At 31.8% G+C, this 72,089-nt stretch overlaps 5 protein-coding genes, 1 long non-coding RNA gene and 1 other non-coding gene across 11 annotated transcripts; 6 read left to right on the forward strand and 1 right to left on the reverse strand.

Annotated features, from left to right (window-relative positions):
- The first annotated feature begins 11,837 nt into the window (after positions 1–11,837).
- Positions 11,838–13,236, forward strand: BNAC03G27640D. 2 transcript variants are annotated; one of them, XM_013825467.3, is made up of 3 exons: positions 11,838–12,374; positions 12,767–12,888; positions 12,993–13,236. In XM_013825467.3, the coding sequence occupies exons 1-3, from the start codon at positions 12,113–12,115 to the stop codon at positions 13,080–13,082; spliced, it is 474 nt and encodes a 157-aa protein (XP_013680921.1). In that variant the 5' UTR covers positions 11,838–12,112; the 3' UTR covers positions 13,083–13,236. The 2 variants fall into 2 exon arrangements, with proteins under 2 accessions (XP_013680921.1, XP_022554961.1); XM_022699240.2 differs by having other exon boundaries at positions 11,863–12,374; positions 12,977–13,236.
- A 3,964-nt stretch (positions 13,237–17,200) lies between these two features.
- Positions 17,201–19,266, forward strand: LOC106385554 (ribosomal RNA small subunit methyltransferase G). Of its 2 annotated transcripts, none has more exons than XM_013825466.3 (7): positions 17,201–17,589; positions 17,722–17,905; positions 17,979–18,088; positions 18,236–18,314; positions 18,402–18,469; positions 18,551–18,617; positions 19,067–19,266. In XM_013825466.3, the coding sequence occupies exons 1-7, from the start codon at positions 17,347–17,349 to the stop codon at positions 19,177–19,179; spliced, it is 864 nt and encodes a 287-aa protein (XP_013680920.2). In that variant the 5' UTR covers positions 17,201–17,346; the 3' UTR covers positions 19,180–19,266. The 2 variants fall into 2 exon arrangements, with proteins under 2 accessions (XP_013680920.2, XP_022554962.2); XM_022699241.2 differs by having other exon boundaries at positions 17,572–17,651.
- Positions 19,267–21,205: 1,939 nt separating this feature from the next.
- LOC106386153 (protein JINGUBANG) lies at positions 21,206–22,942 on the reverse strand. Its single transcript, XM_013826041.3, has one exon. The coding sequence runs from the start codon at positions 22,567–22,569 to the stop codon at positions 21,307–21,309; it is 1,263 nt and encodes a 420-aa protein (XP_013681495.2). The 5' UTR covers positions 22,570–22,942; the 3' UTR covers positions 21,206–21,306.
- Positions 22,943–31,487: 8,545 nt separating this feature from the next.
- On the forward strand, positions 31,488–33,752 carry LOC106400020. 3 transcript variants are annotated; one of them, XR_007321354.1, is made up of 6 exons: positions 31,488–31,748; positions 31,856–32,112; positions 32,221–32,561; positions 32,639–32,772; positions 32,852–32,945; positions 33,018–33,752. It is a non-coding gene; the product is annotated as an uncharacterized LOC106400020 (long non-coding RNA). The 3 variants fall into 3 exon arrangements; XR_007321353.1 differs by having other exon boundaries at positions 31,491–31,748; positions 31,993–32,112; XR_007321352.1 differs by lacking the exon at positions 32,639–32,772 and having other exon boundaries at positions 31,495–31,748; positions 31,993–32,112.
- Positions 33,753–37,680: 3,928 nt separating this feature from the next.
- On the forward strand, positions 37,681–39,104 carry LOC106386458. Its single transcript, XM_013826307.3, has one exon. The coding sequence runs from the start codon at positions 38,595–38,597 to the stop codon at positions 38,934–38,936; it is 342 nt and encodes a 113-aa protein (XP_013681761.2). The 5' UTR covers positions 37,681–38,594; the 3' UTR covers positions 38,937–39,104.
- Positions 39,105–48,793: 9,689 nt separating this feature from the next.
- Positions 48,794–48,900, forward strand: LOC125584812. The gene has a single exon (XR_007321720.1). It is a non-coding gene; the product is annotated as a small nucleolar RNA R71 (small nucleolar RNA).
- A 14,549-nt stretch (positions 48,901–63,449) lies between these two features.
- Positions 63,450–66,182, forward strand: LOC106388484 (serine/threonine-protein kinase STY13). Its single transcript, XM_013828561.3, has 7 exons — positions 63,450–63,699; positions 63,870–64,256; positions 64,515–64,647; positions 64,742–64,937; positions 65,191–65,315; positions 65,396–65,554; positions 65,638–66,182. The coding sequence occupies exons 2-7, from the start codon at positions 64,135–64,137 to the stop codon at positions 65,956–65,958; spliced, it is 1,056 nt and encodes a 351-aa protein (XP_013684015.1). The 5' UTR covers positions 63,450–63,699; positions 63,870–64,134; the 3' UTR covers positions 65,959–66,182.
- Positions 66,183–72,089: the final 5,907 nt, after the last annotated feature.

Consider the following 72,089-nt stretch of genomic DNA (forward strand, 5'->3'; position numbering starts at 1 on the left):
TTTTTATGTTTTTTCTTTAAAAAATAAAACAATTAAAAATATCATCTTACAGCCACAACATATATATGTACGTTTTTCAACAACAATGCTTTTTATTAAATATTGGCCTAATAACTATCTAAATAATTCAGTTAAAAAAATATCTAAATAACTTCTATATTTTTGAAGACGAGAAAAAAAAAACGCTCTCTAGATAGAACTTTCAAACCTAGCCAAGTTCTCCTCCGCCGCCGTGCGTTCCTTGCCGGTAGGCGGAGTTTCTCTTCTTTATTATCTCGTTTTCAGTTTGCTTCTCTGCTTTCTCCGATTCTGTGGCCCGATATGTCTTAATTCTGGTGCTTCTATGCTTCTCTGGTTCTGTGAGCCGGTGGTGGTTCTTGAATTCGGTGGAGGCATCGTGATCTGGAAGGAGGGCGAGGTTTAAAGGTTGGTTGTTTGCAGAGGAGTCGCGTTTAGGAGCTTGCATGTCTGTAGATCCATGGCAAATCTGAAGTTTTCTCTTCATGCATGTGCTTTTTCAATGGTTTAACAAAGGATCATGGTGGCCTTGGGTCTAATCATCGCTTCTAGATCTGGGTACCTCTACTTCTCCATGTCTTCGCGAATCTTGCTTCTTCGCTTTTGGTCTGGTCTCGGTTTGGGGTTTCGTCTCTCGGATGTGAGTTTGCTGTGGAGCCATCTACAATCTTCTTCTCTGTTTGGGGAGATTGGTTAAGGACGATGTAGTGGTCTCGATCTTCGGTTTCTTCTCTTGCGAGGACGTGACCAGCTTTGTGCTTGTAGATGGGCTAAGCTGGGTACACGAGTGTCCGTGTGTAAGAACCTTTGATCATCTTAGACGTTTTGCCCTATTGGAGTTTTAAGGTTTACCTTGTGCCAATGTTATGTTGCGGGTGGTGATTCTTGATGTAAGCGTGGTATAAGTAGTTCGGTGTTGTTGCTCATTTCTATTACATGATCCTCTTTGCCGGTCTTGTTACTTGTTGGGATCGTGCTTTGACTTCCTCTAGATAGGATACTCCGCAGATCCTTAGTTCTTAGGTTCAACTCCAGCTACAAATTGCTTCTATGGAAGGGTTCATGTGTGTTTCGTGCTTTCAGCTTCGGTTTTGTATCCTTAGATCTTTTTGCCTATAATGCTTTAGATCCTTTGTTTGTTGTTTTTTTTTTGTAAGATCGTTCTGTTTATGTCTCCCTTGTTTGGACTTCTTATCTTCGGGATGTTCGTACTTCGAACTCGCCGGCTTCACTTCTGGAAGGATATTAATCATGTCCGGCTTCACTTCTGGAAGGATGTTAATCTTTGCCAGCTTTGGTTTGTAACTTTTGTTTCAATCTTCTAATAAATTTTCAATGTTTAAAAAAAAACTTCTATATTTTTGTTTTCATAATAACAGTGCTGCAAAATCATAAAATATTTATTAATAAAAAATTAAATCCAAAAGACCATAAACTTGAAACTAAATAAACTCCAAAGTTTGCCGGTTTTATTAAAAAACAAATTATTCGAACACTTAAAATAAAAATCAAATTCAAAAAGCTTCATAACTCGGGTTGAACAAACTATTTTGTGGTTCGACTAAACCTTCGTAGTCTTCTTCAACTTAATGTTTTGTTCACAATTTATTTGGCGAAGATGTGATGTTTGATAGATCAAAATTTTCTTCTTTGCGTTTGGAATTTTTTTCAATATAAAATTATAATTAACTAATTAAATTATACAGTTTGTGAATGAAATTATTTTTTATCTTTAATATTACTTCAATTATAAGGCCTTATTGTTTATGTTTTTAATTTTGTAATTTTTGAATTTGTTTGGCATATAAAGAAAATAGAAAGTCATATCTCTTCTATTAAAAAAAAGATATTATTGCCATAAAATATATTTTTTAAAAATAGATGTATTAATATACACAAGCATAGTAACTTATTAGACTAAAAACAAATACAATATATAAATTTTCCATGTAGTAAATATAATAATCAAATGAAAATCACATATGTAGCATATCACTTTGATAAAATTAATATATAACTACAATACAATATGAAAAATAAATAAATATATATATATATATATATATATATATATATATATTACTATAAATAAAGAAAACATCCGCGGATGCATGAGTTAAGAGCTAGTATCTATTAAAGCCAGTGAATGGTAAGTAGCGATGTCAATGCTTTTGGAATTGTGGACACAAGACTTGGACCTATGATCCTCTGTTTGTAGTGAGTCTGATCAGAGAAAAAGAAGAGAAACAAGAGGACTTGATCGAATCCAATACGCAAACGACGAACCGGACAGAGAATCTCTCGTGCTTGACCTGTTCACGATTCCACCGATATGAAGTGTAAAATCCGGATAACCGGACTGAAATAAACGATATAATAAAAGCGATATGTTAAGGAAATAAACGATTGTGAAGAGCTAATACAAGAACGATAAGAAATCGTATTCGTTAATGAACATGGAGTCGAGATATAATCTATTTCCTTAACTCTAAATATTCGCTCCGTTATTGAGACAGAACTGTACGAATACCGAGTCCCAGGATACAACCATGGCAGACAAATCACGCTTCACTCGTGATCGCCCTATCGAACTATAAACTCTACGAAACACTCTCGTATTTAAGACTTACGCTAAGGGAATTTTTGCTGTTGGTTTCGATGTGAAAAGTTGAGAAATGAATGAAGAGGAGGCGAGTATTTAAAGAAGAGAACCGGATTTGATTTTCGAAACTGTTGCACACGTTTAGCGAAAATATCTCTGAAATCTCGGGAGTGGAGAGTTGAGAAACTTTCTCCGCAAGATCTCTCTTCTGTTGACTCGTTCTGATCCATTTCGAACAGACAAACTTCGTGTCGTTTTTAGACAAACTACGTGTCGTTTATTCACGAACGTCATTCTGTTTTTTAGAAATGAAATGGCAAAAATGTAGTGCTTAACTTGGTCCAAAAAGAATATTCATATTGGACCGGAGGCCCTCCACCAAGACCCATGACCCAAGACCCAAGCACAAGACCACGCCCACGCCCACGCCGAGCCGATAGGACGGCAGCGGCGGCGCGCGCGTGGAGAGACTTCCTCTCTCGTCGAGCCGTTTAACAACTCATAACACATGAACATATATATATTGCTCATCTCCTCTCTACTTCCCCGATGTGGGATGTTCTTAAGTTTCATTCATTTAACCCAACCAGGCTTTTTCCATGTGACTCGTAGGCCCATTTGTATTCACCTGCACATGAATAGAAATGACTCTAAATATATGCAGACTAAATGCAGACTCGATAGACTCTAAAAAAAAAATTAAACTTATTCTAATCCTGACTAGACTAGACAGACTTATCGATAGTGTTTGCGAAAAATTCACTGTGTTCAAGTTGGTGGCATTTTTAAGCCTTGAACCACTCATAGTTAATATCTGTCGGGTTTACTTTACCAAAAGGTGAACATGATGTCTTGAACCAACCAGTGTTTTATGTAAACCGAGACAACATGCATAACGCAGCTTCATTTTCTCGTAGAACTTAGTTCTCTATTGTGTTCATTGTGGCCCTGAACTATTCCTGGTTTTCATGAGTGAACTTAGAGAATATAGCCTTGCATTCATTCTCCTAGAAACGGCCCTATTTCACACTCATTAGGTGATTGACCATGAAAAGTATTGAGTAATACTCCGCTTTGGAAGCTATAGAATCGTTAAAAGCTTATGCTTATCCTTCTCACATTTGTTAGCACTTTTATCATCTTAGGAGCTGGGAAGAGACTACTTTGTCTCAAGTGCTTTAGTTAGATTCAGTTTGATTTTGTTTTCCCTTTGAACCTACGTCTTGGGATCTCCAGTCATGATAGGTAGGGTTGCAGTCAAGCATCCTCATTTGTTATAGGCTTTAAACCCATTACTTTTGATGATTTAGCAACAACATCTCGTGACAAACCTTTTGTAAATGGATCCGCTAGGTTGTCAGCCGATTTGATGTAGTCTATTGTGATTACACCAGTTGAGATAAGTTGTCTAATGGTTTTATTTCGTCTTCTGATGTGATGAGATTTACCATTGTAGAGATTACTCTGAGCCCGAGCTATAGCTGATTGACTATCACAATGTATGCGTATAGCTGGCACAGGTTTCTCCCACATAGGAATATCTTCCAAAAAATTTATAAGCCATTCAGCTTCTTCTGTTGCTTTGTCTAAGGCTATGAATTCAGATTCCATGGTTGATCTGGCTAACACTGTTTGTTTGGTAGATTTCCATGATATTGCTGCTCCTCCTAGTGTAAGTACATATTCACTTGTGGATTTTGCGTTTTTAGAATCTGATATCCAGTTAGCATCACTGTATCCTTCTAAAACTGCTGATTCTTTACCATAGTGAAGCCCAAAATCTTTTGTGTAGCGCAAGTAATTAAGTACTCTTGTTAAAGCTTTCCAGTGTGTATGACCTGTATTACTTGTATATCGACTAAGTATGTTTACTGCATGCGATAGATCTGGTCTCGTACAATTAGTCAAGTACATGAGACTTCCGATCACACGTGCATACTCGTTTTGTGACACCGCTTCACCTGAATTCTTTGTCAAGTGCATTTGGGGATCTAAAGGAGTTTTTGCCGTACTTTTAGAGTAATTTTTAAATCTCTCTAATATAGTTTGAGCATAATGAGATTGGGTTACGGTAATTCCGTTTGAGTTTCTTATAACTTTAACCCCGAGAATTACATCTACCAATCTCAAGTCTTTCATCTCAAATGTCCCTTTGAGCATGTTCTTTGTTTGATTGATAATGTCTTTATTTCTTCCAATAATGAGCATATCATCTACATATAGACATAGCAAAACATACGCATTTTTGGTAGTTTTGTAGTATATGCATTTGTCACATTCATTTATCTTGAAACCATTTGACATCATTGTATTGTCAAATTTTTCGTGCCATAGTTTAGGAGCTTGCTTAAGCCCATAAAGTGACTTTACAAGTCGACATACTTTGTCTTCCTGTCCGGGAACGACAAAACCTTCAGGTTCTTTCATGTAAATTTCCTCTTCTGAATCACCATTTAGAAAAGCTGTTTTTACATCCATTTGATTGATTTCTAGGTCTCTTAAGGTTGCGATTGCTATCATCAGTCTTATTGATGTTATTCTCGTTACTGGAGAATATGTATCAAAATAGTCCAAACCTTCCTTTCGTCGGAATCCTTGAACTGCAAGCCTAGATTTGTATTTTCCACCAGGTTTTCGTGTCATTATCCATTTATTTCCTAATGCTTTGCAGCCAGGTGGTAAATCTGTTATGTACCATGTATAATTTTGCATAACAGAATCAAATTCACTTCTGACAGCTTCGTTCCAAAATGGAGCTTCAGGTGAAGCCATGGCTTCTGCCAAAGTTTTTGGAACATTTTCTACTAAAAATGCCATTAGGAAATCTTCACCAAAAGATTTTTCCTTTCGAGCTCTTTTGCTTCTTCGAGGTTCATATTTTTCTTCATTTTCTGAAATATCATTTGTAGAAATCTCGACGTTTGTCTCAGTTTCTGAGCTTTTGACATTGTCTCTTTCTTCTCGAGTTCGTTTTGAACCTTGTTTTTCCTTATATGGAAAAATATTTTCGAAGAAAGATGCATTTCTTGATTCCATGACTGTATTTTCATGAATGTCTGATATTGCATATTTATTTACCAGAAATCGATAAGCATTACTGTTATGTGCAATCCACTGTTTTAGGTCCAATAGTGACCTTTTTGGTGGCGGTACCGCAACTTTTGCCAAGCACCCCCACACTTTGAGGTATTTATACGAAGGTAAATTACTTTTCCGTAATTCATATGGAGTTTTGCCAGTTACTTTGTGTGGAATTTTGTTGAGGATATAATTAGTGGTAAGCAACGCTTCCCTCCACATGTTCTGGGATAACCCAGATTCCTACAACATTGCATTCATCATCTCTTTTAGAGTTCGATTTTTGCGTTCAGTAACTCCATTAGATTCTGGTGAGTAAGGAGTTGTAGTTTGATGGATTATTCCATGTTCTTTACAGAATGCATTGAATGGACCATCATACTTTCCTCCTCTGTCGTTTCTAACTACTTTAATAGTTGTGTTAAGCTGATTTTCGAGCTCGAGTTTAAATTCTTTAAATTTTTCTAAGGTTTCGCCTTTGCTATGTAATAAATATACATAACAATATTTTGTGCAGTCATCTATGAAGGTCACACGGTACTTTTTCCCACCTCTAGTTTGTATGTATTTTAAATCACATAAATCAGTGTGAATTAAATCTAGAGGTTTATTAGTTCTTTCAACACGAGGTGATGACGTTTTTGTGAGCTTAGCCTGTACGCATACTTCACATTTTTATTTACTTGTTTTGCATTTGGGAATTAGATTTAAATTCATTAATCTTTGTATAGATTTGTAGTTTACATGGCCTAATCTTTCATGTTATATATTAAAAGACTCAACCAAATAAGCAATTGACTCTTTCTTATTCATTGAAACTTTTGGAGCTACAACTTTCGGAAGGACTGTCATTACTTTCAACTTGACAAGTCCACCCTTAACATACCCCTTTCCCAAATACATCCCATTCTTCCTAATCACGAGCTTGTCCGCCTCAAAACTTATGGCGAATCCATTCTTGCTGAGCAAGGTTCCCGAGACCAGATTCTTCCTCATGTCAGGCACATGCTACACATTCGTCAGAGTGACCTCACGTCCAGATGTCATCTTCAAAATCACATTGCTGCGTCCTTCAATCTTGGAGACTGCAGTGTTTCTCATCCTAAGCTTCTCTTGAGTCTCGCTTTTCTGATAGGTGCTGAACATCGCCCTATCGGTGCAAATGTGGGTGGTTGCACCAGTGTCATACCACCATTCCTTGGGGTTTTTGCTTTCAACCATGTTGGCTTCAGTCACCACAACAACGAGATCCTCCTCAGTGAGATTTTCCTGAGCCTTCTCCTCTTTGATCTTTTTGCGACACTCAACAGTCTTGTGTCCCACTTTGTGGCAGTAGTGACATTTCTCCTTGAACTTCTCCACATTCGCATTGATCTCAATGCCTTTGTTCTTGAAGTTTTTTTCAGAAGCCTTCAGGGCTGCAGCAATTTTGGAAGGCTTGGCAGGAGAATTGGCGTGTGCCTTTCCTTTGCCTTTGTGCTCAGCCATGTTGACATTGTGCTCCTTAACAGTGACCTTGTCAGCAGTTCGGTTTCTGGATTCCATCTGAAGCCTCATGATGAGCTCCTCGAGCCCCATCTTCTTCTTCTTGTGCTTCAAGTAGTTCTTGAAATCCGCATAGCTTGGAGGAAGCTTTTCAATGAAGCTGAGAGTAGTGAATGTCTCACAGATGGACATTCCTTCAGCAGCGATTTCATGGCAAATGAGCTGAAACGCTTCCACCTGATCCATGATGGGTTTTGAATCCACCATTTTGAAGTCATGGAACTTTGCAACCACATACTTCTGGCAGCCAGCGTCCTCACCCTTGTACTTCTTGTCCAGTGATCTCCATAGCTCTTTCTCCGTGGGGATCTCACAGTAGACATGGTACAATGGGTCAATGAGACGACCTAAAATGTAACATTTGCAGATGAAGTCGGAATGCACCCATATGTCAACAGTTGCGAGACTGTGAACATCATCAATCCCGTAAGAAATAAGGGGCTTGTCCTCCTGGATGAACTTGTCTAGCTTCATCGTTGTTAGGAAGAACATCATCTTCTTCTGCACGTTTGAAGCCTTTGCCATCAAACTTGTCTGGCATCAGTCCTTAAGTGAACACACTAGGGATAGCCAGAGGAGTTTGAACTGCCACCGGACCACTTGCATTTGCTGAAACTGAACCCGTCTGATAAATACGAACACCGAATAGACTCCGGCGAGTGGTTTCATCAACAGCATTTCCCGCAGGGAGGATAGTGCTTGTTGTTGCTGCAGCGGTTGACGATGTGATGTTTCCAACGGTTGCCACAGTTGCATCAGTGGCTGCAACGTTGAGTGGAGTTGTTGTTACATCAGTGGTGTCAATGGGGGTGTTGTTACCGTTCATCTTTTTTCTGTAGAGAAAACATGAAGATGGATTAGTACTCCAATCAACAAATAACATATTATTTTTAAGCAAAAAATAATAGTCTAAAATCGATTTTTATTTTTGGTGTTTGAACCAAATCATATCGATATAAGTAACGTTTACAGAAGATCTAGGAAACGTTTCGCGGATAAGCATATAGCAAATCGCAAACATCGTTTATGAGATAAGTAAGAAGCGTATATCAATAAACGTTTTCGCGGTAGTGCTACAGAGCAAAACGTAAACCGTTATGAGATAAGTAAGAAACGTTTCGCGGAAGTGCTACAGAGCAAATCGCAAACATCGTTCCAAAACCCGTTAACAAATCCTTGTTAAACCGTTTCATAAGACCGTTTTTCAATCCGATCAACCGCTTTAGATAGAAAGCGATTTAGAGTTAAGAATGTAAAAGCCGGATAACCGGACTGAAATAAACGATATAATAAAAGCGATATGTTAAGGAAATAAACGATTGTGAAGAGCTAATACAAGAACGATAAAAAATTGTATTCGCTAATGAACATGGAGTCGAGATATAATCTATTTCCTTAACTCTAAATATTCGCTCCGTTAATGAGACAGAACTGTACGAATACCGAGTCCCAGGATACAACCGTGGCAGACAAATCACGCTTCACTCGTGATCGCCCTATCGAACTATAAACTCTACGAAACACTCTCGTATTTAAGACTTACGCTAAGGAAATTTTTGTTGTTGGTTTCGATGTGAAAAGTTGAGAAATGAATGAAGAGGAGGCGAGTATTTAAAGAAGAGAACCGGATTTGATTTTCGAAACTGGTGCACATGTTTAGCGAAAATATCTCTGAAATCTCAGGAGTGGAGAGTTGAGAAACTTTCTCCGCAAGATCTCTCTGACTCGTTCTGATCCATTTCGAACAGACAAACTTCGTGTCGTTTTTAGACAAACTATGTGTCGTTTATTCACGAACGTCATTCTGTTTTTTAGAAATGAAATGGCAAAAATTTAGTGCTTAACTTGGTCCAAAAAGAATATTTTTCCACCAAGACCCAAGACCAAACCCGCACCGAGCCTAGCCTAGCCTGACGGCGGCGGCGGCACGCGTGGACAGACTTCCTCCCTCCTTGAGCCGTTTAACAACTTATAACACATGAGCGCATATATATTGCTCATCTCCTCTCTACTTCCCCGATGTGGGATGTTCTTAAGTTTCATTCATTTAATCCAACAAAGCTTTTTTCATGTGACCCGTAGACCTATTTGTATTCACCTTATGCCTTTTATTAATTCAGCCATTAGGCTATAATATTAGGCCCTGAAGCACCACCAGATACCAATACTCGAGCTCGGTTCAGGATGCAATGTAAGAACGGCTAGCTTAGGTTATTGGTTTTGTGATCTTCTGGTTTAAGAGATCCTGTCCGCAACAAATAATGTGTAGAATTCATTAAATCTGATGATGAATAATAATATTTTAAAGATTTTTTTTCTTTTGAACACAATAATATTTTAAAGATACCTTAGGCAATCACTAGTTATGTCTTATGTGTCCCCGGCTGTGCCAGTAGAGGAGAACGGTGGTCCTACATCTGCTTGCCGTGCCATCTTTCCCTTCGTTTTTGTCAGATTAAAACTGTATCCAATGACATTGCGTGAAGTCGTGTAAAATTTTGAAAAGGATATGTAAAATTCCTCTAAAATACATAATGTCCGATAAATATTAATGAATATGATACATTATAAAATTAGTGGGAGTAGCTTACAAAATTTAATACTCTTTTCGTTTCATAATAGATGTTTTAAAAGATTTTGTTGTTTCATAATAAATGATGTTTCGATATTTTTATGTTTTTTTAACTTTATTGGAAACTGTGTAGCCAAGTAGATATTATAATAATTTATGTAATTGGTTGAATGATTTTCAAATTATATTTTTACAATAATTTTTTTTAAAAAAATATTTTTTTAATCTTTGTGAACTGAGGTAAAACATCAATTATTGTAAAACAGAGAAAGTATATAATACATTCCAAGCTAACAATAAAAATTTTGACAAAAAAAATCAATAAAAATAATTAACTATTTGATTAGTACAATTAACTCTTTGATGTTTGAAACCTTGTGGTTGACAATTAGGAACTGAATTAGAACGCAACCTGTTGTACCAAACTGAATTATATTGTTTCCGAATATATGTTCGAATGGTGTAGAGGTTCATCATTCAACCATTTCGGGTTTTACATCATAGAAAAAAATCTGCATGCAAATCTTACCCACTACACATTTGGTGTTGGTTGTCCGACATCTGCAACTATTTAATTTAAAATATATTTATCTGTTTTTTTTAAATACAACATTTTCATTTTTTTTACTTATAACTTTAAAAATATAAAAACTATCATTAACTATATATTTCTCTTTCTATTTTCTTCATATTATTTTAAATTTATTTAAATTATTGTGTTTTTATAATGTGTGTTTAATTATGATGTGTATTATGAAAATATTATAATATAATTTAAATATGTATAGTAGTGGAAGATATATATATATTTCATTAAATTTTAATTTTTTCATATTTTGATTTTAAAATTTCAGTACCATGATTTTAGTGCAAGATTTATTGTTGTTTATGTATTATATTTCTATATTATGTTGTTTTGATATATTTTACTGTAATTTTTATTATTTAGACATATAATTTTCTTTTGAACTATTCTTATCATTCAAAATTATAATAATTGTTTGATCTACTTGATATGCATGCAAAATCCGTTTGATATGCATATCTCCTGTATGATATGTTTGATCTGCACTTCTTCCACATGATCTGTTTGATCTGCACCGTTTGAACTGCATTTACCATTCGGAACCTATATGTTTTTATTTCTTACCCATTTATGTTCTCGGAAATGAGTCTATATATTAGTTACTTTCCCTTTTAAGAATTAGTCTAGATTCTTCTATAAACTTGATATATCTGCATTTAATAAAACTCCTTGTATAACATAAAAACTAAAATTAAATCTATAATTGCATTCTTATAAATAATTATGTATTTTATCTTGTCTGATTTATGGAATAATGTATAATCAAATAAATAGCATAATATATTTTTAAAATGCGAAAAGTTCATATTTATTTGAAAATGATACAAGAAAGATTTAGAATAATATTTACAAACATACATTGTACTACTAATTAGTGTAATAAAGATTAGCCTATACTTTTCTGTTTCAAAATAATTATTTTTAAAGATTTTTACATCTCATTTATTGAATATTTAATTTATTTAATATTTAATAAACTAACTTTAGTTAATATATGTTGTTTTGCATAAAAATAACAATAAATGTAGTTATAGATGGTCAAATATATTAAAAACATTTGATTTTCATACAGAAATTTAAAAAGGTGACGGGATGTGGTAGCTCGTTTGGTATGGACTTTGGGGGCCAATTGTCATGTTCCCGGGTTCGACGCTAGGCGGAGGGGAACTGTCCATCCTGTCACCAAATGCGGTACTGGGTGTTGGGCTTTGTCTCCAGCCCAGGTAAAGTCCTCCCAGGTGAAGTGGACCGCTGCCTAACCGGACCCAGGAGAATGACCCACGTAAGTGGGGAACCCCTGGATTATAAAAAAAAAAAAAAAAAAATTTAAAAAGGTTATTTAGAATAAAATAAAATAAAATCTGAAATCATAACTTAATAAAACAATTCCCCCTCCCCCCCCCCCCCCCCCCCCCCCCCCCCCAAAAAAAAAGGTGAAACAAAGGAAACAGTTATTTATTTTTGTTGGGCGTGATGGTCGTCGTAAACCGGAATACTCATTTGGCCTGCGGTGACAGTAATTATTTGGACTCCACCGCCAAAGACCGCACTCATTCTCTCTCGTGACAGATTCTAACTGTTATAAAGACTGTTCTTTTTCGCAATCTTCTCGTGTCTTTGCTTTAGTTATCTCTTCATTTTCCATTTCTCAAACTCAATTAGCTCTTACTTTAAATTAAAAGCTTTTTTCCTTCTCTATAGTTTAAAGAAAATGGGAAACTGTCAAGCGGTGGACACTACCAGAATCGTGATACAACACCCAAATGGTAAAGAAGAAATGCTAAGCTGTCCAGTTTCTGCTAGCTATGTGATGAAGATGAATCTTGGCCATTGTGTTGCTCTTCTCATCTCCACCACCGCTCTCTCTGCCTCTCCCGGTCATGGAGGACCTCTTCGGCTCACCAGGATTAAACTCCTCCGTCCCACAGAGACGCTTGTTCTTGGCCACGTCTACAGACTCATCACCACCAAAGGTACACTCCAAACTATATATTGTTGTATTCGATTTCATATTCAACTCTATCTCATAGTTGTAGTAGAACTTTGCTCAAGTCTTAACTCAAAAATAAAAAGACTAGGGGTTTTGTATATATATGTTACTCTCTTTTAGTCTCATGTAACCTCTGAAACTATTTATTGGTCCTTTCCAGACTTTAGATCAAACTTTATTCCTGTTAAGTCTGCTGTAATTTTTAAGCAAAAAAAAAGTATGTTGTAATTAGATTGTATCAGAACAATTGTAATGTATACGATTACTGAGTCAAGAGTCTTGTGTGAATGCATTGGTAGCCTGTCCAACATATGTTGGATGCTTTTCTGGATGGGGCCTAATCTACAATTTTGAAACTTGTTGGGTAAATTTCAGAGGTTATGAAAGGCTTAATGGCGAAGAAATGTTCCAAGTCGAAGAAAGAAGGTAAGATGTCGGAAGATAAGGTAGAGATGGTGAAAGCATTTAGCTCGAACAAGCTTGACAATGAAGATCAGGTAATATATGACTTTTTAATATTGATATTTTTAATTATAGTTTGGTGGATGACTTCTTGGTGAGAATTGGCTTTAACTTGAATGAAAGCTGTCTATGGCTGCAGATGAAAAAGCAAGAGAAAGAAAGACCACTAAGAATCTCAAGATCATGGCAGCCTTCTCTTAAAAGCAGAGCGGAAGGAGGTTCAAGCTGAAGAAAGTCTAAAACTTTGGGGAACATTCAAAAGAAGCTTTGAAACATGAGGATCCAGTTTGGAAATAGGAATGCTAGTGTCAAAAGCTGGTCCCTTGTAATGTGTGAAATTAAAGTGATAAATTTGGAAGCAATCATTCATTTATTTGACCGAAGACCCTAGTTGCAGGATAAAATAACAAATTTCGTCTGAGAAAGCGTTACAATCAAAGAACGAAAGCATCAAGCGTGCTTTGAGCTGATCATTTATCACTCCTTCTGTTTCAGAAATATATAAGTTATGAAACAATTTTTTTAGGCAGCTTTTATCATTTAATAGTAATAAAGTGTACATTTCAATTAAAAATATATTAAATTTTATAATTTTAAAATGATATATATATATATATATATATAATAGTCCAATTTTAATGTTTTATTAATATGTGTAACTCTTTAAAACATACGATTTTTTTTTTCACTGATGTTTTATTAAAGAACAAAGTCCAACCAGACTTAGTTCAACATAAAAAACAAAAGCCCAACAAAACAGGTAAACACTATATAAAACCATTTGGACCATAAGCCCAAAAGAAACCGTTGAGGAAAGATGTGACAGCTGCCCACCGCGTGTACGAACGCCTTACATCCTGAAACACGTGTCAAGGCGAGAAGTCAACCATCTTCCACCGGCGAAACAGAGGAGTCTCCGCCGTCAGCGGAGCCGAAGCCGTTGAAGAAAGATGCTCAAACAAAGCCATCTTCACGGTTACTCAAGTCCCTCACCGGACCAACGTTTCCACCAAAATCAATCGTCTTCAATCGTCCCTCAACCATCGATCTTCCTACATGCAAATCAGACATCTTTTAAAATCTGAGTAAGCCCGAAGATGAAGAAGCTCTTGACGAGGACGAAAGAGACAGACGAGGCCGAGGAAGGAGAGTCGATTGCGAAAGTTAAGAACAGAAACGTCAATCAACGAACCCGTGATAACCCCGGTGAAGAGCCGCCGTCGACACCGAAGGAGCGCGACGCGGAATCGTAAGCCAGCGAAGCGGAGCTGAGAAAGCCACCGCAACTCAGAAACAAAAGCCAGCCGTCCATCGCCGGAGGAGAAGGCGAGAACGCCAGAGTCTGAAGTCGGTCGGATGAAACCGAAGCCGGAGAACAAAAACGACGGTCTCTCCAACTCTCAAAACAAACCCTACCCTCTCTAAAAGATTTTTGATTGGTAAGAGAGGAAGAGAGTTCAAGAGAGAACTCTCTCTCTAAGAGAGGAGAGAGACCGGTGTAACTGAAATATAACATACGAATTTTTAAACTGAAGAAAAATATTTATAATTCTAAAACGTTTACAAATTGAATAGATCTATAACATGGTTTATGAGTTGAATATTTTGATCATCGCATATTTTCTTTTTTCTCTTTTTGGTCTTAACATTTTTTCTATTTTCGTTTCTATGTTGCTTGTGGGATAACTCCAGCATTACATGTTGACCATTAAATTCAGTTTCATGCTATAGACGTTACAAAAGAAAAGAGAAATCTAAACCGGTTGTAGAAAAATTTCTTGTTGTATTTGAAGAGACTTCTTTGTATTCAAAGATACACTATACATTTTTTAACTATTATGTTAAATTACTCAAAAACACTTTGTACAACAAGTGTTACTAGTGCTTAAAATCCAAAATAATAGAATGTTATAATATAAAACATAGGATTAAAGCCTTATGAAAAAACCACTCGTAGGATTATGTACTTTTGATCACCTATTTTCAATATGGATGAGCATCTGTTCCGTAACAGACCATTGAACCTATCAAATTTGGTGATTCTCCATGGTGTTGCTGATATGAAATAAGTTCAATCTTACATATCGATGTAATACCTAAAGTGTCAATCCAATTCTTAAAGATTTCGAACAATGGAAATACAGATATAAGCAATCAAATTGCAATGAATTGGATTCAAGTAACAAGCAATGATTCAAACTCAAGAACACTAAGTAACTAATCAAGCTTTTAACCAGTAAAACGAGGAGAACTCATCAATATATACATTTTCTATTCGGTGATTAAGATCCAAGTTAAGATAGGACAACAATAAAAATGATTAAAGGCTTCATCGTTATAGGCTTCACTGACTAATGTTAAGATGGCAAGCGAACAATAAACTAATGAGAAAAAGACAAAAATAGCACTAAATCAAGTTTTTATTCCCAAACTAGCGCTCAAGGTCAAAAGTCACAAAAATAACACTTAATGTTTTATCAAAAGTCACAAACTTAGGATTTAGAGTTAAAGGGTGGGGTTTAGGATTTAGGGTTTAGGGTTTAGAGTTTAAGGTTTAGGGTTTAGGGTTTAGAATTTAGGGTTTAAGGTTTAGGGTTTAGGGTTTAGAGTTTAGGGTTTAGGGTTTAGATTTTAGGGTTTAGGGTTTAGGGTTTAGAGTTTAGGGTTTAGAGTTGAGAAATGAGGTTTTGGGGATAAGATTTCAAATTTTAAAAATTAAAAAAATTAAAATTTTCAAAGGATAAACTTAGAAAGGTACTATTTTAGTCATTTTAGTTTTTGAATGCTATTTTTGTGATATAAACTTAGAAAGGTGCTATTTTGGAGATTTGCCCAAAACTAATTGGTATGTTAATGATTTGATATTCGCTAAAAATAAAACTCTCTCGAACAGTTAAAGGTTTCACCGGCTCCTAGTAGCTCCGTCGTTGGTTCATGGTGTCGGAGGCGCGTCTTCTCCCCCTCCCTTCCTCTTTGTCTTCTCCCCCTCCCTTCCTCTTTGTCTTTTCGTTCCTTTCAACTGTTCCTCTCCATCGTTGATATGATCCCATTGAGTGTCAATGGTTACATAGATATTCAGGTATTATATGTGAAAAAAGAAGAAGACAGAAAGTGAAAAATTACAATGTGCGAATTAAATATTTAAGACCCACAATAGAAAGAATTCTGCCGACGTGGACACCTAAAAGTGTCCCACTATTTATATGATTAGTTAAGATTTCAGTGGCCTTCAATCCAATTTCTTGTACGTTCCGACCTCGAACCGTCCTATGTGATAGAGTAATATCTTTTCGTCCCTCATTTTATTGTGGTTAGGGCCTCTTGGTTATGATATGGATGAGTTTCTCTTCATCGGTGTGGCTAGAGCTGTTGTGATCTTCATTCAAGTAAGCTCCATGTTAAAATAATTGAGAGACACCGACGATTATGTAGAAAGAGAGTTCAATAGTGGATCACCAAGGTCCATATATCTCAAAAGCACTCTTGAACCTGTAAATATTTTAAAAAGATTCCAAAACATAATAAATAGTAACACATATATACCATGGTTAAAAACATGTAAAATCCATGGTATATCAGATCTTCATTCAAGTAAGCTGCATGTTGAATCAATGAGGAGACACCGACGATTATGTAGAAAGATAGCTCAATGGTGGATCACCGAGGTCCGACGTCGGAGATGAGACGGTTAATCTGATTAGTCATTGCTTGATTTTCTCCATTCCATCTCACTGTTACACGTGTTGGTTTGCATGCTTATCGATTTGGCTAAATTAATCAGTTAATTGGGTTAACTACGCACATTATATTTTTGTCATTGATTTGTAATTAGGGTTGCGACATTTAACCGGAATCGAATACCCGAACCTGTTCACCTCTGTTTCGGTATTTATTATTTTGAACTGATGTATATTAGTTTAAATAACTATGGATATCAGATCAGGTTCAGTTTTTATCCGGAACCGGCCTGGTACTTGTTTAAACCGAATTCTATGTTTAAACACACACATAATTTGTATCTCTTGAGAGTCAAACCTGGGTCGGAAAGCAGCGGAGCATAGGCTGGGCCACTAGACTACTTCAATTTTATTGTAATTACCTATATTTTAAAAATAAAATAGAAAATATAATATCTTGGGTTTAAATTGTCTATCCAAACTTATCCGGAACCGACGTAATCAATCCGAATCCGAACCAAAATTCTACCAAATACTATTTGGATACAATTTCTCTATAATCTATATATCTGAAACCGAACGGTCCTATCCAGAACCGATCCGAGTACCTGAGGTCCTAGCTCTATAAATTGTAACTCATGAATAATGGATTGATTTCCCATTTTGTGTGTGTGTGTTTTGGGCTTATTTTCATGAAAAAAGAAAAGAAATGACCTTTTCAATGAATTTTCCAGTAAAATCTCCCTAGTTGGGTTTCAAATTGATACATAAGTGATCCATCCCGCAAGTTTTTGTCGGAAAACACCAAAAGAAAAAATGCATTGCTATCCTTGGAAGAGTGTAATAAGGAGACCATGCGTCTCACGTGTTCTTTCTCTGAGACATTTTACCAAACACTTTCCAGGCGCAAAATCGAACACCTTTTTTCGCACTAGATTTCACTCCAACACCCACGCCGATGTCTCCGTAAGCACGACAACATCATGTTTCAAAAGCCTCGGTTCCACCCAGCAAAACCAAATCCAACTCTACGTCCATACCCTTCTTCAATGGAACGAGGTCTTTCGCTTTCACTCTCTCTCTAATGCAAAACGAAGCTACGATTTTGCTGGAATTAACTAGTTGGGTTTTGTCTCTATTTCAATTGGGATTAAAGTTTTGTTTGTGGGCTTGAATTGGTGAAATGTGCAGAAAATGAATCTTACGGCAACTAAAGAAGCTGATGAAGTCATGGAGAGGCATATTGAAGATTCTCTTGCGATATTGCCTCCTATAAAGACTTGTTACAACTTGCAGTCCAATGAACAAATCAGTTTAATTGATGTTGGAAGTGGTGCAGGCCTTCCTGGGTTGGTTCTAGCAATTGCTTGTCCAGGTGCTCTTTAAGCTCAAACATGATTATGTTGTATTTCTAGATTAATTGAAAAAGCCAACTTCTTTGTATTCAGATTGGAGAGTTACTCTACTGGAGTCTATAAATAAGCGTTGCGTTTTCTTGGAGCACGTCGTTGCTGTCACCGGGCTTACAAATGTTAAAATCGTAAGGGGCAGAGCAGAGGTATAGTTTTATCCCTCTTTTATGTTTATGATGAGTTTCTGCAATAAGCATTATTGTCACGTTGTTATATTTGTATTATGCTTTTGTGACACAATAGCTGGTAAGGTGGATTATGAATTATATTGACCAACTTTTGTTGTAGAACAGAGTTGTGGGCACGATGTTATGTACAGAGAGAAGTTTGATGTGGCTATTGCAAGAGCTGTCGCGGAGATGAGAGTCTTAGGTACGTTTGTCACAACTTTTCAAGTAGAAAAGTAGCTGCTTATTAATTGGTCAAAGTGGTTTTGAGTTGTTTGTCATAAATTTTCAGCTGAATATTGTCTTCCTCTGGTTCGGATTGGTGGATTGTTTGTGGCTGCTAAGGGTCATGACCCTAAGGTCAGACTTCTCATTAAGTGTTTTCCTTTGTAGATTGATTTCCTTATAACCTAAATGCTTCATGGAATAATTTATAAACAGGAGGAAGTTGAAAATGCAGAAAATGCGGTTCGCATGTTGGGTGGTTCCATATTACAAATTAGTCCAGGTGTGTTTTCTTTTGGCCTCTATATGCTCACAAGTCGCAAGTTTATCCGAATACACCTAACCATCTCTCATTATAATATATCAAAGACTAAATACAGTTTTAAACTTTAGCGAAAATGCAAAAATGATACCTACACAAGAGAAAACCTTGTTATCTTGCCAACGCTGATACCATATGGTAAAAAAATAATCGAACTTGTACTCTTAATGTTAGCCTAATGATTTAGATTTAAATAGAAATTTATGTCGGGATGATATGATTTGTGATGAATTAGTAGAAACAAAGTGTTTCTTGAGACAGGAACTTGGCATTTTGATAAGATTTTGGTATTACCAGGAGAACTTTCAACAGAATTACGGATATATTATATATCTTTTAAAGATTAAAGATATTTTGTTTTTTTATATCTGCTTGTTTAGAAAGATTTTTTTTTGTGTGACAATATGTAGTGGATTCACATAGCCCATATGGACAACGAACAACTGTTATCTGTCGTAAAGATCATTCCACCCCACAAAAGTATCCACGTGAAGCAGGTACTCCTTCTAAATTACCTTTGTAAAGATGTCTCATCACTTTCTTTTTAACCTTGATTTGTAAAACAATCTGAAAAGCAATATTTATAAAACTTCCTTTGGAGTTTCAGTTATGTAGACATGGCCTCTGACTGAAAAAAACATACTCTTTTCTTAAAATAATAGTACTGATTCTTTTACATTATTTCCATATAAAATGATGCTATTTGTTCGAGAGTTCAGTCCAAATTCCCTGTTACAACAAAGGTGACCAAGCATTAGTAGAAAAACTAGTTTGTCACATGCTCATGGGACCATGACCTATTATATAACATAACATTTCTTAACTACCGAATTTGTTAGCCTATAGAACTGTAACAACTGTTATATATGTTTGTTTTGAATTTGAGGGGTTGAAACATGTTAGTGCTAAGTCCAAATCAAAAGCCAGCAAATTATTTACAATCTCTCATCTCTTTGTGACTGCTCTGCTTGTTAATGTGTATGCAACTGGAAGTAAAAAGGTATATTACCTATTATAATAAGAGAAACAATAATGTTGAAAATGGCATTTGGCAATATGACTTAGATACCTAACTTATCCGTGTCTAGTTTTATTTAATCACGTCAAAATTTGGAGAATATTAAAAGAACCCACAATGTTGAAACCAAATGAGAATAGGATATATATTGTATGACATCAGATCCCCACTATGTAGACATGTGCTTTTTTTGTTGCTTCTTTGTATTCGTTTCCTTGCTCGTAATTATATACTCTGTTGTCCAGTAAACTTTTTTTTGGCTTTTTAGTGGATAGGATTGGGTATTGAAGTTAGGTATCCGACATAAAATCCAATTTTGTTACATAACGAACTTTATTTATTGATTAAACCAATACATTATCATAAAGAACACAAGTGCTCATAAAAGAGAGCACAAAATATCGACAATGGGCATTCCTTGCTGACAAATCCGCACTGCATTTATCGATTACACAAAAATATATTCAAATAGAGATGTAAACAATTTTGTTTTGAATGGTTTTATGATGTTGTGGTTTGTATGAGCAGTTAATGTAAGCCGTTCAAAGTAAAAGCAGTTAATGTAAATATATTTAAATAGAGATGTAAACAATTTTGGTTATCCGAATGGGGTTATGATGTTTTGTTTTGTACTGTTGACAAGGAAAAACCATCTAAGCGCTTCTATATGTGCGAACAATTTTTGGAGTTCCTTGTGCAAGTTTCCTCTTGCATCTCTATGATCCTCCTTTCGTTTCATTTTATTCCTTGTTCTAAATTTTTTACATATATTTAAAAAAAAAACATTTATGTTATACCTTAATTAATACACATAATTAATACACAGTATTATTTGATTATGTTAATTAATAAATTAAAAGAATAAGGGTAAAATTGGAAAACTATCAAATAAATGTATTGAAAACATAAAAGGACATTTAAATGAAAATAAATGTTAAACTTTACAATGACAATTAAAATGAAACGGAAAAAATATTAATCTAATAATCTTTTGATTTTGGTATTCTAAATTAAGCTTTTACTTTCCTTTTATTTTTCTGCACAAAAATAAAATTATTCATGAAATATTTACATTTCTATCTAAGTTTGTCACTTTAATAAAGATATATATAGAGCAAAATCTATATTCGTTTTAAATCTACTTACAATATTGTGTACATGATAAAATTGGAGCAAACAAAAAAATCAAAAAGATGTTTAAAGCTAATACCATGAAGTTATGTCTTTTCCCGTAATTTGTCTCGCTATAAACAATACCGAATAGACAATCTACTTGTCCCCTTTTGGATAATTTTATATGCTATTGCACTAATATAATAGACTTCTTTAGCAAAGATTTTATAGCTACTTGGTTTGATTAGATTCTGGTGAGACCAAATTGCTAAGAATTAGATTTTTTAAACATGTACTGGAAACAGGGGACTCGCAGTCAACTCGAGTTTATGGTTTAATAGAAGCTCTGTTCTTTTATTCAAGTAACATACTCATCTCACACATTCCACACATTCATTTATTATCCCAAAACATAAACTCATCAAGAAAACGGATCAACATATATTAACAGAGGAAACAAATTACTAACATCAGCCACATATTTTGTATCCCATCCAACTTAATTTATTTTAAAACTTTTTATAAGGCTGGTTCCAAAATCTCCCAAACCTTAACTTGAGAGTCAAGTCCTCCACTGTAAATGTGATAAGAAGCCTCTGATTGTGTACCGGAATCACGTATGGCTCCGGTTAAGCATTTAACTGGTCCTCTGTGCCCCTCCAACACAGCCAGGCACGAATAATCCTCCGAAGAACATTTCCACAGCCTCACTGTCTTATCTGCAGAGCCACTACAGACTATGTCTGAAACAACCGCAAGGCAAAGAACAGACTCTGTGTGACCTCTTAGCACTCCAGCAACAGCAACGTGTCCACCTTCGTGGTCTCTTTCCCACACCAATATTGATCCGTCAGATCCACCCGAATACAACAGATTGTAACTGCTTAACGCCAACGCGTTAATACCCGAATCATGGTCTGACAATGTTGCAACCAAATAATGTTTCTTCTTTTTCTTTTTCTCCTCATCGAGGTTCTTCCTCCACACTTTAATTTTCCGGTCAGAAGACCCTGTGTATATATCTCCATTCTCGGACAGCTCAACAGCATTGATTGCATCGTCGTGGGCGTTTGTAATGGACTCTAGGCATTTAAAATCGGTGGTTCGCCAGATCTTGAGCGTCCGGTCCCATGAGACAGAATAGAGTAGTGCTCCATCTCTTGATAACGCTAAACCCGAAACCGCGTCTACATGGTGAACCCAAGAAGCTTTCTTGTGCCTCCTTATTTGGACTTGGTTGTTAGGCATCAAACACTTTGCCAAACGGTCACTCATCGTTGGCATCGTTGCTAAATGCATGTACTTTTTATTACTGGCTTCTGCCTCTTCAACGACGTCTTTTATCTTCCAGACACGTATCTTCTGATCTTGGTGTGCTGTGAAGAGTTTATCAGCCAATATTACCAATGACTTCACTGCTCCTCCGTCTCCTCTTTCTCCTGTTATCACATCGCCGTTGCTTGACGCTTCGGCTAATGTTTCCAACGTGCTTGCATTCCACAATCTTACAGCTCCATCGCTGGAGCCTGTGTAAAGTCTCTTTCCTGCAAGGGTTAGAGATGAAATGTAAGAGGATGTGTGACCGACAAGAGTAGCGATACATTGATGAAGTGCCTGCGAAATAGATATTTGATGATCTTCATGAGACCAATCTCCTTCTTCTTGAGTTCCGTGGCACCGTATCATATTGTTTCTTATGAAGGAATATTTGAATTGATTTATTGAACAACTTACCAAAGTTTGTAGAGTTTTTATACAGAGGAAAAAAGAAGATTGGTGCATAGAAAGGATACAGTTTGGGGGAAAGTAGTCGTGGAAACAACAATTGGCTCCAAGACTTGGACTATTCTTAATACTTATCAATTTGGACCCTTTACAATTGTGAGCAAATAAGAAAACGAAAAGAATAATGTGACGGGAGGGTGAGTAGGATGCAATATATATTTTAAATGTTCTATATATATTTGCACAATCTTGTTTGGTAGATTCCTTTCTCACAAAAAGTGGAGAAAAAAAGTTAAAAGTATGACCCTATAGTATTATTTACAAGCTAGAGACTAGAGTTGGGATGTGCTCCATGCGTTGTGACTTGTCTGACACCTGCTATTTTCTTAGACGCGAATATGAATATGATCTTACAGTAGATGTGGTAAAAAAAAAAAGAGAGAAAATGGTCTCGAATAGCAAAAAAAGGAAAATACAAAGGAAAATACAAGTTTTTGTTTACGAGCTAGCATTTAATATAAATGGCTAAAATCACCAAAATAAGTTTCTTTAAAAAGATAAAAAGATATATATATATATATATATATATTTCTGTTTAAGGATTGAAAATTTTCTTTTCAAAAAAATTCACGAAATTCTTTTTTTCAGCTTTTTTTTTGTTGGAAAACTTTTTTTCAGAAAACCTTTTTTTGCTATTCTTTTTTTCAAACTCTCTTTTTTTCTCAAAACAATTTAAAAAACTCTTTTGAATGTATATATATATATATATATATACATATATCATGAATTTGGGTTTATGAAGACTTTCTAAATAAGTATAATATCTTTTTAAAATTTAGTAAGATATTGATAAATATATATATACTAGATGATTTTCCAGTGCTCATGCACGGGTATAAATATTTATAAAATAAATATATTATAATAATTTATTAATAATTTATTTTAAATTTTTAATTATTCTGTTATTTATATTGTAATAAACATACATGGTTTATTTTAAATAGCATTATATTATTTTAATTAGACGTATAATTTTGGATATATAATATCTCGACTGTTTGGTTATTATTTAGATATATTAGATAACATTTACTTTTTTGATTCAACTAAGATACTTTTATTATACATATTAAAATTTTGATTACTTTTTTTTTGTTTTCATGTAGTTTGATTTTTGTCTTAGATTTGTATATATATTCTAGTAAGATTTTGTATAATTTAATATATGTTGTTTTAAGAATCAAACAGTAAAAGTAAACTAAAGTGTTGATTGATTCAAATTTCCATAAATAAATATAACAGTGATACTTAATTGTAATAGTTGGTTAATATATGTATAATATTATTTGAGAATTTCGTATTAAGTTAATAATATTTTGAGTTGCCTACAATTTATATGTATAATAATATTACTATAAATAAAAATATATTATTTTTTATTTAATGTTTGACTTTGTGTAAAAAAATTGGATTGGTCTAGTTACTCATTTGTGGGTATATTGTGTTACATGTATTCCATCAAATTTAGTATAACTATTTCTATCTAATTCAACCAAATTATATTTATTGTATTCATTGCATTAGTTTGGTTTTCATCTTAGATGTGTATATATATTTATGAATTGGCTATCTGTAATTTGTAAATATCCCCACGACTATGTTAATTTTATAGGATTTAGTAGTTTGGTATATGTTAATTTTCAAAAAATAGAATTACAAAAATAAAGTGATGATAGGTACAAAATTTCATAAAAACATAACTGATACATTCTAAAAAGGAATAATAACTCTTTACTTTACATTAATATCAATATTACTTTTCTAAACTTTCATTTTTATGAAATCACATTAAATATAAAAAATATTTCGTTTTAAGTTTTATAAATATTTTATTTATCATATATTTTATTTGAAAAATATAAAAGGGAACATAAAAAAAGAAAGATTATATTAAATTTTATTCATTAAAGATATCTTAGTTTATGTTATTTAAATTATTTTGTAATAATTTGAGAAATGATTGATTTAAATAAAATGCTTAATACTTTCAAAATATATATTATGTTGTTTAAAATTATTTATTTAAAAAGAAGATTATTTCTTTACTTTAAAATCAAGACTGTTTTTTGAACTTTCCTTATTATGAATTACACTATATAAAAAATACATTTTGTCAACGAAATATTTATACCAATAACAATTAAATATTTATAGCTCATGCACGGATATAAATTTTTATAAAATTAATATATTATAATAATTGATTGCTATTTATTTTAAATTTTAAATTAATTTATAATTTTTGTGCATGATTAATATTAATAATATTACATTACTTTAGTTAGACATATTATTTTAGATATGTTATATCTAGTCGATTTTGTTTACAGTCAATTTAGTTATCATTTGAGTATATTCGATTGCATCTATTTTTCTGAATTCAACTATTAAATATTTTATTCTAAATATATTAAAATTTTCATTAATTTTCTTATTTGCATTTAGGTTGGTTGTTATATTAAATATGTAAATATATTTTAGGAAAATTATGTATACCTTAAGATAGATTGTGCCTAGAATAAAATAAAAAATAAACTAAAGTGTCTGATTCCAAATTACATAAATTAATATAAAGATAATACTCTAAAGTCTCATGTATATATATAAGTACTTACATAAATAACTCATACATTTTTGGAAATTCATGAACATATATCAATATTTACAATAATTGAAATATTTTATAAATTCTAAATAATTTTATGCCTTAGATTTATTGAACGGTAAATTGAAATTTATTTTAAATAATTTTAAATTTGATTTTGTATCTTGATTATATATTAAGTTCTACAAACATAAAAAATTTAAAAGCAAATTATATATTAAGAAAACATATAATTTTAATAATGAAAAATATAATATATCTCACTCGTTAAAGTATATAGTGTTATGCTATTTTAAAATATTATGTAATTATTTGATTTGCTTTGGTATTCACATTATATACAAATATATATTTTCATATAAGAAAATATAGATATAAAGAAACTATTTTATTACTTGAAAATTATATTTTCTGTTAATTATAAATATGTTTAATGGAATATTACTATTTTTGAACTTTCCTTTTTAATAAAATCTCTATTATATATACATATATTTTCGTTTTTAAATTTGCTTTTTAAACTCTATAAATATTTCTTTTTATTATATATGTTATTTGGAAAATTTTAAAAAGGAAACTGAATAAAAAATTAATAATAGTATTTAAATGTAATATTTTTAATTCACTAAAGGTATCAGTGTAATCAACCGTCGTGAGAGTTAACGTGAGCGCGACACATAGGAAACTGGCTTCTCAAATAATATTATAGAGATTATTTGATTTGCTTTGGTATTCACATTATATACAAATATATATTTTCATATAAGAAAATATAGATATAAAGAAACTATTTTATTGCTTCAAAATTATATTTTCTGTTATTTATTTTTAATGGAATGTTACTATTTTTGAACTTTCCTTTTTTGTGAAATCTCTATTATATATACTTATATTTTCGTTTTTAAATTTACTTTTTAAACTCTATAGATATTTCCTTTTTATTATATATGTTATTTGAAATTTTTTTAAAAAGAAACTGAATAAAAAATAAATAATAGTATGTAAACGTAATATTTTTAACTCACCAAGGGTATCAGTGTAATCAACCATCGTGAGAGTTAACGTGAGAGCGACACATAGAAAACTGACTTCTCAAATAATATTTTATATATATATATATATATATATATATATATATATATATATAATATTTTCATAAAATTTAGGAAAACTTTCATATGTGTATTTAAAAATACATTCTTAAATGTGTATTCAAGAAGACATTCATCAAAATATATTTACGAATATTTCACTAAATTTTATTTATATGTATATTTAGTAAGATATTCTTAAATATGTTCAAAATCTTGCTAAAATATTTTTGAAAGGCCTTTCTGAATATTATATCTAATTTTTTTATAACAATATTATACATATTTTAAAGAATATTCATAAATTTTAAAAGATGTTATATATTGAGTAATATTTTCTTAAATATGTATATAAATCAAATTCAAAAAGATGTCAACTACATTTGAGAAAAACTTTCTAGATATCCGTCTGAGTTATATTTAAGAAGTCTATTTACACATTTATGAAAGCATTCATGAATTGGGAAAATAAATTTACAAAGTTAAGAAGATATCATACACATCTAAAAAATTCTTTGTAATTTATTTTAGAGATTTTTTTCTAAAAGAAAGATTTCCTAAAAGAAGTTATTAGTGAGTTTAGAAGACAAAAGCTTAAAAAGCTATTAGTGAGTTTTGGGCTTAAAAATAAACAGATAGTAAAATTGCTATAAATCAATAATGTAAAGATGAGAACAACTATTATTTATAAAGTATCAACATATAGATAATTAATAATTATTTATTTATGGAGATTTTTCATATTCTTCAAAAGTATCTTTCAATTGATCTACATAACAAAATTTTAGATGAATTTATTTCATAAAATATTTGTATAGATTTGAAATTCTGATTACTAATATTGATATCATTCGTAAAATATATTTAATGGATTTTTGGATTATTCATATAAAATGATATGTATTAGATGTTCAAGTTTATAAGAAATTATACTATTGATATTAATGATTAATTAAAATAAATAGTAGAATTATTCATAACAAGTAATTATTTCATCTTGAACTCTTCAAAATTTAAAATACATATAAAAACACATGAAGTAAAATCTATACTATTATTTGAGACGTGAATTTGCTTATTTGCCATGTTCTCCATGATTTTAGGTTGATTCATTAGTTTTAATAAACAACTAGAGCTTGACCGTAAATCCACACAGTGTTATTTTTATAGAATAAACATATATGAATGTTATTTTTATAGAATAAACATATATGAATTTTTTTACAACACAAACATGTAATGATTGCAAACACATACGTTCGTACAGGTATTTGTTCAATTTGTAATATATAATATTTATGATAAATCGACGGTTATTGTAAAAATTGGTTAGAAAATAATCCGGTTAGAGAATTATTGTAAGTTTGGTTAGAGAATATTCTAACAAAATGAAGAATTTGTGATTAATTAAGAGAGAAATACTTTTTGGATTAGACATGTTTTATATGAATTACAGATGGATCATTAATTACTAAACGGATGAGCAATATAGATGGGTCGTAGAAAATAGATTAAAAGTGTAGATATTCTTGCAATACGAGGATAAATATAAGGTCATATTTCATTTTTTTAAATAAACAAAATTATAAGCATATTGGTATCCCCTATATATTAATTGGGAATCATTTGAAAAATTAGAATCTTAATTTTATATTAATTAAAAAAACCCCAAATCCTAGGTGGCATTCTAAATGCCTTCTAAATTCAATTTCAAAGAATTCTATAGCATCTAATATAAAATATAGTTTAATCTAATGGTGTCACATTATTCCATAATTATATAACACTAGAGAACATTATATTAACCAAAAATATTAGAAGTATGTATTCTTTCCTTAAATAAAAGTTACAGAGTTACCTAATATGATTTACATATAAATAGCAATTAATGATTATGAATAATAAAGATTTGATAACAATTTTTGCATCCTTCTTCATTTTTGTTTAAATTTATATTATTAAAAAAAATTAAACAATCACATTAACCATATAATAAAAAATTATATTTTTTCTTATATGTTATATTTTGAATATTTTAAAATGACTTTAAATTACCAAAATGAGAAAACCTTATATGTTATTTTTTTTAAAACGATTTTAAAATACAAAAAATAAGGACACCTTATATGTTATATTTTTCTTATATATTAGAATTTTCTTATACGTTATATTTTGAAATTTTTTAAAACAATTTTAAATTACAAAAATGTAAGTTTTCCTTAAATATACGACTAAAAACATTAAAATGACATGTATCAATTCGATTGTTGATTTGAAAGCTTTCAAAACCATATGGAAGATAAAAGTCAAAATAATTTAATTGTGGAAACAATACTGTTCATTTTTTTCAAGAATGTATTCGAGAAAAAAAATAAGGTTTTTATGTCATAATTTGTTTAATGTCCACTAGAGAACATTATATTAACCTAAAATATAAGAAGTGTGTATTCTTTCCATAAATAAAAGGTACGGAATTACCTAAAATGATTTACATATATATGACAATTAAAGATTATGAATAATAAAGATTTGATAACAATTTTTGCATCCTTCTTCATTTTTGTTTAATTTTGTATTATTAAAAAAATAAACAATCACATTAACCATATAGTAAAAAAATTAGATTTTTTCTTATATGTTATATTTTGAATTTTTTAAAATGACTTTAAATTACAAAAATAAGGAAACCTTATATGTTATATTTTTTTTTTTAAAAACGACTTTAAAAAATAAAAATGAGGACACCTTATATGTTATATTTTTCTTATATGTTCGATTTTTTCTTATATGTTATATTTTGAATTTTTTTAAAACGACTTTAAATTACAAAAATGTAAGTTTTCCTTAAGTATACGATTAAAAAACATTAAAATGACATGTATCAGTTCGATGGTTGTTTTGAAAGCTTTCAAAACCATATGTAAGATAAAAGTGAAAATAATTCAACTGTGAAAACAATACTGTTCACTTTTTCAAGAATGTGTTCGAGGAAAAAAATAAGATTTTTATGTCATAATTTGTTTAATGTCCACTAGAGAACATTATATTAACCTCAAATATAGGAAGTGTGTATTCTTTCCCTAAATAAAAGCTACAAAATTACCTAATATGATTTACATATATATGGCAATTAATGATTATGAATAATAAAGATTTGATAACAATTTTTGCATCTTTCTTCATTTTGTTTCATTTTATATTATTAAAAAAAAACAATCACATTAACCATATAATAAAAAAATTAAAATTTTCTTATATGTTATATTTGGAATTTTTTAAAATGACATTAAATTACAAAAATGAAGAAACCTTATATATTATATATTTTTTTTAAACGACTTTAAAATACAAAAATGAGGACATCTTATATGTTATATTTTTTCTTATATGTTATATTTTGAATTTTTTAAAACGACTTTAAATTACAAAAATGTAAGTTTTCCTTAAGTATACGACTAAAAACATTAAAATGACATGTATCAATTCGATGGTTGATTGAAAAGCTTTCAAAACCATATGGAAGATAAAAGTCAAAATAATTCAACTGTGAAAACAATAATGTTCACTTTTTCAAGAATGTGTTCGAGGAAAAAAATAAGGTTTTTATGTCATAATTTGTTTAATGTCCACTAGAGAACATTATATTAACCTAAAATATAAGAAGTGTGTATTCTTTCTCTAAATAAAAGTTACAAAAGTACCTAATATGATTTACATATATATGGCAATTAATGATTATGAATAATAAAGATTTGATAACAATTTTTGCATCCTTCTTCATTTTGTTTAATTTTATATTATTAAAAAATAAACAATCACATTAACCATATAATATTTTTTTTTTCTTGTATGTTATATTTGGAATTTTTTAAAATGACATTAAATTACAAAAAATGAGGAAACCTTATCTGTTATATTTTTTTTTAAAAACGTCTTTAAAATACAAAAATGAGGACACCTTATATGTTATATTTTTCTTATATGTTATATTTTTTCTTATATGTTATATTTTGAATTTTTTTAAAACGACTTTAAATTACAAAAATGTTAGTTTTCCTTAAGTATACGACTAAAAACATTAAAATGACATGTATCAATTCGATGGTTGATTGGAAAGCTTTCAAAACCATATGGAAGATAAAAGTCAAAATAATTCAACTATGAAAACAATAATGTTCACTTTTTCAAGAATGTGTTCGAGGAAAAAAATAAGGTTTTTATGTCATAATTTGTTTAATGTCCACTAGAGAACATTATATTAACCTAAAATATAAGAAGTGTGTATTCTTTCTCTAAATAAAAGTTACAAAATTACCTAATATGATTTACATATATATGGCAATTAATGATTATGAATAATAAAGATTTGATAACAATTTTTGCATCCTTCTTCATTTTGTTTAATTTTATATTATTAAAAAAATAAACAATCACATTAACCATATAATAAAAAAAAATTTCTTATATGTTATATTTGGAATTTTTTAAAATGACATTAAATTACAAAAAATGAGGAAACCTTATCTGTTATATATTTTTTTTTAAAACGTCTTTAAAATACAAAAATGAGGACACCTTATATGTTATATTTTTCTTATATGTTAGATTTTTTCTTATATGTTATATTTTGATTTTTTTTTAAAACGACTTTAAATTACAAAAATGTTAGTTTTCCTTAAGTATACGACTAAAAACATTAAAATGACATGTATCAATTCGATGGTTGATTTGAATGCTTTCAAAACATATGGAAGATATAAGTTAAAATAATTCAACTGTGAAAACAATACTGTTCACTTTTTTCAAGAATGTGTTCGATGGAAAAAATAAAGTTTTTATGTCATAATTTGTTTAATGTCCAATCCGATCAACCTATGATGTATTAATTATAGTTTCGTTCCATCATTTTAATAAAAATTGATCTGATCCATCGGAAAGTAATTATATAATAACAACAAAAAATATTGTATATATAAAAATAAAATTATCAAATATATAAAAAAGAAATTATCGATAATATATAGAAATAAACTCACCCTGCACAAGGCGGAGGTGTTATCCTAGTATATGGTATTCAATCAACGAGTATGTTTAGATTGCAAGAGTGAATCACAATACTAAAAGGGGAATATGGCAAGCATAGAGGGATGCCACATCAGTTAAAATAATCATCCAATCAAATGTTTCTAAATTACCATGTCATTCTTTTGTTAATCGAGATAGATTGGCCCATTTTTAACGAGCCCGAGCCTCTTTCTAAATACACTGCTTCCGAGTCGTCTCCGTCTCTTCGCCTTCAAGATCATCGCTCCGACTTCTGCAATCCAACAGCTTCCATCGAACAACTATATACGACCTCCATACAACAAATTGCATTACAAAGAGCTCAAAAAAACTCAAAAGAGCTAGACGTCGTACCGCTGCAGTGGCCGATTATCGGAAAAAACTCAAATAGCTCGAGTCCCGAGTTCGAACAGGTTCGAATAGTCTACTCCGCCCTATTCGAATTCGCCCAGATTCAATTGCATCATTCTATAGAATATGTACTTTAGTTCGAAAAGGGTTTGATTTGCGTTGAATCTAGGTCTCCTTGGCGTCTCAATCTGGGGGCATCGGATTTAATTGAAATTTGTTTACTTTAAGCTCTCGATTCTAAGGTTAGGTACTGTCTCAGCTCTTTGAACGATGATTAACAACAAAGAGGGATTTGTGGTCTTGCAGCTAGGGATAACTTGAGAGGATCTAAAAAGGAATTCAACAAAACTGAAGATGATCTCAAGTCTCTCCAAAGTGTTGGTCAGATCATCGGAGAAGTCCTTCGACCTCTCGATAATGAAAGATGTAACCTTTCCCTCTCTCTCTCTCTCTCTCTCTCTCTCTAGCTAATAACCCTATTTTGCTTCTGTGAGATTATTGCTCATTGAATGTTTTGTTCTTGTGTCCTCATAGTGATTGTCAAAGCTAGCAGCGGTCCTCGGTATGTGGTAGGCTGCCGTAGCAAAGTGGATAAGGAGAAGCTGATCTCAGCAACTCGAGTTGTTCTTGATATGACCACACTAACAATTATGAGAGCCCTTCCCCGAGAAGTAAGATCCTTGCATCTGATCCTCTCCAGCAGCCATTTTCACCCCTGACATCCCTTCCAATCATCCTAGCACAAGAGAAACCAAGAAGAAAAACAACATCAATGTCATGCATATATAAAGGAAGAGAAAGAATTATGAGTTATGAGACAGCTCAGTCATTGTAGAGAACTATAATTTGCTCCAATAATAAACAGTGGTCAACAGGTCAGTTTTACTTAATTTTAGTCTAGAGATGTCATCATTTTCGTTTTGGATCAATGCTATTTATTTTTATATTCCAGATATTGTTTGAGCTCTTGGCCTAGGTGGAATTGCCGTAGGAATGATAAAAGAAAAAATACTTGGTTTAGGCAAGTATATGCTATTCAAAGAAATACATCTTTTTGATTCCTCTGAGCCATTTTGAAGCTTGAAGGTTCACTGGGAATATACTTCAGGCTCTTTATAAGTTTCCCACTTAGGTTTGATTTTGTTTCTTTCTGTCTTTTCCCCAGGCGTTTACTCAGCATTTGAGTATATATGTGGGTGATGCTGAAGAAGTATCACAACACTATAAATTGATGTCAAGACATACAAGAGATTGTTTGGGTACGTGCTTCTTCCTTTTAACCTCGACATGATCTATGTTTCATTGTCTGATAAAGTTATGATATATTGTAGGAGTGTCCTTTAGATGTTACGCCTACATATCCGTTTCAGGTTAAGAGTATGTGCAGTTGTCTGATTGTCTCATTGAAACGCTTAACAAAGATGAAGTGTACTGATTAGCTGTTGCAACTGCAAATTCCTCCCTGAACAAGCCTCCTGCTACTCATCATTACAGTGCCTTTCAAACCCACACACCATCAATGGCCACCTTGAACCTTATGTTCTCTGACTTGAAAGCTGGTTGTTGTGCCAACACGGTCGAAGCCTGACTTCTTAGGTTCGGTGCGGCCTGTAATGTGAAGAAAGGGAGAGAGCTCATAAGACCGACATGCTGTATCGTCATCATTTCATCATTAGTTAACTATCATAATGGTCCAGTTTTTGGTTGGGTCACAAAACCTTTGATGGGTCTCACGTTTGGTGGGTCACTCCCAACTAAATTTTGTAAATTTTTTTTATTCACAGCAACTTTTGTTTCATGGTCGAAAGCTCAAATCCACGTCAGTCAGTTGCCTCCGATGGGTCTTCTTCATCTCCTTCTATTGTATTCTTTTCTATATTGTTTCTATATTGTAAAATACATGTATTAGCCTACCACTTCTTCTCTGATTCAAACTGTTTTCACAAATCAAATTCACCAGTTTTGTATATTATAAGTTAGCTGTTTTTTTTGTTTTTCGTCTAGAAATTTGAGTTCATTCATGTTCATGTTTATTTATAAAGATCTATAATATTTTTTTTTCTACGTTTCAGATACTACATTACCATCCACTTATATTGTAGAATAAGAGAATCCATAAAATTGATTCTCTAGATGATTAAGAGTATTATAATTCTTATGAGGAATTTTGTGGACCATTTTTTTAATTAAATTTTACATTGCAGATAAGTGTATGTGAAGTGTTTCTCAGACTAATGATTAGTTTATTATTGTAGCTTAATGAATGTGTTAGTTTAACAAATACCAATGCCGAATTATAACTTAGGCATACTTGATAGTCGTAAAGTTCTGACTAATACAATAAAACCAATGTTTTGAAATCCGACATGGAAACTGAACTAGAAGACTGACCAGGTTATCGAACAGTCAGTTAATAAATTAATTAATTTAATTAAATAATAATATATTAGCTATTAAAATATAATACATATTTTATGTTTTAAGAATATTTAGAAAACACTTAAATTTTTTTATTTTTTTATTATCATTTAACATACAAAATATCAAAAAGTAATTCAGACTATTTAACAATATTGTAACAAGTTAATAGTTATGACATCTACTAAAAAAATATCAAGACTTGAAATCCATTAGTATTTAAATGTAAATAGTGAAATGTGAATAGTAAAATTGAACTTTAAATCCAGAAAAAAAAACAAAATTAAATAATAAAATGTTATAATAGAATGTCAATAACAAAAAAAAACTAATATCGGCCAAATTACATCAACTAATTTTGGTTCTCTCTATCATCATTCGCTTAATTTTTTCTTATGGCATAAATCTTCATCAGAATCTAAAAAACACAAATAAATCACAAATTAAATAATATAAATGAGATTCACGGAAAAAAATAATCAAAAACAAGCAGAAGATACATATTCGACATCCGGATGTAGACAAAGATATCAGTATTTTTTTTAATATGAATAAAAACAAATCTTAATAACATAAATAAAAAATCTAAAAAATAAATAAAAGTTACTTAAACCAGTAGTTCAACCGGTTATCGAGTTCCAGATTTTAGTTGTTTTTTGCGGTTTTACTAGGGTTTTAAATAATGGGTTTTCATAAAACCCAGCCAGATTATATTTGAGTCACCATATTAACCGGTTTAAGCATGGATACATGCCGGGTTTCAAAACACTGAATAAAACCCATACCACCATTGTACATAAAAACATTACCATATCCCACAATCTCTACAACACAAATTTGAAATTACTCCAATTGAGAAAGATTCTTATGAAAACCGGGTCCAAATAAGAAATGAACACAATCCAGTAAAATCAAAAACAAACTTAGAAAATATATTTGAAGAATCAACCATTTTTTTTGTTTTTTTGAGGGGTTTAAGTTTCTTTTTGGTATTTGGAATAAAAATATAGTATTATAATAAATATATAAATATATAATTAAGAATATTAAAAAAAATTAAAAATAGTTTCAAACATAACTTCGATTTTCAAATTTTTTTTTGAGAAAACAGTTTATGAGAAAAAACGTTTTAAAAAGATTTATAAAAAGTTAGATTTTAAAAAAATTATAATTCCGAACCTTAATTTTTTTTAAAAAAAATTATATATTTCTTTTTCTTTATTTTTTTTATATTTTTAATTAAAATATTGATTTATTATATATATAAATAACAATGACATAAGAATCTTTTGCCACTTAATCAAGAAGATGCTTTTGAAAATGTATCTTTAGTGATGGTAAAAATGAAAAGTTGTAGCTTTTACAATGGTACATATAAAATTTCCCCAGGAATTTTCTCGGACCCAATTTCTGCCGGTACAAAACTTTACGCAAATTGATAAAAAAAAGATAATAATGTGTTATAAAATTCTATGGAAATAGATAGTCCAATTAAAACTATAAATTAATAATTTCTATGCATATATATTTTATACAAATAAGAACCAATCATTATAATGGTTGTCTTATATTCATAATAGAATTGTTTTATATTTTGTTAACACTTAAATATTTAATATTTTACATTACCGCTTCCTACGTCAATGAAACCATTGTTTCAATAAAAACTTATTCTTGGGTTCACCCCTTAGAGTGAACCTCTAGGTTCACCAACCAATAGGATTATGTTATTTCAAATTTGATATCTTTTATAAAAGGAAACAAAATATTATCAAGTTATATTATGTTTTTAAAATAAAAAGATAAAAAAATAAAAAATAAAAATAGTAGTAATTACAAAAAAATATTTTTAAGAAAAAACTAAACCCTATATCCTAATCTCTAAACCCTAAACCCGAAACTCTAAACTCTTGGGTAAATCTTATACCCTTAGATAAACCATAAACTCTAAATCAAAAACACTAAACACTAAAACACTCAAGGGTTTAGGATTTTAGTGTTTAGTATTTTTGATTTAGAGTTTATGATTTATCCAAGGGTTTAGGGTTTACCCAAGGGTTTAGAGATTTGGATTTAGGGTTTAGGGATTAGGATTTAGGGTTTAGTGTTTTGCTGACGACGTTAACAATATTTAAAAAAAAAATCTTTTTTTTTTGTAACAATTATTTTTTTTTACCTTTTTATTTTAAAAACATAATAACTTGACAATATTTTGTTTCATTTTTTAAAAGATATCGAATTTTAAAATAATAAAATCCTATTGGTTGGTGAACCTAGAGGTTTACCCTAGGGGGTGAACCCAAGAATAACTCTTCAATAAATACCAATAACAATCGATAATACTTTTTCTTTTCTTCTTACATTCAGTGATTATTTTAATCCAAATACTATTTTATATTTATCATAATTTAGATAAAAATATATTAATCTAATATGATATTTTACTTTAACAATTACATGGAAATTACCCGGGCGTAGCCCGGGAACAGCTCTAGTAATGGTAATTACTTCCAACTAATTGATAGTATATTTTCTAAGGAATATTATGTTTAGATACAAATGATTTGATTTACCTTTCTTTTTTTATCACAAACTATTTGATTTACCTTAGATTGATATTATTAAAAATGATATAAATGCAGTGGTAGAAATTGTAATTTATAAGATGAAGTAAAGGATTTTTTTCAAAAGATAATTCAGATTTAATAATATAGATTTCTAAAACATGACATTGATAAACATTTCATAACATTGATAAACTATTATGCATTACAAAATGACAATGAATACAATACAAACATTCTTGGCCCTCATCCCTTCTCTTCCTATGTCATAACATTGATAAACTAAAAAAACAAAAAAAAACAAAAAAAAACATTGATAAACTATTATGCATTACAAAATGACAATGAATACAATACAAACATTCTTGGCCCTCATCCCTTCTCTTCCTAGTAAAAGATATATTTTAACATTTAATATTTCCTAAATATATGGAGAATCTTATAATTCATAAATGAAAGATCACAGAGATATCAAAAAGAAATATTAAATAAATTTTTAATGGATCGTCCAACTTAAAAAATCACACATGAATATTTTCGACGCAATTCTAACTCATTTCATTCGATTGTATCGTGTTTGAATTATATCTACCAATAATTTTTGTTTTACGAAAGTACATGTTATTGGTTATAGACTATGTCAATTTTGGAACATGCCCAACAATATTGACACGACGCCAAACTATTTTTATTGATTCTTAAAGTATGGTCCAATGATTATGTACGTAAAATAAACTCAGCATATTTGTTTTACATATTTATTTTTCATTATATTAGTAGAAGAAAGTAAGTCTGGATAAAATATTTGGATCCAAAAAACCGATCGGAACTTGATTTGAAAGTAGTACTAAACACAAACTAAAAACGGTTAAGCACTCAAATGGATCTAAAAATTTAATATCCGGATAACCAGACCCGGATCCGATCCACAATGAAATATTTTGGATGCCGAAAATATCTAAAATATAATTTTATACTTAAATATATTAATTATTTTAAATTTTATATCTATTAGATATTCAATAATATGAAAATATCTAAACTAACAAAACATGTTCAAAATACTGAAAATATATATTTTCTCCATCTAAATATTTAAACTGAACTATTTTTTAATGTAAATTTAAGTATTTAGTCTTCTATTATTCATTTTTTTTTTCATTATTCAAATTCTCATGTTTTATATTATTTTTATTTTTGGATTTTGAGGATTAAATATATTTAGATTTTTGTTGAAAAAATTATTACATAATTAAAATGTATACATGAACTCGAACCCGAACCGAACCTGCAATGATTTGAACCAAATCCAAACCAAATTAAAACCAAAATTTGTAAATATCCAAATCATACTTAAATTTCTAACTCTAAAAATCTGAAATCCGAATAAATTAACTGAATCCGAACGAATATATGAATGTCTATCCCTTGAAAAGCTATAAGATAAATAGCTTATTACAACATAAAATAAATATTTTAATTAATTATTTCACTCCATATTAAAACAAAAATATGAAAACTTTAGTGCCCTTCTGACAAAAAATGAAAATACTTACTGCGCATATTAGATAATCTTCATCGATCAGAGAAGCCGAACATACACTGCTCCTGAATTTTTCCAAATAAATGAGGATTCCTTTGTTCCATCTTTCCCATGCGTCTGTCTGTTCAATGCTCTTGCCCATGGTATTTAAATATCATATTTTTATTTTAAAAAAAAACAGAAAACAAAATAGACACCCAATGCCTTTATGTGTCTCCTACTTCATGAATTATTTTCTAAACAACCCATAAAACTCAACCTCTCCCATGTGCCCTCACATGCTTTCCAATGAATTACCAGTCAATTAATTTATTTTCTTTCAAGTTCCATTGAGCGTTGTTTACAACAAAAATAAGACGCCCACTTTTGATATCACGTTCACTATGGATCTCCGCAAAAGTAGAGCAACAACAACCACCGTTACTCTCTCATGTCTTCTCCTCGTTTCTTCATTCTACACTCTCTCCACCGCAAAATCAGCCACAAATCCACCCTCGTACCAACTCTTTCTATTTGTAGGATTCGTTCTAGCCGCAGCTTTGTCGCTTCTGATACTTGTCACTGCTGCACGAGCCACCATGGTCGCGTGGATAACAGTGATCGTCTTGCTGGCCTTCTCGGGTACACGCCGCCGTGTTCTGGCGAAGCAGGGAAAGATGATAACGACGGACGTGGCTATGTGCTTGGTCAGGGTTCTGATTAGTGAGGCAGATCCTCGTGGTTAGTCTGATGGGGTTGGTACGATGTTAAAGAGTATTTACTATATACATATTATCCTTGTATATAACTTCAAATTATTCGTTTTGCGAATGATTTTCGGTTTTGTTTTTATTATAATCAAATGTAAGTTTCTAGTATCTATATATATGTGTGTGTGGAATTTTTTAAATGTTCATTAAATGCTTGTTAAGTTATGAGACAAATTTTTGGTCAACAGTTACAAAATAATAAAACCGTTCAACGAAGAATATAATTGGGAAATTTGTTTTTTTTGGAGAAAAAAATGATAATTATGTTCTATTAGGCTAATTTTTTTTTTGTATCATTTTTTCTTCTAATACCTTTTAGTATTTTCCAACATAAATTAAATAAATAGTTTTACAAACAAAATAGTAACTACTGATAAAATACATATATCAACTTATTGGTATTTTTTTGTCTAGTTTTAAAAATATTTAAATCATAATTTCATATTTTGTTCTACAAAAAGTAGAAAAGACAACACAGTAGAAAAAATAATCTATTTTTTTCATTGAATCTAATATATTTAGAATACATGATCTACGTAAATAATAGTAATCTAGAAATATTTGGAAAATACATTCCGCGCTTAACCTATCATTCTAAAATTTGTAGAATTCGGAATCTACGCATTACTATAAATCTAAAATCGGTAAAGATCAGAATCTACATATTACTATAAATCTAAAACTATTAGAAATCGATTTCAAACAAAATCGGAAATTAGAGCTAAATATGGTCACAACATATCTTAACAGAATCACAATAAATAGCATATTTGAATAACATGCTAAAACTGAACCAGTAAATAATTGGAAGATCTTTTTTGTTCAGTTAGTTTTAGGTGATTAAGTTATATATAATCATAAAAGGGAATGGCATTGCTTGTAAATATCAAAGCAAATGAATGGTAAAATTTTATTTGTACTTCAGTTTTAATAGAATACTAGATTTTGACCCGTGCTTTAGCGCATATATTTTTTTCTTTGCAAGTTTTATATAAATGTGTCAAACCGCAGATGTTGTTTAACCCAATCAAAAAGATAAGTTTTTTTGTTTATTAGAGCTCATTTAATTTTACTCAAACGAAAGAAGATGCTATATTTCTAGTAATCATTATTGTTGATGAGTTTTACAAAGTTTCGATGTGGAGATGTACACTTCATATATAAAGATCTTAAGTATATTTAATGCTTACATAGATTTCTTAAATAAATTGTTTCCTAAAATCTCGAGGATATATAATATTCTAAATCTTGTTAGATCAATAAAATCTTGTTAACCATGATTTATATTATATTATTTATTTTTAAAAATATTAATAAAGAACAACTATCAAGAAAATAGAAAAATATGTTAAGTGGTTTTGTGTTTTAAAACGTCTAAATTACTTTTAGTGAATTACACAATTTTTGCTTTTTAAGTTTTATATAAATGTGTCAAATATTTGTAAGTTCATGTTTTTATATATTATTAAACTTTAATTCAAAATGCGGGAAAACATTTGGAGTTCAACGTTTTAGAGAATTGTTCATGTTTTTCACATAGTGACAATATTCTCCTCGTTGTATTCAAAAACTTGGCTGAATTACCGGTTTTACAGCTAGAAAAACGCTAATGGAGGTAACCTACCGCGATTTTGGCACTATTTAAAGATTTAAACGGTTGATTTAAAATAACTGAACACTATTACACGAAGTAATTTCCAAAGAGTAATAAAAAAAATTGTTTAAACCCAATTAAAAAGATAGACTTTGGTTTTACTATGACCCAATTGATTTTATTCAATCAAAAGAGTATGCTATATTTATAGTAATCATTCTCGTTGATGATTTTCACAAAATTTAGATGTGGGACATTTCCACTTCATATACATAAAAATTTCAAACATATTTAATGCTTATAGAGATTCCCTGCATAAATTGTTTCCTAAAATCTTGAAAATATATAATACAAGATATGAGCCCGTTGCAACGCAACGGGTTTTTGTTTGATGTTTAATTTAATAATAACAATAAAATAATAAATCATTTTATTATAGTATTATGATTGTTTTTTGTATATATTGTTTGAGATTTATTTTATAATTAAAACTTGTTTTCACACATAAGTTCAAGTTAATATTTGTATTTTATAATCATGGTGCATAAATGAGTTGTTATAAATTTTATGCTAAGGATTAGACAAAATATTATGCATAAACATTTAAACTGAACACAATCCAAAATAAGAAATGAAAAGTAAAAAGAAATGAAAGTTAAATACACCAATTGAATCAATATATATTAAATTAGTCTTTAAAATTTTATTTTTCTAGGATTTTTAAAAATGAAAACATTGTATTTTATAAATCTCCTTTTTATTTACACTTAAAAACTATTAAAAATAATATTAAATACTCTTTTATAATTTTGTTTAAGATTTTTGAAAAGGAAAATTATTGGCATATAACCTATTACAATTATCTTATGTTTAGGATTTCAAAAAAAAAATATTTCTATCAAATAATTATTTTTAGTTATTAATAAATATTTTAAAATTGCTATTTTTACAACTCGTATCAATACTAATTTTACACTTATTTTGTTAATTAAAAATAATACCAAATAAATTTTTACAATTCTCTTTTGGTTAGAACTTAAAAATATTATACAAATTTCTTTTGTTTATGATTTTTTTTTATAAAAAATGAAAACAACTATCAAATATTCTTTTTACAGTTTTGTAGGATTTTTAAAAAGAAAATTAATATTACATAATATTTTACTATTACATTGTGTCTAGGATTTTTTAAAAAAAATTCTATCAAATAACAATTCCCGGTTAATATTAACTATTTTAAGAGTTACAATTTTCAAAATTCATTTTTTCAGTTAATTGAATAATTGTTACTATCATGTTTATCATTAATTGTTTTTTAAAAAATTACTATTAAATAAAAGTTTACAATTCTCTCTAGTCACGATTTAAAAAAAGAGGGGAAAAAGTCTTAGTTGGTTCAGATTAACAAAAAAATTTCTTTTGGAAATCTTTTTTATTTAAGATTTTAGGAAAAAAAGAAGTTATTTTCACATAATGGAAATTTTTATCGACACATTCACAATATAACTTTTTAATTGAAACACATATCACAATCATATCAAATGAAATATTTGAACTTAATTTTGGTTTATATTTTTTAACACAAAATTATTAAAAAGTAAAGTTAGTTAATTATAAGAAAAAAAAGATTACTTTTACGTTTTTATTTTATTTAGACTTTTAAAAAGGAAATTAATTATTTTATTTCTTTCAGATTTTTATACAACTATTTTATTTTAATAGAAAAATTATGTTTAATTATTTATATATTTTGTCTTATACATACAAACGCATATTTATCATATCCACACATACTCATGTACGACAACAACATCAAAATTAAAAGTTATGCTAACACCATAAGATATAATAATGATAATAAAAAGTTGAGTTGTATCAAAAAATTAAAAAAAATACTCAGGTAATACTTTTCATGTAAATACTATTGTGTTTTTTAAAAATAATATGTGGAAGCTTAAACCTAAATATATATGTGAAATATTTGTAGCTATTTTTTCATAATTTTTAACATACAATTATCTATTAAAAAGGAAAGTTATTACTTATAATAAAATAATAAAAGTACTTTTGCAATTTTCTTTTAATTATGCTTTTAAAAAGTAATATTATTTATTTTAAAGTTAGTTTTTCTTCATGTTTTCATTAAATAATTTATTGTACTTGTAGGATTTTACAATATATTTTTGTTTAACGTTTTTTTAAAAAGTTAATGTTTATCTTTTATCTTTTTTTGAAAATAATAATAACAATAATAATAATAGTAATAATAATAATAATAAGACTATTAAATAATATTTTTAATTAATTTTTAAGAAAAATAGTTTTTATTATTTTAGTAAATATATTTTTGATTATGATAGAGTTTAACACATATCGCATTTTTAAATATATAACTACCATGTGTCACAATCATGTTAATTAGCAATTTTGAAAAACCAAGCTCAATATAATCTTTTATAATTATATTTTCATTAAGAGTTTAGGAAATAAAAAATATATTAAATAAGTTGTTTTCAAATCTATTTTTTAGGATTTTGAAAAAGGAAATTTTTTTATAGTAATCATTCTTGTTGATGAGTTTCACAAAGTTCCGATGTGTGACATTTACACTTCATATATAAAAATCTCAAATATATTTAATGGTTATAGAGATTTCTGCATAAGTTGTTTCTTAAAATCTTGAAAATATATAATATTCTAAACCTTGTTAGATCAATAAAATCTCGTTACCCACGATTTATATTATATTATTTATTTTTAAAAATATTTAAAAAAAATAGAATGTGTCAAATATTTGTTAGTTTTTTCACCTTTAATGAATGACACAATTTTTTCTTTGTAAGTTTCCTATAAATGTGTCAAATATTTGTTAGTTCATGTTGTTATATATTATTAAAATTTAATTCGAAATGCGGGAAAGCATTTGAAGTTTAACATTTTAGAGAATTGTTCATGTTTTTCACATGGTGACTGTATTCTCTTCTTTAAACTCAAAAACTTGGCCGATTTACCGGATTTGCAGCCGGAAATCGCTAAAAGAGGTCAGCCACCGCGATTTTGGCTACTTGACGCAATAAATCAGTAATGATTTAAACAGTCGATTCAACATAACTAAAACTATTACTCGACAAATTTTCAAATAATAATAAAATTTTTGTTGTTTAAGCCTAATCAAAAAGATAGGCTTTGTGTTTACTGCAGCCCATTTAATTTTACTCAAACCAAAGAGGATGCTATATTTATAGTAATCATTCTTGTTAATAAGTTTTATAAAATTTCGATGTGGGACATTTACACTTGATACATATTACAGGTGGGCATTCGGGTACCCATTCGGGTTCAGTTCGGGTTTCGGATTTTCGGGGTTAAAGATTTCAGCCCCATTCGGGTATTTCTAAATTTTGGTTCGGGTTCGGTTCGGATCTTTGCGGGCTTGGTTCAGGTTCGGATAATCCATTTAAATGATATTAAAATTTTAAAATTCAATATATAGTTTAAAATTTTCAAAATCTGTAAATAAAATACTATATTACATATAAATTTGAATAACATATTGATACACTAAATATGAATCTTTGCTACTGCCAAGTTAACAGTTGTGATTATAGTACTTTAGATTCAATCCAGAGGACCACTCTACACTTTACTCTTATAAATTTCAATGACAAGCTAAGAAGAAAATGGTTTTCAATTCAATTGGTGACGCGGAAAACAAGTAAACTAGAGTTTGATTCAATTTAACAAGAAGCTAGCCTAGGGTATTTCATTGGGTGTTGAGCGAGAGCCAAACAATTATTCAAGCGCGATGCAGTGCTTTCTAGAACTCGGATCACTCAGCTGGAACACCCCACTGTCGTGGTGGTGATCTCTTTGCTGGTCGATCCCATCATCTAACTGTCGTTGAGATGAGAAACGACTGCAAGCCTTAGAGATCAGGTCCGATCAGTTCACTTACTACCCTAATATCTACTTTCGCTGATTAGGGATACTAAGCTCATTCAATACATGTCAAGCTATCTCCTAAGCGGTTAGCTAGGCGATAAACTTAGGATCTAACATCAAGTGATCAGATTAATGGAAGCCTTAAGAATAGTATGGATGAAGAATAATCAAGAATAGCTTATCTATGTTTAGCTCATATTTCAACACCCTAAAAACCCTAGGCGAGCTAGATCACTACTCAATCATGATGCAAGCAATCAAAGACATAGATCCTGAATGAAACTGCATAATAAAAGAGATAGAAAGAGGGTTCAGGATAATCTTCTCTATGGTGAGAGAGATGGAGCCTTCTCCCTTTACAATCCAAAAGCACAAAAGTCTCCAATAGTTTTCTTCTGTCTAGAATAGCGTAGAATGGTAAAGAGAAACAGAAAATATGATATATCAAAGCCACAGGCGGCTGGGAGAGAAAATAGGGATAATTAGGGCAAATCCCGTAATGATTGTAGTTTCCTTAAAAATCTCTGCCGCTAGAACACTCACTCGGAACAGTCACTCGGGTTGCTCCGCTATCCAGAACAGTCATCAAGACTACTGTTCTGCGTGAAAACGACCAAATTGCATTGTTTTATGCCTCTTTTGTTCCAGCTGGTCTATCTCCCATCCAATGCAACTCCAGACCTGTAATGACTCCAAAAGGACTAGAAAGACTCGATAAAGACTTGAAAACCAATTTAAAAGCATATATACAAGATGTATAAAACACCATATATCAATTCCCTCAGACTTAGATCCTTGTTTGTCCTCAAACAATGTCAAGTGTCAAGAAGAGGGAGAAAAGTTTGAAAGTGTGGGAACTCTCCTATTCTCAGCAACCATACTTTAACCACGAATCTCTGAACCATACAAGCAGTAAAACTAGGACAACACACCCTTACCGGAACCCCACTGACTGATGTTCAAAAATCGGCTCCATACTCTTCATCTTAAACCTGAAAAAGCAACACTATCGAGACAGAACTCCCTACATTCATTTAAGAGTAGCGTGAGCTTTTCATCACAGGCATCATTCAGGGTAGGCGGTCTAGTTGTGGAACAGGCTATTTAATGGTGGAGTTAAGAGTGTTTAGGGGCTACCATTTCATTGAAGAGGATGCAAGATATCACACAAAATGGCAAGAGAGGATAGATCCATTGATGTCCACAACCTCTACTCGTTTTTGCTATATCTGGTGCGACTGTTCTGATGACGGAACAGGCAACTGATTGTTCTGCTTTTCACTTTCCTCTACACACTCTTCAATACTTGGTACCAACTTCTTGCTCGACCTTTCCAGTGGCTCCATGTTTCTTTTCTTTCTTCCCCTTCTCCATCACATTAATCTCGTTCTTTTTTTTTTTTTTTTTTTTTTTTTTTTTGAATGTTGATATGGTGATGTGACGAAGAAGGAGGTAATACATGATCGTTCTGAGTGCCACTGGTGGTTCTGATTTCGCGACCATTCTGGTTTTCCACCCCTGGTCTTGCACAGTTCATTGGTTATAGAGCGGTTGCTCCCTTAATCGGCTTGTTCTCCTTTCTGACATAATTTCTGCAGCAGTAACGAGTAGGAGGCTGCGTTGATCATTTCCTCTCCGACCTTTTTGCACATATCTGCACATATGACACTGAAAAACAAATGCATGAAGGTGGAATAAAGGCTAAGGTGCAGGGTGGGAACTAGCTAAAGATGAGCTAGCCACTCAGGATCAGCAAGATGGATAAAAAGGATAAGAAGTCCTGAGTGTGTTCTCGTTTCCCTGATCTAATGCCCATAACAAGAAGAATTTCAGTCAAGATTAGGTTCAAGTAAGGTGGAGTTAAGTCTACCCAGTGTAACCTGATCGGCTGAGAACTTCTGGAGAATCAAGTGAGATATGTCAGGGTGTTCCAGGTCCACATGTGTGTCTTTCGCCACTGCTAAGGTCACTGAATAAGATAACTAAAGCACGAGGTGGTCAGTGATCAACACGAAATAAGGTCCTAATTCCCACAAATTTTGACTGACTCAATAAAAACTAACTCAAATTGACCCAAAAGAAAAACAAAAGAAAGAAACGAGTTAGTAAACGACGAAAACCCTCCCCCAGACTTACTTCACAACGTCCCTGGTGTGAAAATAAATCAGAGAGAAGGTGAAAACAAGAATAAACATTTTTTTTTTTGGTCGAGATACTTACCTGAGTGGAGCAGGCGCTCTATGAAAATTCTGGGTGTTCTGTCGTCAGATGGTCGCCTGGAACAACCGCTCTTTTCAGGGGGTAGGTTGTTCCGTTTCTGCAACCCAGAATTTTTGAAGTATCTCGAATTTTTATGCTTTTTGACCTGAAACTCAATAAACTAAAACGAAAATAAGCAACCAAAAACAAAAGCAAGTTATATTTATACTTATCAGTGGGTTGCCTCCCACCAAGCGATTGGTTTAAGTCACTAGCTTGACTTGGTGACAGGGATCAGTCGGGTTGATCATGAGGACTTGTTCCAAAACAAGCTCCACAATCAGACATGTTCAACTTCAGAACTCTGCTCAGCAACCCTTTCACAGCTGCTTTTCCTTTCTCCTTCAGCTCATGTGTGAGAATAGCTTTGACTTTAGAGAAAGGTTTAGAGGTACCCTTGCACTTTACCTCGTACTCAATGGAGCTCCCATCACACTTGAGAGGTATCAAAGTCATTGTAGGATCTCCCTTGACCCTTTTCTTCTGGACTTTCTGTTTCACCCTTGAATTCCCTCTGAATTTAGTAGGATCAGTGCTAGGATCTTCATCAAAGAACAGTCTGCTCTCACCCTTATCACCATGCTCCTTCTCTAGAACAACCTTCAGCTTTTCTACATCAAACACTGAGATGCAAGAGGCGTGTGATGAGGAAGATCTGGTGGGTACAGCCTTGTAGAAAATTTTCTTGTTGATGTTGGAGAAGCAGACTCTCTTGTTGGGCATATCGATGGTTGCTCCAACAGTAGCCATGAATGTCCTTCCAAATATCAAAGGCATCTCATGATCCTTGTTCATCTCAACAACTTGAAACTCAGCAGGAACAATGCATTCCCCTACTTGAACATGAAGGCTGCGGATGGTTCCATATGGGACTGCTCTGGAAGAGTTTGCAAAGGTCAGGGTCAGCTGAGAACGCTCAACATCAGCAATACCCAAATCGTCTACAATAGCCTTTGAGATGAGATTCACACAAGAACCAGAGTCACAAAGAGCGTCCTTGAAGGTTGTTCCTGCGATGGAACATGGGAAAACAAACTTTCCAGGATCATCAACCTTACGCAATACCTTCAGTGCTGGCGTAGACAGTGCTCTGGTATAGAGGACCTTGATCTCTTCTTGAGTCTCTCTACAGTTTTTAAAGAACTGGAGCAATGGACGAATCTGCAGAGCATCTTCGAATGCAAGTTCTTTAGGAAGCCTTCTCACCATCTTGTTAAAACCTATCAGCTGCTCTTCACCAATGGGATCCATCAGATGTCTAGGTGGAATTTGATAGGGAACCTTAGGAACATAGACTCGGACTGGTGGAGTTTCAGCAGGTTCGCTAGAAGCAATCACTTCAGAGCTAACAGACTGCTCTGTGTTCTCTTCTGCGACTAGAATAGTCTCAGCAAACGGCTGCTCTACTGCATTACAGTGCTCAGTCCTTGGATTTTTATCAGTTCTTCCAGGGAGCGTCTCTTGTTGCCTCTTGACACTCTCAGCTGTTTGAGCAAGCTGAACATCGATCTTTCTCATATGGATCGCAAGATTGTCATACTTGTTATTCAGCTCAGTGAACATGTTGCCCATCCTGGTGTCAATTTCTGTGGTTACCTGATTCAACACCCTGGCCTGAACCTGCTGACCCTGCAACAGCTGTTGCATCATCATACCCAGACTTTGCAGCTCATCTGGTTGACTGTTCTCGTTAGCTGGAACAGCTTCCTGATTGCTCTGCGGTTGTTGCTTGTTCTGGTTCTGAATATGTCCGGCCGTAGCTTGCTCCATGCTGAAGATGTGCCCTTGGCTGTTTTTCAGTAGCTGATCAACCTTGGCAGTCAGCTCATCTATTTTCTGGGTGTCAGAACTGTTCCCTTTCATGGAGCAATCACTCTCCTCTTTCTTATTAGCTGAGCTAGCAGCCATGTTCTCAATCAGCTTAAACGCTCCATCAGTGGTTTGAGTCATGAAGTCTCCATTGCTCGCAGAGTTCAGAGCACCTTGGTATTTCCAGTCCACTCCATCATAGAAAATGTCCAGGAGGTAATCATCATCAAATCCATGGTGAGGACATTCTCTGCGATAGTCATTGAAGCACTCCCATGTGTCGCAGAAAGGCTCATCAGTGAGCTGTCTGAAGGAGGTGATCTTGTTCCTCAATGCAGCTGTTCTCGCCTTAGAGTAGAAATGGCTGAGGAACGCTGATCGGACCTGTTCCCATGAAGTGAGAGAGCCGGTAGGGAGAGAGTTCAACCACCGTGCAGCTTTTCCATCAAGAGAGAATGGGAATAACATGCACGTGATGTAGTCTGGTGGAACACCATTCACGCGAGTGAAACTACAGACTTTTTCGAAGCTCTCAATATGCTCCATTGGAATTTCTGTAGAGAGACCAGAGAATACCTTTCTCTGTACTAGATCAATCAAAGCAGGCTTGATCTCGAAGTCCTGCCTGGTGCAGAGTAGAGGAACAATGGCAGAGCGCGTAGTAGGGATGTTACGCGGAAGGTTTCTCTGCCCGATTGGAACAGTCTGCGCCTGTTGTTCCTGCTGCGCGAGAGCAGCCTGTTCAGCAGCATCCTGCTGAGCTTGGATGGTCTTCTGCATTTGTTGCATCTGCTGCTGCATGAGTGCCATAGCCGCAGCGAGATCATCTTGATTGGCGTGATCACCCATAGTGGTGTCAGTTTGCCTTGGTTGTTGACGGTTATGACGTTCTAATCTCGCTAGTTCTTTGTTGGTGAGCTGATGCAATGGTCCTTGTGCGTTGCTCCGAGTATGTCTACTGGTCATGCACCTGGATCATTAGCTGTGACAAAGAAACAGAGGCGAGTTAGATATCTTAGACTTAAAATGAAACTGAAAAGTAGAGGTAAAAAAAAATCTGGTCCCCGTCGCAACGGCGCCAAAACTTGATACACTAAATATGAATCTTTGCTACTGCCAAGTTAACAGTTGTGATTATAGTACTTTAGATTCAATCCAGAGGACCAGTCTACACTTTACTCTTATAAATTTCAATGACAAGCTAAGAAGAAAATGGTTTTCAATTCAATTGGTGACGCGGAAAACAAGTAAACTAGAGTTTGATTCAATTTAACAAGAAGCTAGCCTAGGGTATTTCATTGGGTGTTGAGCGAGAGCCAAACAATTATTCAAGCGCGATGCAGTGCTTTGTAGAACTCGGATCACTCAGCTGGAACACCCCACTGTCGTGGTGGTGATCTCTTTGCTGGTCGATCCCATCATCTAACTGTCGTTGAGATGAGAAACGACTGCAAGCCTTAGAGATCAGGTCCGATCAGTTCACTTACTACCCTAATATCTACTTTCGCTGATTAGGGATACTAAGCTCATTCAATACATGTCAAGCTATCTCCTAAGCGGTTAGCTAGGCGATGAACTTAGGATCTAACATTAAGTGATCAGATTAATGGAAGCCTTAAGAATAGTATGGATGAAGAATAATCAAGAATAGCTTATCTATGTTTAGCTCATATTTCAACACCCTAAAAACCCTAGGCGAGCTAGATCACTACTCAATCATGATGCAAGCAATCAAAGACATAGATCCTGAATGAAACTGCATAATAAAAGAGATAGAAAGAGGGTTGAGGATAATCTTCTCTATGGTGAGAGAGATGGAGCCTTCTCCCTTTACAATCCAAAAGCACAAAAGTCTCCAATGGTTTTCTTCTGTCTAGAATAGCGCAGAATGGTAAAGAGAAACAGAAAATATGATATATCAAAGTCACAGGCGGCTGGGAGAGAAAATAGGGATAATTAGGGCAAATCCCGTAATGATTGTAGTTTCCTTAAAAATCTCTGCCGCTAGAACACTCACTCGGAACAGTCACTCGGGTTGCTCCGCTATCCAGAACAGTCATCAAGACTGTTCTGCGTGAAAACCACCAAATTGCATTGTTTTCTGCCTCTTTTGTTCCAGCTGGTCCATCTCTCATCCAATGCAACTTCAGACCTGTAATGACTCCAAAAGGACTAGAAAGACTCGATAAAGACTTGAAGACCAATTTAAAAGCATATATACAAGATGTATAAAACACCATATATCACATATGTCATAATACCTAAACTTAACATATAAATTGGTTTGGTTTGAATATTTTGATAGAGAATTAGTAGATATTTTAACTATTTTTGGTGTTTTGAGTATATTTTAGCTATTTTAGACATTTACTTTTGGCTATTTGTATATATTTTCAAGTATTTTAGACAACTTAAAAGTATTTTATATATTTTGAATGTTTTTCATATACATTAAATCTAAAAATAATTAATATATTTAGATATATAAATCCATTTCGGATACATTCGGGTACCCGAAATACTTCGGTTCGGGTCGGGTTCGGTTTCGGTTCTCTGGATACGAAAATTTTGAACCCCTTCGGATATTTAATCAATTTCGGTTCGGGTTCGGTACTACTTTTTCGGATCGGATTCGGTTCGGTTCTTCGGATTCAGTTTTTTTGCCCAGCCTTAATACATATAAAGATCTCAAATATATTTAATGATCATTTCATAAAATTTCGAGAAATATTAAAAAGGAAACAAATAGAAAAAAATAGGAAAGTAGTTATTAGGTTATTTAATGTTTCTCGCAGACCGAAATTAAATTAGGGAATCGTGGTTAATGACAAACCAAAAAAACGGTTAAGAGATAACCGATGCAGAAAGTCAAAACTGCCCTTAATGAAAAGGAAGGAAAGGCTAAACCGGTAGGGGCAGAAATAGTAAAATTCAAAGGTGTATCATGTTTTAATAGTTTAGATAGATGTTGAATGTTAAGTTCTAGTTATGTATATAGAGGACATGCAGTATAGAAAATGTTATGGGAGTGTTTACTTTTTATATAATTATATTACTACTATCATATAGTTGTATAACTATATATAACAATACCAAAAGAACATTATGGCGTTTAGTTGACTCGTTAGAGGTAGTATATATTAAAATTGTCTTAACATACATAAACGTTTAGCAATCCAACGTCTAAACAAACCAAATGTCATATTTATACGTAGGAAATATACGGTTAATATCAAAAGGAAATATTCCTTAAAAAAAGATAGTGGCACTGTTGGAATATATGAAAGAACTAAGGGGGATGTATTCAATCTAAAATTTGAGATGATTTGACTTTTAATGAGGTTTTAGATGATTTTAAGGAATTGTAGAGAATAAAATGATTTTTGTTAAACCACTTTAGAATATCACCTAAAATCATGGGATTTGAGTTTTATTTTTTTTAACTAAGAAACTCCACCCAAACACTCTAAAATCACTTGAAAACTTTAAAATTTTACAACTTAAAATATTTTCAATAACAGTGGATTTCAGAATACTTTATAAAATGTCAAGTTCAATAACACTAGATTTTAAATGAGTTTTTAAAATTCATGTTTCAATAATAGTGGATTTGTCATTTTGACACAAATCACCTAAAACTTTCAATTGAATACACCCCCTAAGAGGATCTCAAAAAAATTCTCATGTTTTAATAATATAGATTTAGTTTTACCGGTGATGTCTTGAGATTTTACATTGCTTTAACCATCATTTTGATTCACATTTTGTTCATTTATATGCATTTAGAGAACCTTTAGGTTTATAGTATTTGCATTTGTCTTATCAGATGTTGGAAATATTTTTCATGGAATTTGGAGCAATTGGAACATGAAATGAGGTTAAAGAGGTGATTCCGTGAGACGGAGTGATGACAAAGTTTCACAGAGGCCAGAAGCAACGGTCGAGGAGTCCTAACCATAAGCTGCTGTAGACACATAGTGGGCAGGTGTAGCGATTTCCTGAAACCGCTGCAGCTCTCAAGAAGCAAATATCCAAGAAGTGCCAAACTTCATAGCGGCAAGTGCAAGCCGCTAGAAGAAAATATGTACTAATATATGATATTTATAATTTATATATAATATTTATATATAATAGTAATATATATCCCTGTTCGGAATCGGGAAGAGGCAGTGGTGTCATGTAGCCGCTACAAAAATAAATGAGGAGCACATCAGTGCTAACCCTTGTTGCTGTCTTTAGCAGCAACTAGCATCCCAGTCTCCTAACCGTTGTAGACTACCAGTGACGGTCCACAGCGGTTTGTTGATCCTCAAAAAATCAAGATTCGACCTTTGATCAAATGTTTTATCATTTTATTTAGGTTCGACCAAGGTTTGTTGGGTCGACCCAGTTCGCATGAAAAAACGTATTTAAGTGGTTTGGGTGACAACCGTCGGTGGCTCTAGCTCTGCGAGGTTGGCTCTAGCTCTTTAGACTAACCCTCGATGGACCGTCGGCCGGATCCGAACACACTGTCCGCCATGAAGTAACGGTGACATCATGATTTGCTATTCAATCATGTTCGTCGGAGTGGGGCTTCATGCTTCTATTATCTTCTTTCCCTCATTTGTGACTCTTTCTCTTAGATTTCATATCTTGCTCTAGGTCTGTTTGTTTTTTTCTGAGTCGCACTTCTTTAGGTTTTTGGTTTTTCAGGTAAAGACTTGTATTTTCTTATATCTTTTTGGGTTAATTATATTATAATACAATATTAATTAAAATAATAAATTTAAAGAAACAAAAAAATGAGCATAAACAACAATTTATTTGATTTGTTTTTTATGAGATAGAAGAGGATAAAAGCGGCTGACAAAAAAAAAGAGAGGATAAAAGAGATAAAAAGAACAAAAAGGTTGAAAGCTAACCTCGGGCGTTAGATCATATCTTTATCAGTGGTTCATATTGAGTTTGATAGTGATCTTTCTCATTCTTTATTAACCAATCAAAATTTAAATTTAAATTTCTTTTGTATTGAAATTTAAATCTTTCATTTACAATAAACATCAAGTACAAAATATATATATATTTTGATATTTTTGTTTGAATGTAAACCTTAAATATAAAACCTTTCATTTGACAAACCTTATAAGGTTAAATTAAAATATGAAAATCAATCTAAAAATGTATATTTTAAAGTTATAATAAAAAATCAAAATGCATATTTTGTATACGAAACTAAATTTTAAATATCATTGTATTAATCATATGTTATTGATATTTATATATATATATATAATAAATAGTTGAATTTTGTATATATTTAAATATTTTTATAATAATTTTTATTGGTTTTTTTGCAAAATTGACCTACAACTTAAAGTCAAACACAAAACTAACCTCTTTTTTTTTGAAAATTGGTTTTGCCCTATTCACCCCACAAGTTCATATAATTTACGAAAATGCCATCAATTTTTTTTTTTTTTCGAAAATGACATCTTTACTCTCTCACCCTCATCATCTTCAAGTAATTACAAGATTGTCATTGTCATCAATACCACAACCACCATGAACAACCAATTTGAAGCTCTTAATGCTCCCAAAATCGATTTACCCTTCTTCTTTTTTCATTCTTGTGAACTAAACACAACATATCTCTCACTTTCTCTCTACAATGAGCTAAAAAAACCCAAGATTTTGATTCTAAAATTTTTATGGTTCATAGAGTCATAGAAGCTAACGATTCTGGGTGGGTGACTTTCGTTTGTGATTCTGTGTGCTTGGAGAAGCCTTATGTATGCTAAGGAACTTATCTCACCAATTTAAGGTATGACATCGAGTTTTTTTCCAGATCTGTTCGTCAGACGACTTACTTGGGAAGTCGTCTGGCTGTAGACGACTTACCTGGAAGTCGTCTGGCTGTAGACAACTTACCTGGAAGTCGTCTGGCTGTAGACGACTTACCTGGAAGTCGTCTGGTCAACGCAAATGTTATTTTTGCAATTGACTTTGAAATCTGTAACCTGAGACGACTGAAAGTTAAGTCGTCTACTATTGTTTGGTTTCAAAAAAATTTCCAAAGAACCTAGACGACTTACATTTCAGTCGTCATAGGTTAGTTTTGCATTTGACTAGATAATTACAGAAGTTTGACTTCCCCAGACGACTTACATTTCAGTCGTCTGTCGAAAATTAAAATAATAATATTTTTTAAAAAAGTAAACGACTTACAATTAAGTAGTCATAGGTTAGTTTTGCAATTGAAAAAAAAAACTTCAAGATTTAATTATACACAGACGACTTATAATTCAGTCGTCCACCAGACGACTTACTTGTAAGTCGTCGAGGATTTTTTTCCGAGATTCTGGTCAAACCACGTAAATCCTGGACAACTTACATTTCAGTCGTCTCGTGGACGACTGAATTATAAGTCGTCTGTATATAATTAAATCTTGAAGTTTTTTTTTTCAATTGCAAAACTAACCTATGACGACTTAACTGTAAGTCGTCTACTTTAAAAAAAATATTATTATTTTAATTTTCACTAGACGACTGAAATGTAAGTCGTCCAGAAAAGTCAAACTTCTGAAATAATCCAGTCAAATGCAAAACTAACCTATGACGACTGAAATGTAAGTCGTCTAGCTTTTTTGGAGTTTTTTTTTAACCAAACAATAGTAGACGACTTATTTTTCAGTCGTCCGAAATAACAGATTTCAAAGTCAATTGCAAAAATAACCTCTGCGTTGACCAGACGACGTATAGTTTAGTCGTCTGGACAACTTAGATTGAAGTCGTCCGCGTCTTCTCCGCTAGTTTTTAAGTCTTCTACGTTAGTTTTTGAATAACTTGTATTTTTAAGAGTGATAAGTAACTTCAAGATATGTAAAACTCATATTTACAAAATATGTTCTCTCCCTTAGTTTTACTAAATTTGACTAAGTTTTTCAACGCAAACTTATAAAAAATATGATATGCTTTGACTAGTTACTATTGTTTGTTTTCATCTCTTAAGTATTATTGTTATAGACAATAATGATGACTATTGTTATGAGTTGGAAGAAGGGTTAAATGCTTCTTAAAATGTTGTATCAATATGAAGCTACCAACATTCTTGTTTATTAAGATGAGAAAAGGCCATTGGAGTTTATTATTGCATATGAGAGATCCAAAGATAAGAAAAAGGCTACTGAAGTCTATTATTTCATTGATTTGTAAATGTGTAAACACATTGTTAGCACATTTAATACATCTTGGAAAACATTATTACTGATTTTACAAAAAAATCACAACTAAAAGAGTAGACATGCAATTCACAAAACAGACCACAAACAAAACTATTATAGATCATTCCTCTACAAAGACAAGCTTGGATTCCACTTGAGTAGACAAGACCAGACGACTTTTAAGAAGTCCAGACGACTTCTAAGAAGTCCAGACGACTTCCAGGAAGTTCAGACGACTTTGTCAGAAGACTTTTAGGAAGTTCAGACGACTTCCAGACGACTTTACAGGAAGTCCTGACGAATTTTAGGAAGTTCAGACGACTTTCAGACGACTTCCAGATGACTTCCAGACGACTAACAAGTAAGTCGTCCCAGAAGTCTTCCAGATCTAAAAAACCTGCATATTAAATCCAGATCTGAAAAACCTGCATATTCAAAAACGTTCAAATGGCTTAAAAACAGAAAAAAATGAGTGGAAGATTAGATAAATCTACCTTTACAGAACACACAAAAATACATATCTAAAAATAATATATCTACCTTTAAATTAGTGGAAGATGAGTACCATCTAATTAAAAACCTGCAAAAAAGATAGATTAGTAAGAAAGACATGAGACAAAACTGAAAAATTCATATAAAGTTTGGTGTTTTCAAGTCAAAGAGATTAGAGTGGGTTTGGAGAGTTTTAGTTTGGGAAAAAAGTAAGAACTTTATACAACAAGAAGATACCAAATGAAGAAAAATCAGACATAAGAACTTACCAAAACGCTCAGAAAAATCCAGACGACTTCCTGGAAGGCCAGACGACTTCCTGGAAGTCCAGACGACTTCCTGGAAGTCCAGACGACTTTGTCAGAAGACTTCCAAGAAGTCCAGACGACTTCCAGACGACTAACAAGTAAGTCATCTCAGAAGTCTTCCAGATCTGAAAAACCTGCATATCAAATCCAGATCTGAAAAACCTGCATATCCAAAAACGTTCAAATGACTTAAAAATAGAGAAAATGAGTGCAAGATTAGATAAATCTACATTTATAGAACACACAAAAATACATATCTAAAATTAATAGATCTACCTTTAAATTAGTGGAAGATGAGTACCATTTGATTAAAAACCTGCAAAAGAGATAGATTAGTAAGAAATACATGAGACAAACCTGAAAAATTCATATAAAGTTTGGTGTTTTCAAGTCAAAGAGATTAGAGAGAGGTTGGAGAGTTTTAGAATGATGAACATTACATTTTTGTTGCAGCCATTTGAGAGGAGGAGAGAGAATGTGTAAATTTTTCTTTATATAGGGAGACAAAAAATCCAATTAGGTTAAATATTTTTGACTCAGACGACTTCCTAGACGACTTACATTTCAGTCGTCTGTTGAAGAAATTAAAACAGACGACTTACATGTAAGTCGTCCAGAAGAGTTTAATATTTTTAGTGGGAAATTAAATATTTTTAGCGGGAAACTAAAATAGAAGACTTTCCAGACGACTTACAAGACGACTTACATGTAAGTCGTCTGTTTTAATTTCTTCACCAGACGACTGAAATGTAAGTCGTCCGAGTAAAATGATCCGGTTAGGTTAAAACGTACATTGGTAAAATTAAAGATTCGGTACGATGTGGACGACTGAAATATACGTCGTCCGGGTAAATTATTCAACAGACGACTGAAATATAATTCGTCCACACCCTAAACATAACCCCTAAACTTAATTATCTAATTAAACACTTCATAAAACCAAATCAAACTTGAAAAGTGTTTACTATACACAGAAATAAACACATATAGGTGAAAACTAATTTTTGAAAAAAACATTTTAGTTTTCCAAAATCTAACCCTAACAATACATACAATACTACAACATATGTTTGTCAAACTCCTAAACCAAAGTATTTCATGATTCACTACTTCCACTCATCTATCTTCGAAACAAATCAATTTTATCATATCTTAATTTATATCACTTAAAACTGTTTATAATTACTTGATTTTTATTTTTCACGCATCAAAATATTTTTTTACAAGATTTATAAATTATTTTTAAAATAAACTGGTACCAGACGACTTACAATTCAGTCGTCCAGACGACTTCCAACATCTCAGACGACTCAGGCGATTTACTGGGGCTATATTCGTAAAAATGGCTTCTGTTTTTTTGTTTGGTCACAAGGGGTTGAGCTGTAATTTCACTAGGCTTTTAGGTTAGTTTTGCATTTGATTCAAGTTTGGGTATAGGTTTGGGATTAAAATCAAGTTGTGGGTTAGTTTTGGCAAAAATCCCATTTTTATTTTTCTTTACAAAAATAAAAAGTTTGTACAAGGGTTATGTTTATTATACACGGTTTGGAATATGGGGATAGGAAAAGTTTTGTGTTCGTGTGATACTTTTCTGATGTCTTTTCTCTTGTTATTTCATTTTCCATGTCGAGAACGAGAACGCTCTATAATCCTAGAAAGCTAAAATATGCAAAGAAAATAGTGAAATAATACGTTGGATAATCAGACTCTTAACGACACACATAGACAATATGTCGTCATCTCCAATAAACGACTTCTAAACTCTAACACAAAAATTTTACAATATAAATTTAGTGTTAATATAAATTGAGTTCATTACTTTAGAAAAATCTGTTAGTATTATATCACTTTCTCTTCTTCCGTCAACACCTGAGAAGTTTTACATCTTTGATTAGATTTTCAGAAAATGATTTATTCTTCCGATGAATGCTATGATGAGTCTTACAATGTTGCAGTGACCAATCTCGTCATCGTCGTTTAAGCTTGATCGAGCAAGCTGCCATGTTTAGGTGGCATGGGTTCTTGACTGCCAAAGCCATATCCTGGTACTTCCCATACAGCTGAAACATAAAATCGTCCCCCATATATGCAATGGCCTGAGACAAAAAAAAAAAAACATGATCAAAACCCGAAAGGAGAGACAAGAGTTAAACAAGACTCCCTCAGTATGATCGAAAACCAAATATTTTGTCTGTAAATGTTAGAAAGAAAGAGAAAAGATCAATAACCATTTCATACTGCTGCATAGCCTCCTCCAATTTATCCTCTTTAAACAGATTGTTCCCGTCCATCTTCCTTCTGTCTGCTGCACCAATCCTTTCCTCCAGTCATATCACTGCGAGCCTTTCCCTGTACAGGTCTATCCTCTCAACTCTCAAGTCAGCTTTAAGCATGTGGAGTTGTCAGGGTAAGAAAAGAAGAAACGACTCAGTATATATTAAATAGAAGAACTTGCCTCCTTTGTTTCATCAAATCCAAGTTCAACCTCATATAACAAGTCCGCCATAGGAGGAACTTTTGGAAAAGAAATTCCCATATCCCAGTTCCCAGCCAATATGCAAGAGCGCACGTTCACCAGACTTCATGCTAGAAACACCGATGGCCAAACCGGCCATTTCTTTTTTTTTTTCTCTGCCTCACAGACAACATCTCACTTCTTAGTCCACAGATACCGGTCACAGTTTAGACCGATCGAGTGGTATTAGTGTTTAGACTTATTTTTATTTTGGTTAAAATAAATTTAATCTTTGATATATAGGGGGTGATTGGTAGTTGCTGTCCACAGCCCTATTTATTTTTAAAGAACCAAATTCAGAGCAATCAAGTTTTAAATTTTTTTTTGAAACCACAGTTCTTGAAATAACCTACAGCTGTACAAGTGCTCCGTAGAGCCAAATATCCAAAGCAATTTTTAAGTGTTTTCCATAAAATTCTACAGCAATAAAATCTAAAGCCACAGTAAAAAATCTGTAGATTTTTTTTAAGAGCAAAAATTTTAAAGCTACAGCCATTACCAATCAGACCCATTCGACAATTATCAAAAAGTAAAATTATTTTTTAAAAAAGTGCATCAAACTTCGAAGAACTTTTTGGTAATAAAAATTATATAATTATAAAAATAGAATTAAATAATAACCTTTTGGTAATAAAAATTATATAATTATAAAAATAGAATTAAATAATATTTTAAAATTTATAAAATATTATTATATCTCTATTATTATATTATTTGATATTATATTTGGATATATTTACTTTTATTTTGACAACAAGACATTCACAGACTCATATTGATTCTGCAAACCAAAACGGTAATTCCGCATCCATGTGAACGACGAAAGACGGTTGTTTCCTAGCACTGCATGCTAAGCTATCCGCCCGTCGGTTCTCCGTTCGAGGTCTGAGTTGAGGAAGCTTACTTGTAAAAACTTGATATCTTTCAGATAACTTTCAAATGCTGGCCATTCTTCTGGTTCCGAAACCATCTTCTGGTTCCGAAACCATCTTCACCAATTGAGAACAATCCGTGGCAAACCTAACCTGAAACTGTCTTAAATTCTTCATACATTCCATTGCCCAAATCAAAGCCTCCACCTCCGAATGAAGAGGTGGAAGACATGCCCTTACATTCCTTGCCCCTAATAAACCATCAAAATCTGGTAGGGTACCATACCAGCCTTGTCCTGTAAATAGTTTCTTATCTTTCCATGAACCATCTATAAAGCACCAACGTCCTGACGTTACTAATGGGATTCTGGTCTGCACCTGAAGTTCCTTCTTTTGATCAGTGAGTATATGTGCCTCAGCCCAAAGTGTTGATTCCAATTCTGTTAATTTAAGTGTTTCCGTTGGGTCAGTATCCAGATTACTAAATATTTTATTATTCCGACCTTTCCATATATACTATAATATCCAAGCAAATTGATGGTCATCGATCTTTGGATTAACTCTCCAAAAAATGATCCATATTACCAAAAAAGACCTTGTAGGAAAAAAATTGGGATTCTATGGTATTTTAGATAATGCCCACACTTGACGTGCTGGAGGACATTCAAAAAACACATGGTTTATTGCATCCATTAACCCTATTATTCAAGTGATCTTGAACAAAACCAAACACCTGTACCTTAGATCCTCCAAGACTTTCGGGCAATCCTAAATAAGATCCTATTCCTCCTAGATTCTGAATACCCAAAATATCTCTCAATTCTTGGCGACTAGATTCTTCGATATTATGTTCAAATAGAATTGAGGATTTCTGGAAATTAATTTGTTGTCCTGAAACAGCTTCGTATTCCTTTAAAATCATGAGAATGATTTGACACTCTTCCTTGTTTGCCTTACAAAAGAAAAGACTATCATCGGCAAATAGCAAATGAGAGATTGATGGACAAGCTCTTGCTACCTTCGTACCGGTTAATTGTTTCACTCTCTCCGCCTTCTTGATATTCATAATTAAAGCCTCAGTACACATAATAAATAAATAAGGAGACAAAGGGTCCCCTTGACGTAAGCCCCGCTGGGGAATTATAAGGCCTCGCGGCTGACCATTGAGAACGACCCTATATTGAACCGAAGATATACATTCCGTCATTAAGTTGATCCAACGAGGATCAAAACCCATTTTATGAAGAAGAGCCTCAATAAAACTCCACTCGATCCTATCATACGTCTTGCTCATATCCGTTTTTATAGCCATAAACTTATTTTGACATGACTTATTGGCTCTCAGTCCATGAAACATTTCATGCGCTATAAGAATATTATCCGATATTAACCTTCCTTCCACAAAAGCCGTTTGTGTCTCCGATATTAGTTGTGGGAGGCAAATTTTCAGTCGTTGACAAATAACTTTCGAAATAATCTTGTAACCCACATTACATAGACTTATTGGTCTCAGTTCTGTCATCCTTGTAGGCCTCTCTATTTTCGGAATCATACAAATATTCGTAATATTTAACCGCAGATCCATATCTCCTGAAACCAAAAAATTATTCACCATCTCAACCACATCCTTCTTAATAACATGCCAGGAATGCTGAAAAAATGGCTGTCATTCCATCCGGACCTGACGCTTTCTCCGGGTGCATCATAAATAAAACTTGTCGGACCTCATCCTCTGTTGTTATTCTCAATAATATTTGATTCATTTGGGGGAAATAGACGGCACTATCTTTTCCAAAAAACTATCAAACTCTGTTGGAGTGGTAGAACTAAACAGACCTTCAAAATAATCAACCGCCACCTTCTCAATTTCATTCTCCTCAGTTATCCAGTTACCCATTTCAGCATGAAGACCCACAATTTTATTGCGGACCCTACGCTACTTTGTTAGAACATGGTAGAGCTTGGTATTAAGATCTCCAGATGAGTGCCACATATTCCGACTTTTCTGATGCCAATATTCCTCCTCATCCTTATAAGCCTCTTGTAACTTCCTGGAAACTTCAAGAATCTCTTCTTGTGATCTATTGTTACCTGTTTGAACTTCCTCCAGTGCATGTTGAAGATTTTTAATTTTGTCATTCCCATATGGCTGATTATTTTTTCGCCATGAGGAAATTTCATGGCGACAATTATTAATTTTTGTAACAAAGTCCTCAATTTGCCTTCCCTGGTTTTCTGTCCAGCCTGTCACAATTGATTCCATAAGGTCCTCTTGTCCGATCCATCTCTTATCAAACCTGAACTGTCCCTTTTTTTCTTTGAAAAATTATCCTCCAAAATAGCGACCAGGACGATGGTCAAAGCCCACTAACCTCAAATATTTTATGTAGGAACATGGGAAAAGCGTATGCCATTCCTCATTTGCCAAGGCCCGATCCTTTGAATATATTTACTTTAATGATGATACATAAGATACTACCATATTTTAAAAAAATTATCTAAAATATAAATTAACATTAAATGTTATTGTTCATGTCACAATTAAACATAAGCCATGTCATAATTGCAGTGTGTCATGTCATTTTTTTTGCTGAAAATGTTTGTAGAAAAAACATATAAACAAAATTAAAAAATCACTTCTCAGATAATATTTATAGGATTACCAAATTTAAATCATTTTTTCTAATCTCCCTAATTGTCATACTGAAAAAAGCATTCTGATAAAATAACAAAAGACATAGTGATAATAATTTCAAAATATGACGAATGAGAGAATAACTTAATAAAATTATGCATTACTTTTATTATATTAGGTTTTTAGGTTTATTTTAGGATGCTTAGCAAAAAAAAAGGTTTATAGGTTTTTTGTTTGGCTGTAAACTAAGGGTGGACGTTCAGGTACCCATTCGGGTTCGGTTCGGGTCTATTCGGATTTTGGATTTTTGGGGTCAAAGATTTCAGTACCATTCGGGTATTTCTAAGTTTCGGTTCGGGTTTGGTTTGGATCTTTGCGGGTTCGGATAACTAATTTAAATTATTTTTCAAATTTAAAAATTCTTTATATACTTTAAATTTCTCAAAATCTATAAACAAAATAATATATTGCACACAAATTTGAATAACATATGTCAAAATACCTAAACTTAACATATAATTTGATTTGGTTTGAATATTTGGATAGATAATTAATAGATATTTCAAGTATTTTTAGTGTTTTGAGTATATTTTAACTATTTTAGACATTTACTTTTGACTATTTGTATATATTTTCAAGTATTTTATATATTTTAGATGTTTTAGTAGATATTAAATCTAAAATATATTTATATAAGAAGATATATAAATCTATTTCAGATATACTCAGGTACCCGAAATATTTCGGTTCCAATTCTTTAGATATCAAAATTTTTAACCCGTTCGGATATTTAATCAATTTCGATTCTGACTCTATACTACTTTTTTGGATAGGGCATGGTTATGTTCTTCTGATTCAGATTTTTTGTCCAGTCCTACCGTAAACTACTTCAATTTAGTTTTCATTTCTACGTTATATTATATTTTCGATAAATTTATCTTATAATTAAATTAAAACATTTATGTGCTACCATCTAATTAAATTTCTAGATCCGTCACAAGTCTCTCAGATTCTCTCTCCTGCCTCGCAGTCTCCACATCAAGATGAAGGCTCTGCTATTACCACCATCAAGGACAAATTAAACAAACCTCCAAACGCAAAGGAGTTTGAGGCAAGTGAATTCCTCTAGGTTCTTGTTAGATCAAGCGTTTAATTTCTTCCTCTGTTTCTCTCTTTGTTTTGTCAAAGATTCTTCCATCTTATCCACTGTGTTTTTGAAGAAAAAAAAGATTTATTTACTCTTGTATTTTAACATATATTTTATATAATAACTTTTATTAGTTGGGGGAGAGCTTGCCTGGTGTCGCCTTCTCCTCTCTCTAAGGTTAAGCTTAATTTACGGACATGTGAAGATACTTGCTTTTGCCTCATCAAGGCCATGTTAGCCATTACTTATCTCTTCTCTTCTTTGCCTTTGTGAGCCCTTCTAAATCTTCAGAATTACAAATCAAGAAAGAGAGAGAGTGAGAAAAAAAAAAGGAAAGTCTTTGGTATTTTCAGATAGGAAAAAATGTGGTTGCTTTGAAGTAATCAGGTGCTTGGGTAAATGCTTGCTATGGATTCTTTGAATGGATACCGATTAGAACCCAAATGGGAAATTGATCCTCAACTTCTCTTTGTGGGCCCAAAGATTGGCGAAGGAGCTCATGCCAAAGTATACGAGGGAAAGTAAGCTACTTTATCTTCTTTTTCTTGTTTTTTTTTTGTTACTTCAGCTGAAGCGATTATTGAGATTTTGAATTTTGGGAACTGAAGCATAGTGTTTCTTCTTTATAATGCTTGTTTAGTAAACACATCTCTGTGGATTTGCCTATGTAAGAAGATTGAAATTGGAGAATGTTTGTTTGGTTCTTGATTTGCATTTGTGGAAAAATGCTGAAATTGAGTTTGTTAATGGATTTCTACTGTGTTTTGGATCTGAGATAGATACAAGAATCAGACAGTTGCAATAAAGATAATTCACAGAGGAGAAACGCCAGAAGAAATTGCAAAGAGGGATTCAAGATTTCTAAGAGAAGTAGAAATGCTCTCAAGAGTTCAACACAAGAATTTGGTTAAGGTTCTGTTTTTTCTTGAGATCTCTATAAGTGATTTTTGGCTTCAGTAATGGGTTTAAAAAGGTTTTTACATGTCTTTTTGTCTTGTGAAAACAGTTCATTGGTGCTTGCAAGGAGCCTGTAATGGTGATAGTTACAGAACTTCTTCAAGGCGGTACACTGCGTAAATATCTTGTAAACTTGAGACCAGCTTGTTTGGAGACTCCTGTGGCTATTGGTTTTGCGCTTGATATTGCTCGTGGCATGGAATGCTTGCATTCCCATGGGATCATTCACCGTGATCTCAAACCTGGTAAATTATTAAAAAAAAAAAAACATTTCTTTAAACAGATACGTCTCTATCATTCAATGATCTCTACTTAAAATATTAGCAAAAACACCTTGTTTCATGGAAACCACATGCTCAGATCTCAATCACAAAGAATCTTTCTTTCTTTTTTGTCTGACACCACACGCGCTTCAAGTGCTTTTAATATTCTGGTTATGATTAGATTTAATCTTGGTGTTGAGTGGTTAAAAAAAGATCTTTTTCTACTATCTTGCAGAGAATTTGCTTTTAACTGCAGACCACAAAACAGTAAAACTAGCAGACTTTGGATTAGCAAGAGAAGAGTCACTGACTGAGATGATGACGGCTGAGACTGGAACATACCGATGGATGGCGCCTGAGGTTCTTTTATCATTTCACAGATTTTGTTCATTTCTTCTCTACAGTTACTTAAAATAGAACAATCTTTGCGGATGTTTTAGTTGTACAGCACGGTAACTCTTCGATTAGGAGAGAAGAAGCATTACAACAATAAAGTGGACGCATATAGCTTTGCAATCGTTCTCTGGGAACTTTTACACAACAAATTGCCTTTTGAGGGAATGTCCAATCTCCAAGCAGCATATGCAGCCGCCTTTAAAGTGTGTCCCACTTCCTTTTTTTTTTTTTTTTTGCTTCTCTTGGCATAACGTTACTATTTGTGTTTTGACATTTATTTTTACAGAATGTGAGGCCAAGCGCTGAGAGCTTGCCAGAGGATTTGGGAGTCATTGTAACATCATGCTGGAATGAGGATCCGAATGCTCGGCCAAACTTCACTCAGATCATTCAGTTACTACTTAACTATCTCTCCAAAGTTGGATCTCCAGCTTTGTCCGCTATTCCACAGAGGATTCTAGCTTCTAAGAACTCACTATTGCCACCGGATTCTCCTGGAACAAGCTCTTTGATGGCTACCAAGCTTGATGAATGTGGGGAAACTCCAAAGGCTAAAACTGAAGACAAACGAAAAGGTTTGTTTTTCTGCTTCAATCAATGTTATTAACACCTTTGATCAGAGAGAGAGAGAAACAGTTTTTGTTTTGCTCTGGATTAGTACCAGAGATTTGGTAGACCACTTAAAATGATGAATTAATGATGTAATAACATCCTCCCTCTATGAATTTGGAGAAGAAAAAAAAGAATTGTTTATCTATATAAATAAAACAGCTATGTAATTGTGATGAATTAAAAGTAGAAGTAAAGAAGAAAAATGTATTTTTAAGTTCATATTTATTTTAATTGTGTTAATTTGAATTTACACTTTTGTATATCTTGGATTATAAAACTCAGAGGAAAATATGTTGTACATACACGAAAATTAAAAAACCAACGCGTTTTTACAGAAAGGAAAGGCTCATAATCAAACCGAGACTGGTAAAAACCATGTTCAAAATTGGACAGATGGGATGGACCCCCTAGTGCATTAACAAAAAAATCTAAGATTAAGAAATTAATTTTGAACAGTTTTATTGATTTTGAGATAAATATAAAAATATTATATGTTTTATGATAAGTATGTTAACGTGTTACAGCAGTTCAATACTTCAATGGTACGTGAATAAATTTTATGGCCTTTACGACAACGGTTCAATCTTGGTAATGTAAGTTTTGTAAAGTCTCACATTCTAATATTGCCTTATCTTATACTCCCTCCAATTCTCAATTCTAAATAATTGCCTAACGTTTTTCACGCCGACTAAGAAACTGGATGAAATATATATAAGTTATTATTAATTACATTTTTCTGAGCAACAGTATATGAGATAAATAAAATATATAAAATCAATGCAGTTTTCAATTAATTTTCAGTTGAAAATAAGTATAATTTGCATTGGAATTACAAATTGACTTTTTTATGTAACAGAAAAAATGTTAAAATGACATTTATTATGAAACAGATGGAATATGACACTTTGTACTCTTAGAACATTTTCAGTAACTTATTTTATTTTATTTTCTAACCAAAACATAAATAGAATACAAATTAGTAGAACCCTTTTTTCTTTTTTCTTCTTATCTTATTTTTCTCAGATCCTATTCTTATTCTGTTTTTTTTTTTTAATTTCTAGATTATTAATTAACAAATGTTAAGATCCCTTCAGCTAAGTCCAGGCATCGGTTTCCAGCCTCATCTATCCGCCTTCTCATTTTCTCTCTTCTATCTCCTTTGTTACTTCCTGCTGTTCTTGTTGTGTTCTTCTTGTTTTTTTTTTTTTTGACTAAAAATGTGTTCTTCTTGTTTAATAAGATGTTTTTGCAACAACTCTATAAAAAAACTCAAAAATCTTGGTATGAATCTTAACGGTTACACCAAAAGAAAAAAAAGAAAGATATCACTATGTTTCCAAATATACGTGTTTACTTCGTTTCGGAAAAAAAATGTTTGTAGCAACAAATATATAAGCACAATTTTTTTTATTAGTAAACAATATGACACGGTTTTGATTTTCTCTTCAATAGTTTGAATTTTTTTGTAAACACATATTATGATGGGCTTATTTGTGAAATAGCTAAGAAAAAAAAGAAATTAGTTTTGTAGAGAGAAGGTAGAGAGAGATGGAAAGAGAAAATAGGAGAGATGGTGAGATTTTAGTTAGATAGTGAATTATGTTTTTTTTGGGTGTTATCTCACCCAATTTCCCTATTATGATTACATATTTGAATATATTATTATTTTTTGAATAGTTCTGATATTTTGTTTGAATTGTTGTTTGGTATATCTACATCTTACTTTATCAAGCCTGTCATTTGTTTTTTGTTTTTATTTTGTTTTTATTTTTTTAATAACCAGGAGATATGTGGACCTTCCGCCCAAATAATCCTCATAAGCTCGTGACCCAGCCGACGCTGATACAATTTATGCCGTAAAGCATTCCTCCCACTGTGGATCGAACCAAGGAGCACAACAGCACCGGTGGTAATTTTGATTTTGTCTTCAATAATTTGAAATGTTTCTGTAAACACATATTATGATTACATATTTGTTTTTGTGAAAACTTAAAATGCTAGTAAAAGTGTGGAATTTTTTTATTTTTATTAGTGAGTTTTTTGCGCGCTACGTATTAGTTGTTTATGAGATTTTGTTGTGAACGTTATTTTATAACATTATACTAGATGATAACCGTGGGGTAAATTTTTTATAGTAATGTTTGTTCATTAAATGGTTTTAACATTTTGAAACACTACAATCTTTATCGATTGTAAAATGACTAATAAAAATGTTGGTCTCTTAAATGTATCATCGTTGTTGAAGAGTTAACATATTACAGATCATCTTAATTATTTTTAAGACTTCATATGCACAAAAAAAAAATTAAATTTTGATGCTGACACAATCACCAAAACCAAATGCAACATCAATTGTAAAATGACGAAAGAGGATTAGGTTTATGCTCTCGATTTGTTTAGTATTGACTTTCCATAAGTGATTTCATTTTCTACCTCTATAAAATTGTGCATTCAGTCTCGTTTCTGTTTCATTGATATGAGTTTTGTTTTTTTTTAACTTATTCTGCGAATTCGGTGAATTACATAAGTGTCAATTTAAAAAGATAGACAATTGTAAAAATTAATTTCACTCCAGATACATATCTAACAATCAAATTTTTGAAGAAAATCACAAGAAAACTTTATTCGCAGGTTAGTGTTCAAATCTAATATATTAAATTGTTACATAATATAAGTGCAGACTCGAAATATAAATGTATGTCTAGTATATATTCATCAGTTTGGTATAGAAATCATCTAATTCTAGAACAACAAAACAAATTGTTTATTTTATTAACCTATGCTTTTGAGGTTTAGTTACTTAAGAGTATATCGATAAAATATATATATAATATTTTACCATTCTAGTATATGTAAACTATATATATACTAAGAAACTTTTGATTTATTAAATGACAAACCAAAAAACTTATAATAAATAATTCAAATCTCTCATTCTTACAATTATAATAGCTAGATAGGGTATTATGGAGAAAAAATATTAGACGAATGATCAAATCTCTCATTTTTTGAACAAACTCAAAAGGATGTAATTGAAATCTTGTCATGATATTTCATTAAAAGCTTTTTAGAAATTAAAATCAAGAATAAATTATTTAACCTGAATGAAATAATATATATATATATATATAGTGCTTCCAATATTAAAGATCACTTCGATTTGAAGAATTGTATTTCTGGGATTGTCACGATCAAATAACATATTAGAAACCACTTATTTAAAAAATAACGTGTTTACAAAAAAGTATATACATTAAAGTAAACATATAAATCAAAACCAATACATTTTGTTTATTTACAATCATGTTTTTGTAAATAAATAAAAAAATCATTTTTATTTACTTTGTATGGTATATAATTAAACTTTAATGATATTGACATATATATTTATATATAAAATATATTTTAATATAAATATTTATTATTGACACTTCCTACTCATATGATTTTATGAACATTTGCATATTTTCTGTAGCAAAAATTTAAAATGTTAATCACAATACTTTTAATTTAAGATTTTTCAATACAAATTTTAAAATTAAAATATTAAGATCTCAATAATTTCAATGAAAGTTTTGAAATTAACATGTTTATATATATTTTATATAGTATATAGTTTAATTTAAATGATAATAATATATATATAATATGAATATCTATTAATGAGACTTCATATTCATAGGATTTACGATCATTTGTATCTTGCTTGAATAAAAAAAAGTTAAATTATTGATCACAAAATTTTCAATGTGGGACTTTTACCATTTTTGTAATTTATAACCGTTTTAAAAATTCAAAATATAACAAATAAGAAAAAAATCTAAATTTTTATTATATCTTAATGTGATTTTTAATTCCGTTTAATAGTATAAAATTAAAAAAAAGAGGGTACAAAAATTATAAATTATTATCAAATATGTATTATTCATAATCTTTAATTATTATATTTATATTTATCATATTAGGTATTTCCGTAGTTTTTATTTAAGGAAATAATTGTGGATATTATTTTGTATACTACTAATCAATTTGATAATTATTTTAATAAAAAGTATAATACATATTTATATGGGCCAATTTATTTTTTAAAGAATTTTAAGAATCATTTTAATGATGACACGTGGCTACGAAAACGTAAATGGTGTAATATTCCAAGATTAATACACCGGAGATAACGTTTTGTGAGCGGGATATTAATGTTTATATTGTAAATTAACTGTGTCTCTGCTTATTGTGGGTAAGCTCATGTGTTTTCGTCAGTGTTTTTGCATTTGTCGTTCAACTATATTTGTAACTTACTTGTTGTTGTTGTTGTTTTCTACTTTGTTTAATTTACTTTTCTTTTTCTTTATGTTCGTTAATCTTTTTTTTAAATGCTTAATTTTGATTTAAAATATCATATTTTTAATTTTTTTTTACTCAAAATATAGAATATAGTACTCTTGTAAAAGATTGCAATGTAACGAATAAATAGTTTAGGGGGCTTTAAGAGTTCTGGATAAATCGTTTTGGTTGTTTGATGGAGTTACATGTTCATCAAGAAGGAGAATGTCCGGAGTAGATGGGAGGTGGGCATTGATGGTGCTTGTGTTAGTGCTTGAAAAATGAAGTGAAAGTGAAGACTGATTCGCTGGAAGTAATTCATCTCATGGAAAAATCCAACAAAAAAAAATCGCCTACACCGCAAGTTTCCAAATTGGCAATATATTTTCCTTGCATAATTTTCTTACTGGTTCATATTGAACGTTAATATAGTTCTAGTCGAAAATCAGAGATTTACATGATCACCCTTTACTCTCAAATATTTTCCCACAGATTCTTCTGAATATGCAGGAATACAACAATTGATATCTTCACCAAGAAATCAGGCCTATAGGATTTCGATGGACTCATGTATTACAATGTGATGAGACGTACTCATAATGTCTGTCTTAAGAACTATCATGGCCACTCTATCACATGGTATCTGGATATCTGTACAAAGAAACTAAACCATGATCATCTTTTAGTTTACTTATTTAGGTACACAACAATTAGATTAAACGGTCATTTTCTCTTTGGAAAGATAAGAAGAGATGATCTTTGGGTCTGTTGATGTGCACTGTTGCTTCTATGAATTCTCCATAGTCTGTTGTTCTGTTACCGTCCACACCATACTATAGAAAACAGGAGAATTGGTTCTTTTGGCATCTTAATATAGATATATAGATAACACAGAAGAGAAAACTAAAAGACTTCCATGTTCCATAAACTGTTGGAATTTGTATTCAAATAACCTTAATATCTTGCTTTGGCAAGTCCTTGTCTTAGTTCTTCAAGCGATAAATAATGAAGAAACTGTAATTAGAATATGCAAGACAACAAAAGTCTTGCAATTAAAGCTATAAATAACTCAATCAGTAACTTTGTATCTTGCTGACTGTTCTTGTGGAAAAGGAATTCCTTGTTCTCTATGTGATTCATGCAGAAGTCTAAAAACATAACCTCGGTTTCAAAATCCAAACTGTACAACACAAGAAGTTCATATTTGTGAAGTGGTTTAGGTAAAGTAAGAAACCTATAGAACTCAGAAGATTTGAGATGTGAGCACCCGAAAGGTTTTCAAAGGTGAAATATAAATATGATCTATACATATGACTTGAAATCTATAAGCCTCAGCCTGTAATCTTCTTTCTAAGATTTACATTTATCGATTTAAATATGTATATTTGTGTTTATCTTGAAATAAATTTATAGATTCAAACTCTATATTCTTACTTTGCTACTATTTTATCTTATAGATTCTAATTTTGAAGTGTTTTAAAATTGTAAAGCTATTTTCATGTTTTTTATGTTCAAATTTTTTAGATCTGAAAATTATCCGATACATAGATTTATGATGAAGTATGCTTACAAGTGAATGTTAGTAGACTTCAAATAAAGTCTACTAATATATGATTTTAAATTTCTTGGTCTTATGTTTTCTTTATAATTTTATCTTATTCTGCAGGTATTCTGTTCCATAATTTTTAAATCCTTCTTCCAAAAATAGAAGATTTACATCTATAAATTTCAAATGTGTGTTTTTGTGTTTATATTAAAATATATTTACAATTTAAACTCTATGTTTCAGATTTGAAGCTATTT

Source organism: Brassica napus, chromosome C3 (assembly GCF_020379485.1).
Source record: "Brassica napus cultivar Da-Ae chromosome C3, Da-Ae, whole genome shotgun sequence".
NCBI classification, from domain to species: Eukaryota; Viridiplantae; Streptophyta; class Magnoliopsida; order Brassicales; family Brassicaceae; genus Brassica; species Brassica napus.

What these genes read in the sequence shown, in the direction of transcription:
- BNAC03G27640D (XM_013825467.3), top strand. Translation starts at nt 12,113, where the DNA reads ATGGGAAACTGTCAAGCGGTGGACACTACCAGAATCGTGATACAACAC. An exon ending in CAGACTCATCACCACCAAAG is followed by an intron (nt 12,375 to 12,766) that starts GTACACTCCAAA and finishes GGTAAATTTCAG; the next exon opens with AGGTTATGAAAGGCTTAATG. An exon ending in AGCTTGACAATGAAGATCAG is followed by an intron (nt 12,889 to 12,992) that starts GTAATATATGAC and finishes CTATGGCTGCAG; the next exon opens with ATGAAAAAGCAAGAGAAAGA.
- LOC106385554 (XM_013825466.3), top strand. Translation starts at nt 17,347, where the DNA reads ATGCATTGCTATCCTTGGAAGAGTGTAATAAGGAGACCATGCGTCTCA. An exon ending in CGCGGAGATGAGAGTCTTAG is followed by an intron (nt 18,315 to 18,401) that starts GTACGTTTGTCA and finishes ATAAATTTTCAG; the next exon opens with CTGAATATTGTCTTCCTCTG. An exon ending in CTAAGGGTCATGACCCTAAG is followed by an intron (nt 18,470 to 18,550) that starts GTCAGACTTCTC and finishes ATTTATAAACAG; the next exon opens with GAGGAAGTTGAAAATGCAGA.
- LOC106386153 (XM_013826041.3), bottom strand. Translation starts at nt 22,569, where the DNA reads ATGCACCAATCTTCTTTTTTCCTCTGTATAAAAACTCTACAAACTTTG.
- LOC106386458 (XM_013826307.3), top strand. Translation starts at nt 38,595, where the DNA reads ATGGATCTCCGCAAAAGTAGAGCAACAACAACCACCGTTACTCTCTCA.
- LOC106388484 (XM_013828561.3), top strand. Translation starts at nt 64,135, where the DNA reads ATGCTTGCTATGGATTCTTTGAATGGATACCGATTAGAACCCAAATGG. An exon ending in GCCAAAGTATACGAGGGAAA is followed by an intron (nt 64,257 to 64,514) that starts GTAAGCTACTTT and finishes GATCTGAGATAG; the next exon opens with ATACAAGAATCAGACAGTTG. An exon ending in AACACAAGAATTTGGTTAAG is followed by an intron (nt 64,648 to 64,741) that starts GTTCTGTTTTTT and finishes TTGTGAAAACAG; the next exon opens with TTCATTGGTGCTTGCAAGGA.